The sequence below is a fragment of the Tamandua tetradactyla genome, chromosome 4 (genome assembly GCF_023851605.1).
Source record: "Tamandua tetradactyla isolate mTamTet1 chromosome 4, mTamTet1.pri, whole genome shotgun sequence".
NCBI classification, from domain to species: domain Eukaryota; kingdom Metazoa; phylum Chordata; class Mammalia; order Pilosa; family Myrmecophagidae; genus Tamandua; species Tamandua tetradactyla.
In genome coordinates this window covers 157,928,965-158,001,053 of record NC_135330.1, presented here as the reverse complement: position 1 = coordinate 158,001,053, position 72,089 = coordinate 157,928,965, and the positions used below count along the sequence as shown (strand labels likewise).

General features: G+C 35.8%; 1 pseudogene; it reads left to right on the top strand.

The window, feature by feature from the left end:
* The first annotated feature begins 25,513 nt into the window (after window positions 1–25,513).
* Window positions 25,514–26,857, top strand: LOC143680537 (adenosylhomocysteinase pseudogene; annotated as a pseudogene).
* Window positions 26,858–72,089: the final 45,232 nt, after the last annotated feature.

Genomic DNA, 72,089 nt, shown 5'->3' with positions numbered 1-72,089 from the left:
CAACCAGGTGGTAACTCCAATTGCAGCTGCTGTTTCAGATGTAGTATCATTGCTTGAGCAAATGAATACATCCCCTGGTATCTGGTATGCAGCTATTGATCTGGCAAATGCTTTTTTCTCAATAGCTATTAGTAAGGACCACCAGAAACAGTTTGCTTTCAGCTGGCAAGGTCAGCAATATACTTTCACTGTCCTACCTCAGGGGTATATCAACTCTCCAGCCCTATGTCATAATCTTGTTCGCAGAGACCTTGATCGTTTCGGCCTCCCACAAGACATCACACTGGTCCATTATATTGATGATATCATGTTGATTGGACCTAGTGAGCAAGAAGTAGCAACTACTCTAGATTTACTGGTAAGACATTTGCGTGTCAGAGGATGGGAGACAAATCCAACAAAAATACAGGGGCCTTCCACCTCAGTAAAATTTCTAGGTGTCCAGTGGTGTGGGGCATGCCGAGATATCCCTTCTAAGGTGAAGGATAAATTGCTGCATCTGGTCCCTCCCACAACCAAAAAAGAGGCACAACGCCTAGTTGGTCTTTTTGGATTTTGGCGACAACATATTTCTCATTTGGGTGTGCTACTCTGGCCCATTTATCGAGTGACCAGAAAAGCTGCTAATTTTGAGTGGGGACCTGAACAAGAGGAGGCTCTGCGACAGGTCCAGGCTGCTGTGCAAGCTGCTCTGCCACTTGGGCCATATGATCCAGCAGATCCAATGGTGCTGGAAGTGTCAGTGGCAAATAGAGATGCTGTCTGGAGCCTTTGGCAGGCCCCTATAGGATTTTGGAGCAAAGACTTAGCATCTGCTGCAGATAACTACTCTCCTTTTGAGAAACAGCTTTTGGCCTGCTACTGGGCCTTAGTAGAGACTGAACGCTTAACCATGGGCCACCAAGTTACCATGAGACCTGAGTTGCCTATCATGAGTTGGGTGTTGTCTGACCCACCAAGCCATAAAGTTGGGCGTGCACAGCAGCACTCTATTGTAAAGTGGAAATGGTATATACGAGATAGAGCCAGAGCAGGTCCTGAAGGCACAAGTAAGTTACATGAAGAAGTGGCACAAATGCCCATGGTTTCCAGTCCTGCTGCCACATTACCTTCTCTTTCCCAGACCAGAGCTATGACCTCTTGGGGAGTTCCTTACAGTGAATTGACTGAGGAAGAGAAAACTCGGGCCTGGTTTACAGATGGTTCAGCACGATATGCAGGTACCACCCAAAAGTGGACAGCTGCAGCATTACAACCCCTTTCTGGGGTGTCCTTGAAGGACAGTGGTGAGGGGAAATCCTCCCAGTGGGCAGAACTTCGAGCAGTGCACCTGGTTGTTCATTTTGCTTGGAAGGAAAACTGGACAGAGGTGCGTTTGTATACTGACTCATGGGCTGTTGCTAATGGTTTGGCTGGATGGTCAGGGACTTGGAAAGACCATAATTGGAAAATTGGTGACAAAGAGGTCTGGAGAAGAAGTATGTGGATAGACCTTTCTGAGTGGGCTAAAAACATGAAGATATTTGTGTCCCATGTGAATGCACACCAGAGGGTGACTTCAGCAGAGGAAGATTTTAATAATCAAGTGGATAAGATGACCCGTTCTATGGATACCAGTCAGCCTCTTTCCCCAGCAACTCCTGTCATTGCCCAATGGGCTCATGAACAAAGTGGTCATGGTGGTAGGGATGGAGGTTATGCATGGGCTCAGCAACATGGACTTCCACTCACCAAGGCTGACCTGGCTACAGCCACTGCTGAGTGCCCAATCTGCCAGCAGCAGAGACCCACACTCAGCCCCTGATATGGCACCATTCCCTGAGGTGACCAGCCAGCTACATGGTGGCAGGTTGATTACATTGGACAACTCCCTTCATGGAAGGGGCAGTGATTTGTTCTAACTGGAATAGACACATACTCTGGATATGGGTTTGCTTTCCCTGCACGCAATGCTTCTGCCAAAACTACTATCCGTGGGCTTACAGAATGCCTTATCCATCGTCATGGTATTCCACATAGCATTGCTTCAGATCAAGGAACACACTTCACAGCAAATGAAGTGCAGGAATGGGCACATGCTCATTGAATTCTCTGGTCTTACCATGTTCCCCATCATCCAGAAGCAGCTGGATTGATAGAACGGTGGAATGGCCTTTTGAAAACTCAATTACGGTGCCAACTAGGTGGCAAACACTTGAAAGGCTGGGGTAATGTTCTCCAGGAAGCTGTGTATGCTCTGAATCAGCATCCGCTGTATGGTGCTGTTTCTCCCATAGCCAGGATCCATGGGTCCAGGAACCAAGGGGTGGAAATGGGTGTGGTGCCACTCACTATTACTCCTAGTGATCCACTAGGAAAATTTTTGCTTCCTGTCCCTGCTACCCTGAGTTCTGCTGGTCTACAGGTTTTAGTTCCAAAACGGGGTGTGCTTTCTCCAGGAGAAACAACAGTGATACCCCTGAACTGGAAGTTAAGATTGCCACCTGGCCACTTTGGGCTACTTATGCCTCTCGATCAACACACCAAGAAGGGGATTACATTATTGTCTGGGGTAATTGACCCTGACTATCAGAAGGAAGTAGGACTGCAACTACATAATGGAGGTAAAGAAGAGTTTTCTTGGAATATACTAGATCCCCTGGGGCGTCTATTAGTACTACCATGCCCTGTGATTAAAATCAACGGAAAACTGCAACAACACAATCCAGGCAGGACCACTAATGGCTCTGAGACTTCAGGAATGAAGGTTTGGGTCACCCCACCAGGCAAAGAACCACGGCCAGCTGAAGTGCTTGCTGAAGGGAAAGGGAACATGGAATGGGTAGTGGAAGAAGGTAGTGATAAATATGAACTTCGACCACATGATCAGTTACAGAAACGAGGACTGTAATGCTGTTTCGTTTGTGTTATACTATTTAAGTTGTAAGATATCAAGTTTAAGAATGAATGTTGCCCAAGGATTTGCACCCTATTCTGGAGAGATTTAATGCGTTTCCAGTTATATGTAGGACAGTTGAGTATTGTCAGGTAAAAGAAAAAATGTGTGCTTATTTGTTTTCATTTGGAAATTAAGTATGGTCTAAGGTGATATATATATATATATATATATATCTATATATATATATATATATATATATGTGCCAAGTTGACAATGGGTGGACTGTCATGGTTAGGGACAGGTGTCAACTTGGCCAAGTTGTGGTACCTGTTCATCTGATTGGGTGAGCGCTGGCCTGTCTGTTGCAATGAGGACATTTCATAGGATTAGGTCATGATCACGTCAGCTACATCCACATCTGATTCCATTTGTAATCAGTCAAAGGGGAGTGTCTTCTGCAATTAGTGATGCTAAATCCAATCATGGGAAGCCTTTTAAGGAGGACTCAGAGGAGACAGGTTCCATTCCTGCTTTGGCTGGTGAGCCTCTCCTATGGAGTTCATCCAGGCCATCCATTGGAGTCATCGGCTTCGCAGCCTGCCCTGTGGATTTTGGACTCTGCATTCCTACGGTCACATGAGACACTTTCATAAATTTTATATTTGCAAGTGTTCCCTGTTGATTCTGTTTCTCTAGAGAACCCTAACTAATACAGGTGTGAAATGAACACCAGGAAAGAAGGGATCGTAACAGTCACCTTAAATCCACCTTCCATATCTGGATGTCACATAAGAGGATTTGGGAGGGATCCATGGTCCCTTATATTTTTTCTTCTTTGAGAAAATCAGATCTCTGCAGGATTCTAAGTGTATAATGCTGAATTGTAAACATTAAATAATGTGCATGCAAGATTGGGAAGGCAGAGAGACACAGACACTATTCTACCCCAAGGTGTGGTGGAAACTGAAGTTGGTATGGTCAACAGAGAGATTCTATGGTTCAGTGCCTAAGAACTAGCTTTGCAGAAGTGGGTCCGCATTAGCAATGGTTTCCTGCAGGACAGTGAGTGGTTGCAACAGCAGCTTGCTGACTGCTGGACTGTAGCAGCAGTTGTAGAGGCATGAACATGAATCCCAGTGGGAGGAATCTGACTTCATTTCTAGCTCTTCCAACAATTATAATTTGAAATATCTATGGTAGTTTCAGTTTCCTGTATTGAAACATGTGTCAGCATCTTCAAAATGCAGAGTTCACTGACAATGGGGACTAGCCCTCAAGTCTTCTATAAATGTCTGTGCCACTTTGCCTGGGTTAGGAATGATAACGACTCTCAAGTCTCTGGTTTTTTCCTTGTTCAGTGGAACAAACGCTGAAATTTTCTGATGCTTACACCTGCACATTTAAGCTTTACCTATTTTTGATTGAACTTCTGTGTGAATGTAAATAATTTACCACTTTCATTTTATTTCATTCATAGGCTCATTGTTGTGTGGATGATTTCCAAAAAGAGCTGTCAAGAATTTCATAAACATGAGACTTAATAAAAGTGAATAAATGGTGTGTGTGTTGTTTGTTGATTTAATATTTTTAATAAAAAGCACATTTTAAAAGAGACATAAAATGCTATAATAATTTTAGTTCCAGACAAAGCCAAAAATGCTTGCAAGACCTCAGATTCATTCTTCAAAGAAGTGCTTAGAAAATACAAACCTACAACATCAAGAGCTCTATTTAATTAGTTTTAAGAAAAGTAGGCACAAAGAGAAATGATGCTACAGCACTTTAAGCTAAACATAGATATATTGCCGTACATTTAAATGACTGAAGAAAAATTATTTGCACAAAGGAGATCTTCAGTCAAATGACAAGAGGAAGAAAGCTGCAAGCATAGAGCATCACTTATGTTATTAATCTGAATGACAAGGAAGAAGAAAAAATGATAACAATAGGTGCTGACAGTGCATAGTGTGAGCCATGAATTAATTTGCTCTGACAATGACACCTTTGAGAGGACACTCGGCCACAAGCCATAATGTTATGCACAGAATATAAATTGCACATATAACAGAATCATTTCTTATTCTTTATAAAAACATACAGGATCATGTTAGTGAATATTTCTCTACCAGGATTAGTGGTATATGTCATGCTATTAATAAAGAATCCCTTATTTATTTACTGTCTTGAACCAAAAGCAGTTGGTTATAGTGACCTCTATAAAAGTGAATTTATTCTAAGAAAGCTACAGCTTCAGAACTACAGCTGACAGAGTTTGTTTTTTAAAGCATTATGTCTTTAATAAATCACCCCAGGGTGAAGGAAGCTTCTCTATTTCCCAACAGAATTTAGGGGCAAATGTGTTCCAACCAAAATTAATATAGTGTCATAAATTGGGAAATCAGAAATCGGTTATACCTCTTCAAATAGAGAATTGCCCTAGGAAGTTTAGGTTGGCTCAGTTCACTTTCTGTTCTTTCATCTAGGGCAACAAATTGGAAGCAAATATTAATCCCACTCTGCCTCTGCACTCTGTAGCACAAAGTTGGTTCAGGGGATGGGGGCTGGATTTACTAGGCTGATTATTTGCAGTTTGCACAGCTTTCAGAGTCATTCTCCAGATGCTAATGGGGAAAGGCCTCCTTCAACTGTCTACCCCTCTGCCTGAGAGTAAAATTTTCTTAATAAAATACTGTCAATTTATAAAAACCTTGCTAGCATCCCCAGCAGGGTGTTGTGAAATAGATATCAAAGAAAGCAAGGGACTACATCAACATCAGAACACCAGTGCCTAATGAATTTCAGTATTGACTGAAAGTGAAATTTGCTAATCAAAATGGGCCTTAATTTATTGTTTTCCTTTCTTTTGTCCCAGGAAGAAGAAAAAGAGAGAGTAGGAAAAGTAGCTTTACACATACTTGCAAAAAGTTGGAAAATAGTTTCTCATTAACATTTGTCATTAAAACTTCTCTTAAGAATCTGTCATTGCCTGTGAAATATCTTGAAAAAGGCATGAGCATGTAAAATTATCCTTTTTCAAGCTTAGGAATGACCAGAACAGTCCTTTGGCGGGGGGGGGGGGGGATGCAAACTCGGGTGTGGTGGTGCTGGTGACGATGGGGATATGCTTCTGAACTTGGAGACAGTGAAGGAAGAATGGTGGAACTTGCAAAATGATAGAAGGCCATAGACTCAATGATTTTAATTCTTGCCACAAAAGGCAAGATCTTCACTAAAGCTAAAATAAATTAAGAACTGTTTGTTTGAGTGGATTCTCTGCAGGAATTGATGAAAGAGCAGACTTTGCCTAGGGATTGCTACCTTGTTGCTGAGCATTAAAGAAGAGATTGCCTGAGGAAGGAAAACATGGAACTTAAAAACTATGAGAAGATCTCTGAGCACTGGTGATTATGTCAAGTTTAATTACACATTTACATGCACACATTTAGACATGCATATGTATTATTTACATTAATATACCATTTCTTTCCATGAAAAATGCAGTTCTCATGGAAAAAACCTCATTGTTATTTCATCAGCGTGCATTTTTCCCTAAGCTCCAAAATACAGAGGAAAAAAAAGAATTTATATTTGCCACATAATATACCCATTTGTAAATAGAAGATAAAGCATTTAGCAAAAATTTGGGACTGATACCCCCAAATAAACTTGCACATCGAAAAAAAAAGGTTAGCTTTGGGAAAAAAAATAAATCTTCCCAGAAGCACAAGTAATATTTTCTGCCTCTACCAAATGCATGGGTGCAAAACTATTTCCCTGTTAACTCATGATTGTTAGACTGATCATTGTAGGGGTATAAGTTTCAAATATATAGTACATATATGCTACAGAAATCCTCCAAACAAGAAATCTTCTTCTCCCACTGTCAAATTCAAATTGGTTCCAAGCAATAAGATCCTTGGGGTACACTGATTGGTCTTTGTGATGCTGTTACAATTATCCATGAGCTTATAATTTTAAGAGCCAACAAATTTCTTTTTTATTTCCACGTCATTATGAATTAAGTTTTTCACTTATTTAATATAAGAGTATTTACGGATATGAGAAAAAAATTTTTTTTTATTCTGGTAGCATGGCCAGAGAGAAAATATTAGAAGATTTTAAATCAGGGAATGAGAAAAATGATAATTTCATTCCTGTTTGTAGCATGGAAATGATTGGAAAATGGAATGTAAGAAGAAGGGAGAAATTGGATGTAGGAAAGAAGGAGAAACATTATAGTGAATTTAAGTTAGATACAATGGAAATAGTTTTGATTAGAAGTTATAGGTGGGATAGAGCAAAGCAGTGGAAATCTAGAAAATTTTAAGGAAAATAATTGGAAAGATTTGGTGATAGAATGAATATAAGGAGTAAGGGAGATGATAGACAAAACCATCTTGCAAATGAAGACCAAAGTTGGAAGACTTATGTAAAATTCCTAACTTTAAAAATTATTACAGAGATACAAAAATCACAAAACACATGTTACTTTATAGACCAATTGAATCAAGACGTACAGCCAATTGGATCAAATTGAGAGTTCAGAATAAACTCTAATATTTCTGGTCAATTGATTTTGGGCAAGGATTTCAAGTCCACTCAATAAGGAAAGAATACTTTTTCTACAAATGGTGCTGGGAAACTAAATAGGCACAGGCAAAAGAATGAAGATGGACCTTATCTCACATGATATACAAAATTAACTCAAAATGGATCAAAAACTTAAACATAAGAACCAAAACTATAAAATACATAGAAGAAAATAAAAGGGGACATCTTTAGGACGTTTTGTTAGGCAATGGTTTCTAAAATTTTCCACTAAAACAACAAAAGAAAAAATAGATAAATGGGACCTCATCAAAATTTAAAACGTTTTTGCATCAAAAGAGTTTATCAAGAAAGTAAAAAGAAAATGCACAGCATGGCAGAATATATTTTAAAACCATATATATTACATTGGTTTTATAGCTGGATTAGATAAAGAACTCTTACAACTCAATAACAAAGACAAACAACCCAATAAAGATATGGATAAAAGACTTAAATAGACATTTCTCCAAAGATATATACAAATGACCAATAAGCACATAAAAAGGTTGCTCAACATAATTGGTCACTAGGGAGATGCAAGGTATCATTTCATACCCACTCAAATGGCTACCATTAAAAAAAAATCAAGGGTCAGAAAGGATGTGGACAAATAGGACACCTTTTATGTTGTCAGTAGGATTGTAAAATTGTCAAGCTGTGTTGGAAAACAGTTTGCTAGTTACTCAGAAATGACATACAGAATTATTATAGGACCCAGTAATCACATTTCGAGGTATATACACAAAATAATTGAAAGCAAGAACTTGAAAAGATATCTGTACACCAATATTCATATCTGTATTATTTGCAATTGTCAAAGGTGGAAATGACTCAAGTGTCCATCAACGGATGAATGGATAAACATAATGTGATACATACATACAAAGAAATATAATTTGGTGGTAAAAAGGAATAAAGTTCTGGCACTTCCAGGAATATGGTGGGATAGGATAAACTGAGTTCACCCATGTTCCATGGAACAACTAGAAAAGTGACAGACAAGTGGCTGGGACAACAGTTCCAGGGCGCAAGTAACCAGGAAGGGTCTACGGTAATATATAGGGAGGTCCTGGATGAAAAAACAGAGAAATTGGGACAGAGTGAATGGGGTGTATGTGCTCAGTCATGATTCCACTGGGGACAAGAGGTGGCATGCAGGAAAATGACTGTGACTGCAGATAGCTTGAGAGATTAGTACCCTCAGCTTGACAGCTGGGATCCCCTGTAGTGAATCTGGAAAGCAGCACACTAGCTTTCCCTGCACATAGAGATCACTGCTCCCCATTCCATGTGGAGGCCAGGAACCCTCAGGAGTACATGAACAGAAAAGCAGGTAAAAGAAGCAAGCCCCACCACCTGTCTCATGCCGTGGCACCCACAACCCACACCCCAGTGCTCTTTTCACACCTCTGCACTGTGCCCCACCCTGTGCCCATCCATGTGTCATGCTCCATGCTGTGCCTCTACTCACATATCATGCCCCATGCCCCTCTGCCCCACCTCAAAGCCCTGCTCTATGCCCCATGCAACATCCCATGCCCCACAGCCCCATGCCCTGTGCCACACACCCCTGCACCACAGCCCACAGCTCCATGTGGACAGTTGAACTACCCAGTCCCACAGACCAAGGCCATTCTAGGCAGAGGACTGGGGCCACCAGACCCATCAGACCCACAAGCAGAATTGCTGTTGTGGTGCACAGTGCCTAATCCTAGAACTGGGGTGGGCAGCCTTCAGTATGTACCAGGACCAATGGACCTGGTTGGGATTGTAGTGAGTCTCCATCCATCTCAGTTGTGTGCCACAGTCAGGGAGAGGTGGGCCTGAAGGAAAGAAGAGAAAATCTGCTGGGACAAAATTGAAAATGCAGTCTGGAAAACTGCCTTTCTGTCTAACTTTTAACAGCTCCTCAAATAGAACTGCATGTTTTGCATGATGTCCAGGCCTTGGTTTGGAGGGGAATTACTGACTAGCCAAGTGCCAAAAGAGGCCTTCACTGCAAATCTATGCAAATACAAAACCTTAGACGAGTGAGAGAAAATGACTTTCAAAATAACCCTATCAAAATAATCAAATATCTCAAAGCCAACAGAAAACCACAAAGCATATGAAGATGCAGCCATATTCGGCTCAGCCAAATGACCAAATTAAAACACCGGGGAGATACAGAAGGTGATTTAAAGAGACAATGGGGGGTAATTCTCAACACTTATAAAAGACATAGGTATGCAAATCAAAGAAGCCCAACAAACTCCAAATAGAGTAAATCCAAGTAGGCCTGCTCCAAGACACATACTAATCAGTCTGTCAAATGTTGAAGGGAAACAGAAAGTCCTGAAAGCAGCAAGAGAAAAGTGACTCACCACATGCAAGGGAAACCACCTAAAACTGAGTTCAGACTACTTAAGCCACTATGGAGGTGAGAAAGCAGTGGTAAATCGTATTTAAGATCCTAGAAGGGAAAGTTTTACAACCAACAATTTTTTATTCAAAAGAGGAGAGATTATAATTTTCACAAACAAAGGCTGAGATAATCTGTCAACAAGAGACCTGCTCTAAAAGAAATAGTAAAGGAAGTTCTGTAGGCTGAAAAAATAAAGACAGGAAAGGGAGGTCTCAAGGAGGGGACACAATTGAAGAGTATAGTAAGGTATTTTAAAGGATAAAAAGAGAGAGAGGAAAAAGAATATAAAGATCTGATAAATAAAAACCAAAGGATAAAATGGTAGATTCAAGAAATGCCTTTAAAATAATAAACTTTGACTGTTAATGAACTAAACTCACCAATTAAAAGACGTAGATTGGCAGAATGGATTAAGAATATAATCTATCTAAATGCAGTTTATAAGAGACTCATCTTAGACCCCAAGGGTACTGTGCCAGTTTGAAAGGATTTATCTACCCAAGAAAAACCACGTTTTAATCCTAATCCCATTTTTGAAAGCAGCTTTTCTTTTAATCTCTATTCAGCACTGTAGGTTCCAAACTTGATTAGATTATCTCCACGGAGGTGTGACTCACCCAATAGTGGGTATTAACCTTTTGATCAGATGGAGATATGGCTCCACCCATTCTGGGTGAGTCTTGATTAGTTTACTAGAATCCATTAAAAGAGGAAGCATTTTGGAGAAAACTTCAGAATAAGAATCATGAGAACCATGAGAGTCCATACAGCCAGAGACCTTTGGAACTTCATGAAGCAAGAAGCCTGGAGAGAAGCTCTCACCATGTTCACCATAGGCCTTTCCAGTTGAGAGAGAAGCCCCGAACTTCATCGGCCTTTCTTAAGTGAAGGTAGCCTCATTTGTTGGTGTCTTGATTTGGAAATTTTTATAGACTTACTTTGATTGGGATATTTTCACAGCCTTGGAACTGTAAACTAGCAATTTACTAAATTCCCCTTTTTAAAAAGCCATTCTATTTCTGGTATACTGTATTCCAACAGCTAGCAAACTAGAACAGATACTAATAGATTGAAAGTGAAAGGATGGAAAAAGACGTTCCATGAAAGCTGTAACCAAAAGAAAGCTATACTAATATCAGGCAAAATAGACTTTAAATGCAAAGACATCATAAGAGACAAAGAAATCATACAACTCAATATTTAACAGGAAAACATATCATTGTTATTTTTTTCTATCTTCAGTTTTGTATTCCCTCTATACTACATAGATTTTTGTATCATTTTACACTTTAAAATTTCAAAGTGTAACCAAAGACCAGCTGGCAATCTAAGTCTGAGAGAAAGCCATATGTTAATAGGAAAGTCTCGGTGTCTGCAGAGAATTATCCCCTGCTGAAAAAAAAATCATAATTTCTTTAAGGAAAAGATTATCCAGGAAAAAAATGTTGTCTTTATCTACTTTACCAAACTGCTTGGGCCATTTGAAATAATATTTTGAGACAATGCTCAACACAAAAGTCAAGTCTTCATGGTCAAGATTTTGTTCAAGGCAGAATGGTACATTTGAATAAAATTCTGAATTATTTGGGTCATCAAATTCACTAAACAACAAATCCGATGTCAACTTATTCTCTTCCTAATTAGTTACGTGTATTTGTCAGTATATTTGTAATTGTGTTCTATAAATAAGTATTGTTAAAAAAAGTAGAGAACTATGTTGAATCATAACCAATTTATTGCAAATAAACATAGATACCACTCAAAAGTTCTAACACCTGATTTGACTCAGAATTTTTACTCCTGTATCTCTTCCTTTTATCAGATTTAGAGGAAATTTACCAATTGACATATCACTTACTTTATTTACATGAATTCACAGTGACACTAACCCACATAATTTTGACCAGGGCATATATTTTCCCCTTAAGACACAGGTTTTCAGAAGGAAATTATTTTGTATATATCTGACATTTAATTCTATTCAAGACTTGTTATTACGTCAATGAATAAAAAATAATATAGAAAATAAAGAGGATATGCAAAGAGGGATTTCTGGAGAGTCAGCTCTTAATATATCACTTTATCCTGGTAGAAACTTCTATCAATGGTTAATTTAAGATTTTAAAACATTTGTGCTGAATTTTCTAGATTAAAAAATAAACAACACACATGTATATATGAATAGATGCAGACATATAAACCTAGTGTTTCTAACTAAGAGATGAAACAAAAAAATGTTGATAATATTACATGATTACATGGGATTTTGGATACATTTAGTGTTAACATATGATTATATCATATATAATAGTAACAAAGATTAGTACAAAATATTTTTTGCTATAATCTTAAATTAAAATTCTTCAGCTATTGTTCATTCATTTTTTGAAGAATTTTATTCAGAAATAATGTTTGATACTAGCTTGATTTCCATGATAATTAGAAATAAGTTTAAATGTAGATGCATATATATACACATACAAATAGTCATGTAGATGCAAAATTAGATATAAGTGTAAACATGGGCTTTTATTTAGATATAGGCATAGATATAGGCATAGAAACAAATAGAGATACATTGATTCTGACTTAATGAAGATTATATTCTCTCAATTGTAAATTGTTCAGGGCAAATTTTATACTTTCCCATTATAAGGACCAAGTACAACATTTAGAATTTGTTCATATATTTGCTTATTTTCCATAAATTTTATTAGGGATTTCATTATTCATCCACTCAACAATATTGAAAGATTACCAAGAAGAATACGGCCCAATAAATATGAAATTCTTCACTATGAATGTGATAATTGAGGAAAAATCATACACAAGGGGAAATGTTAGAATGCTACTAATGAAACAATCTAAACCTTAGATTCATTATCTATAAAAAGGGGATTATTATAATCTCCCCTGCCATGCAGTGTGTCTTTGAAGATTTAACAGGATATCATATCCAACATATTATCTGGCACAGTCTATGTGCTTAATATATTATATTATAATTAATAATCTTCAGAACAAACATTGGGATCCCCTGGCAAAGAAATGCTTTAAATACTTCTTGATTTGACTGCTTGCTTAATTCCAAATTCATCTACTCTGGGATTTATGCTTAATGTGCCAGAAAGTGCATCTAGCAGTTATTTCTGGGCTAAACAGATATATTAGAGGTAGAGAAAATTTAGAAGTAGGAACTTATGCTGTATCATGGATATCATTTTTTCTCTCCATGAGATGTGAGATGTTGATCCAAGCCATTCAGTGCCTGACCATATATGGCTTAATGGAAAGGCTTTAGAAAGGAATCTCCATGAACTTGTCTGGAAGCCTTAGAACTTCCCTGGCTCCTGATCTTCTAAGGTTTGGCTCTTCAGCCCTGACTTAGAATCGTCCAGTTAGCTATTCCATAATCTTTCTATTTTATGGCTGGTGTCTTTGGGTATTGTTGTTTTGGGTTTATTTGTTAATTTATGTCATTTCTTCAAATGAAAAAAAAAACTGTGCTCTCTTATTTAGAACTGTTTTCTCTTTCTTTAGACCAAAGGAACTTAAATAATAGAATTTATATTCAACAATAATTTATCACATTTCAAGATAAATATGTCATGATTTTTATGCTTAAGGAGCTTGGTGTCAAAATTGGAGAAGGAAGTTTCAAAAACAAGTACTTTTTTTAACACCATATAAAAATTGCTATTTTATTATTCAACTCAGATTGTAATGGCAGTAGTGTATAATATAATAAAATATCAATGAGGAGAATGGGAAAGAAAACATAGAAAAATATAAAAATGAGCCACAATTAAAAGACAAATGAAATTTAAATATTTTATTGATAAAATATAATAGTTTTCTCCTGTATCATTCACTTGCTCAGAGAAAAGTAGATATTCTTTGATCATATTAAAAGAACACTAGGGAGAAAAAGAGTATGACTTTGCAGGTAGGAAATGGTAAGTAATACATGCTGTAAAGTCAGAATGACGTGAATTAGGAAATGAGAAAATCAAATGTAAGTTCATTGTTTACAGAAATCTTCATTCAAATATATAATGTGCAGAACAGATCTGCTTAGAGCACAAAGAAAATAGGTTATATAATTTTATGTGGATAAAGGATAATATATAAATTTATATGAAACTAATTTGGTATAAAAATTTTTAAAGGGTAATATATTTTTAAACATTTTTTAGACACTTTTTCTATATTAACATGGAGCAAAGGCAAATAATTGTTTAGGTATATGTGATTCAAGGATAATTGAAACATGTCATACTCAAGAGGCTTATTTTAACTTGAAGCTAATTGGTCTCAAATATGATTCATTTTTAATAGGTTTGAGAGAACTGACTTGTAAGTTTATATTTATGTGTCCCGATGTGTATGTATATGTAGTCTATCCATCGATCTCTCTGTCTTTATATAATTCATCTATCTGGCCCTTTGTTCTAGAAAGATCTGAGGCAGTATCAATAAAACAGAAAAGGAGTCTGTTAGCAAAGCAAAGTATTTTAACCTTCACAGGGTGCATAATATTACAGTAGGCTTTTGGAATTCCCTGGGAGTTAGGACATCTGTTAGGGCTGAATGCCAGCAGTTTGTGAAGCTCTCAGGGACAACAGGGAATACAAATCAAAACTGTTCAAAGGATGTTTTTCTTTACTGCCATTTACCAGGAGTTTTAAAGAATATTTAGTGGCTATTTAATCTGATATGAAATGGGAAATTAGCGGTTGCTTTCTAACCACATCTGGTGATAAGTGAGGCCACAACACAGTCCAGATGTCATTCAATGCCGCATATATCCTAGTTCCCATTTTGTCTGGCATTTCTAACTACTTCAATATGGCATAGCATACGACAGAGAAAGAGAAAGAGAGAGAGAGGACTATAATTTTGATGAATAAAGTGAATAAAAGTCTATTTTCAGTGAAATAAACATTTAATATGATTTTAAAAAGTGAAATTGCTTCCACCCTTTCGTCCAACCAGCTTTTCTCATTTGCCTAAATTTTCTCAATTGTCATTTACTGAAGGAATTAGTGATTCAGTATTCATTTTAGCTAATACATGAAGAACCCTTTTAAATTACGTTATTCTAAAGTTAGGATGACCAATGCTAAATATAGTATTTAAGTGAATATTTGATAATTTCTAAAACAGCAATTCAACTGTCTTTTTCTTTGTTTGTTTTATTCTTAAGTCTTTTAGCAATAGAGTTCCAATTCTTATTTGCCTTTTGAATGCAGACATTCATTTTGCTAAAGGCTTTTTCGATTTCCTCTTAGATAATGATTAAAAATCACAATTCTTTAGAGTATATTGCCCTTTAAGATTCAAGTCATATCTCTTGGTTCTTGTTGTTAACAAACATTTCCTTTCAGTATTTATAAGCTGTTTTATTTTTTGTTTGTTAAAAGTACTTATAGACTAATGTTGTGTTCATTCTGAATATCAGAATATCAGAAGATATCCTGAACATATCCTCAATTACTGTACTTCCCTGTCTATAATAATTGCTATATTATATCTGAGCAACTAATATTTTGGAAGAATTCCATTTGTCATTGCATCTGTCCACATTTATCTTTTATCTAAAATAAATGTGTCAGTTGAAAGTATTTCAAGAGTGCTCCAATGCTAGCTCTCAGTATAGTCCTCCAGTTTTATATTTAGCATATTGAATTGTATTGAGATGTTCAAAATTCCACTGGTAGAAAAATGTAATGCATATGTCTCATTTATACATACTTTACTTACAGCTTACCATCGTAGTGCCTAGAATGCAATGCATTGGTAAGCCAACCATCCATAGGAAAATATTATTGACCTTAATGAAACAGGTAGATTCAAAATCAACTTTTACCACTTGCAAATAATAACTAGGGTATTTTCTTCATAAGGAAAATTTTAAAGTGCTGGTAATATTGCAGGAAATGTATTCATTCTACATGAAAAAAAAAAGCTGTAGAAGAGACTAGGGTTCTTTCTTAAAACCTTTATTTTCACTTCCCCTACCTCCACCCTCTGCCAAGTCTCATTTTGCTTTTTCTCTGCCTCAGGGTTGACTCAGTGTGGACAATACTGGCAGGTTGCAGGGGAATCCTTTGTCACTGGAGCCTTTCCCAGGACTTGCAGGATGCACACCATCTTGGTCCTTGCATGAAGAGCCTTAGTACTCCCAGGGCATTATGACAATCAAAAGTGCCCCTTCAGAACTTCCAGTTCAACTGAGGGTATAGAAAGCTGCAAATGGCACAGCTCCCACTCTATAAAACCTTACAGCTAATAACCTACTTGAAGGTGAATGAGTGTATGCTTTTTCTCTAAATTTAAAGAACAAAACAAGGACAAGATAAAGAGATATTTCATGTGCATAGATTAGAAGACAAAATTTTAAGGTGTCAAATTTTCCCTAACATAGGAGGAATATCAATCAAAATTTCAGCACATTTCTTTTAAATGAACAGATTATTAAATGCTCATAGAAAAGAAAGAAAGGACCTAGAATTTTCAATTTAATTTTGAAAATGAAGAAAATGTTGGAGGATTTATACTCTCTTACTTCCAAACTTAAAGTTTCAAAATTTAAATTTACACCAGTACAGACATTATATACTGGTGGGAAAAAATGACATAGAGGACATTGGAAGAGAGCAGAGGATCAGGAAACAGACCACATATTTAGGGACAACTGATTTTTAAAAATGGAACTAAGGTGATTCAATGGATGAAGAGGAGTTGTCTTTTCAACAGGTGGTGCTGGATGAATTGGATATTCATGTGAAAAAAATGAACCTCCAACTATAACTTAAACAAATGCACACACAAATACTTGAGATTTATCATGGAGCCAAATAAAATAGCTACATTATAACACCATTACAAAAATAAGGAGAAAACTTTGTGCTTTGTGGTTACATAAAAATTACTTAGGCAGGACACATAAAATACAAACTGTAACAGAAAAAAAATGATAAATTTAATTTTATTGAAATTAAGATTCTCTGCTCTTCAAAGAGCAGTTAAAATATAAAGATAAGCTTCAGACTGATAGAAAATATTTTCAACACACATTCAGAATTTATAAAGATTTTTTGGTTCAATAATGAACAAACAACTCAGCATAACATAGGTAAATGATTTGAATAGGCACTTTTACCTAAAAAATATATTAACACATGAAAAAATAATCCACATTGTTCATCATTAGGGAAGTGGAAACCAAAACTATAATGAGATGCTACCATACAGCAATATCTATTAAAATTGCTAAATTTCAAAAAATAAAATAACTGATTACACCAAGTTCAGATAAGTTTGCAGAGCAACTACAATTCTGGTGTATTATGGTAGGAATTGTAAATAGCACAGCAAAATTTATTTAAAAGCATTTTAAATTTGCTTATAAAGTAAAATTTACTCTTGTTATGTGACCCAAAAATCCTAATCAAAGGTATTTAACCAAGAGAAACATAACATTTACGCCAACACTAAGACCTTTATTTATAAGCACTAAATGCTAGAAACAATGAAAATGAATACTAAAAGGTGAATAAGTAAGCAAATTTTGATAAATCAATGTAATAAAATATTACTTTAGCAGGAAAAATAAACGTTTGATACATGCAACCATTAGATGAATATCAAATGTAGTAGGCTACGTGAAAGCTACCAGACACAAAAAGCTATATACTGCATGAAACCACCTATGTGAAATTCTGGAAAAACTTAATAATAGAAGAAAAAAATATCATCAGTAGTTATCATGTTACGGGGAAAGGAAGATTTATTAAAAAGAGCTGAAGGGAATTTTTGGAGGGTGATACAATCATTCAATATCTTGATTATGGTGTCATTTGCTCATACAATTGTGCATTTAAACATGATAAATTTTACTTGTGCAATTACACCGCAGTAAAGACAAGTTTTATAAAAAATGTTTCACACATTAATATGTACTCTCCAGGAGGAGAGATATTTCACCTATAGAGAAACACTGCTGTAACCCGAACATGACAATTACATTACCTTTTCTCAACTTGCATTGCAGTTAGCATTATCAAACATTGGGTTTCCTTCTGATAGAAAGCAGACCCAAAGAGTTTGCTTTTGAAGATTCTTTCTCCATCTTCCTTCCTTAGAAATAGTTGTACGAAGAAATAATTTTTGAAGCTGACAGCATTCTTGCATCCATGACAACAATATGAAGAATTAATAAGTAAACATGCTTCAGAAGGTGGTGCAGAAGTTTCTCCAGAGCCTGGGTGCTTGACGAAGTCATTGAGCTATTGATATAGACCATGAATTCACCTTCTCCAGACTTCTTATTATGTGGCATGCTATGTATGAGGCTAGCTGTTAACTTCAGCCAATCTATTCATATAGAGAAAGTGATCATTGGATGAAGGACAAAATTGGGGTAGAAGAGGATGTTCCTAAAGGCTTGACTCCAAATATTGCTACCCCATCTAAAAAATATAGAAATGAGTAACTTACAAATGGATCTTAGTGTGACATAGATATAATACAAGTGATGGATTTCCAGACATTGGATTTTAAAAAGGCGGTTTACATATACATTAGCAGAAGCAACAATGCAACCCTGGCTATTCTCATGGCTATTGACTTCTACACTTCTACTTCCATTAAAGTTTAATTCATTCAAAATTGATATTGAACTTTTTCTGAGCTTTCCCCCTTTCTTTTGTGGCAAATGTTCAATGTCATCCCCCTTCTCTTAAGTCCTTTAACATTTAAAATAAACAAGATGACTACTGATGGAGTGTGTTCAAAGGAGCAAAACAGGCCTTCTCTTATTCCTCTCTCAATAGATAGTAAAAATATTTTGTGTTTTCTGCCAGTATCAACAATAACTAAAAATTAACTTATTAATTGTCAGTAGAGCAAAATAAAATCTCAGACACATCAAAATCATCGACTGTTTTGAAACAGAAGGCAAGATTCCTGGTTCGGAAGCATAAGACTCATGGCATAGCAAGCAGAAGGAGTGTAGATGCATGGGCGGGTTCCTCTCACCCCAGGTCCCATGGAGGCCATTCTGTGTGGACCCTGATGAATACTGCCCACGCTCTGAGTTTACGTTAACAACTGAAGATCACTGAACCTGGGAATCCTGCTATTTTATATTTCATATGACTGCAAGCAGTAAGCAAGCCTATTCTTTGTCACAGAGAAAGATGTACCTCATTCCTTAAGATAGTTCACTGCAGCATAGACTGAAAAACGTTAAAGGACTATAACGGCTTGATATTTTTGCATACCTAGCAAGGATGGGCCAGGACACTCAGAGCCTATGATGAATTGTCCAAGCCAATATAATATAGGTCTCCTCTGTATTTCACTGGTCAGTATTGGACCACATACTCACCAGTAGCATATAGACTTAGATCAACTGTCAACCATAAATCAAACCACAGAGGCCCTCATTACAGTTTATAAAATATTGTAATCCCATTACCAAAGATGAAGTGGAAAACTGCTATTAGGTAGGCAACTACAAATGTCATAATTTATCTAATCTAAATGATGAGAAATATTTCTTTTGCCAATGTGCTGGTTTGAAAGGATGTATGTACCCTAGAAAAGCCAAGTCTTAATCTTAATTCCATTTTATAAAGGCAGTCATTTCTTCTAATCCTATTAAGTATGTTTGTTTGAAACTTTAATTAGATCATCTCCCTGGAGATGTGACTCAATAAAGAGTGGTTTCTAAGCTGGATTAGGTGGAGATGTGATTCTACCATTCTAGGTGAGTCTTGATTACTTTACTGGAATCTTATAGAAGAGAGATTCAGAGAGAGCAGAGAAGAATGACAGATTCACGAGAAAGCCACAACAGAAAACGCTGCAGAACCACGAAGCAGAGAGTCCACCAGCCAGCAACCTTTGGAAATGAAGAAGGAAACTGTCTCTCAGGGAGCTGGACAGGAAGCTAGCAGATGACTCTGTGTTCTCCACATGCCCTTCCAGCCAAAAGAGAAAGCCTGAACGTGTTCGCCATATGCCTTTCCACTTGATAGAGAAACCCTGCACTTCACATCAGCCTTGAAACAAGGTATCTTTCCCTGGATGCCTTAGATTGACTTGCTTTAATTGGGACATTTTCTCGGCCTTAGAACTGTAATCTAGAAACTTATTAAATTCCCTTTTTTAAAAGCCATTCCATTTCAGGTATATTGCATTCTGGCCGCTAGCAAACTAGAGCCATCAATTACCCTGGAAGGTTACTATTGGAAGTTTTTTATCATCTAAGAAGTAAATAATCTTCAGTGAGTTGGAGTTTGAGGTTAATTTGATTAATCAGAAGGCTTTCCTCCAAAGTTTAGGCTTAACTATTTACAATGAGAAAGATGTTTTAATTGAGAAATAGAAAATTTAGAAGGGACACTTGACCAGGCTGAGGGAAAGAACAAAGATAAATGTACAATAAAAAATTATGGATGAAGGACATGAAAAGAAGGAGAAATATGAGAACATAGAACACAGGCAAGAGCAATTATTCCTTATAATGTTGTAATCCATTATTTAATCCTCATATCAAAGTTCCTTTTAATTTATATAATCAATGATATGGTTTTTAAATGGGGAATAGTAAAAATATCTCCAAAAAATTGAACAGATAAAATTGAAAATGAATGTATTGATACATTCATGGTTTAGTAAATCCTAAAAAAGGGACATATGGGTGAAGATCTTCCTAGTAGTATGTTCACATAAATTGAACTGATATGCAGAGGCCTACTTCCAGAAGGAAAAACACTGAGCCAGTTGTTTGTATAATGTTGATCTAAGGCCCAGATAATCACTTTTTTATATACATTGTGATGCATGATGATTTATTTTTGCTATTACAGACTTTAGCTTTGTAAAGAAGATACTATATGTTATTTCCTTTATTCTGGAATGTTTTGCTGTGCACTTTCTTTGTGACAAAGACTCAGAATCATAATGCCAGTTGTTCTGCATGAGCTTGAAAAAGTTAATTAAGCTCATCAGTTGGTCGTCCTTTTCATCTATGCAATGGGAATGAAAACACATCTAAAAATGGGTGTAAACTTAAAACTGTTTTTGTCTTTCCCCATCTCCTTTCCTCCACCCTTCACAGCAAATCTGTAATTTTGGCATTGATAAACAAAATTGAGTTAATTTTATTTTGTATTTATCCTCTCCAAATACGTTATCAGCCACTAAACTTTCACTATACATTTAGTAAACTAAATGTTCATGAAAGTGTTGGACAGATTTTACTGCATATAAGGAAATTTAGTTGGCCTTTGGAAGAAACTCTGTAGTTTAACTACATGGCTGAAAAAGTTATGCAGTCTTACCATACGGATTAATTTGCATAATATTATGTGGCTTAATAAAAGGCCAGCCTGAATTTTTATAATCCTGTATAAATATGTTTAACATTAATTAGCATGCAAACACTAATTTAACAACACGAAAGGACATTTTACAAAAGAGACATAAATTCATAGGCTCATTTCTCATGTATCACAATTATTTTATAACTCTTGATTTCAATATTCTTCTATTTATTCATTTTGCACATAACTGTATCATGTTTATATATCTTACTATGTTTCATTATTGCTCTTATTATTTGCCATCCTGACAATATTGATATATTTAATGTATTTATATATATTTATATAACATATGTAATATATTTATTTAACTAAACAAATAAAATAAAGTATGGATGTGCAATACTAGCAGGAAATTGTGGTGCTGAAAACTACAATAAATGTTAACACTAAAGACCACTAATTTTTATATCTTTGTGAACAATTTCTGTTATTTAAGAAAGATTGTTTTTGACTATAAATTCAATTTCATGCAAGTCTCTGTGATTTTGATTCCATGTTCAATCCTATTTGCAATTATGAATTAATCCTCAAAGCTTATTTATGATATACTTAGGTATTAGTTACAAAGGTTTATAGATACAAGTGCCTCCAAAATGATGGTTTGATACATAATCTCTGACATAACTGTACATGTTAGTATCATTCTTAAATTGATTTTGTAACTTCTCTTGTTACATGTCTCTAATTATGTTTTACTAAATGAGAAATGTAGAGAAATTAGTATTAACCTTTAGACTACTAGGCAAAGCAAGCATAATTCATCGTTCTTATTTGATGCAAGAACCCACAATTCTTGCTCTTGTAGGTCTACTGTGATATATTTATGCCATATTCTACTTTAAATTTGCTTTTAATATTCCCTAAAATGCATATTCTTCTATTATTCTGAATAGTGAGATGACAAGGTATACAGTATCAAATTTTTAATTCATTTACAATAACATATTTTTTATTAAAAAATTATTTTCCATTCAGTGGTACTAAATGATTATAGAACAAATGAGAATATCATCCTAACTTGAGCAGTGGTGAACAGTTCAGACAATATAGCCTGATTAGACAGTGAGTTTGAATTCAAAGGAGATGGCTAGAACTATATTACTGCCAACTAGACCACACAAAGGACTATTGTAACGAAAAGTCGTGAATTAAAACTAAATGTTGCTATTGACATCTTCACAAGAGTTAAAAGTTAATATATCCCAATATTTTAAAGTTCTAAATCATGCCCAAGCTTTTAAAGAACCTTTCCTGTTGTCATATCATGACAAATATGACTTATAAGGAGAAAAGTTTGAAGAGATAAAGAATATATTTTTTGATTAGCTAAATTTAGGATTATGACTGCCAATTTAAAACATTGGCTCTCTCTGTGAGACCCTATGGAAAGTGGGGCTTAGGAACCACCACATAAATGTTGCGACTCTACCAACAACTCTAGCGATTACTCAAATGCTCTTGTTCTCTGACACAGGAATCTTTCAACATCACCGATGAGAATTTGCGCATCTAACATGTTAGCTTACAAGAAAGGTAAAAGCTCTTAGCCTTCACAGTTCATGGAAATGTTATGGTATTAAATAATAACATATATAATATATTCTAAATTATTAAATAATAAAATAAATTTTTAAATTAATTAAGCTTCATTTTTGAATAACTGTTTATTATGTAGCTATGATCAAGATTTTTATATAATATGGGATTACTGACAATAAGAATCTGTGGTATTAAATAATGAAATTCAAAATATATTAAAATAAATATATGATCAAACATGCAAATTAATGTAAATGTAAAAAATCAAAAATTAAATTTCCTAATTATTTCTATAATTGTTGGCAAATATTATCTTGCTCAAATATCCTAAAATGTCTGTAAAATTGAAAGTTTAAATACAAATAAGAATTAATAAAATTAAATGGTAATTTTAACTAAATCTAAATAGCATATTTTTTGAAAAAGTAATTAAATCCTAAATATTTAGATAGAAAGAAAATTAATCTTTGCAATTATATGGCAATATTGAATATGAAAACAGTATGTTAGACTTCATGCAACTACGTTTAGAATACATATAAACAATTTAAGGTTCATATGTGGATTAATAAACAAAATACTCCTCTTTAATTAGGGGAAATGGAAACTGGGACAAGAATAAATAGTATAGAGCTCCTCTGGAACAATCTCATTGCTCAAGGATATGACGTTTAAAAATGGAAGAGAAGTGTTGATCTACTTCCCTTTTCCCTGATTCAAATCCTGTGACAGCGTATTAATCAGGGTTCTCTAGAAAACAGAACCAATATGAGATATCTGTAAATATGAGATTTTATAATAGCATCTCATGCAACTGGGGGGATGCATGTGCCCAAATTCCATCGGGCAGGTCATTAGCTGGCAACTCCAATGAAGGTCACCAATGAACTCTGCAGGAGAGACTAGCTGGCTGAAGAAGTAAAAGTTCTCTATTGTTCCTTAAAAGTCTTAGACTGATTGAATTAAATCCAGCTGATTGGATTATCTCATTGTGGCGCACGCTCTCTTAGTTTGTCATACATGTAATCAGCTACAGATGCAATCAGGTGACTGATGATTTCATAAATTAGCCTTCTGGCTTACTAACTAGCCACAAAATGTCTTTGCAGTAATGGTTAGGCCAGTGCTTGCTTGACTAGACAACTGGGCACTATGACCTGGCCAAGTTGACATATGAACCTAACTATCACAGACAATGTCTGTGCTTTTTCTAACCTAACATATGAAACCTGAGATTGAGCCCAAGTTTTTGGTGCCTTCCCAAAAAGGAATAAGAACAGAAAAAAGGATGCCAATGTACTTAAGCACTAATAGAACCAAGGCTGCATGTTTGGCTTATCACAGTTAGTGGAGAAGTGGAGAGAACTAACCAAGTTGTATAATATTCTTAGCTGTATTTAGGAAAATGTTACAATAGCTTCTGAAACTATTTAGCTACACTTTTCTCCAAAGCACCATACTCAAAGAAATGTTTGGTTTAATTATCATCAAAGGTATGAAGACCTGGCCTCCTTGCCTCAATTCAAGATAACTCTAAAATGCCCTCCCACCTCAAAGTTCCCCAAATTGGTTAAAATCTTTGTTCTGACTTCACTGCAGTTCAGTGTCTTCCTCTGTTCAGTTTTACTTCTTTCCTTCCTTCACAATAGTTGACCCCTGGAGCACATCCCAATAAGTTATTTATTTGCAGGCAAATATTTGTCTCAGAATTGATTTCCTAAGAAACCCCACCTGGAGTTGGAGCCTGACACATTCCAAGAAAGCAAACATTAAAATGAGATTTTGGAATTGGGCCATCCACTGGGCACCTGGCAATAAGTATCCCATCAATATGATAGCTGTTATATTGATATAACTTAGTATACTATAGCTATATACTGTAACAATTGTGGTGCAAATTGTTAAACTTTTTTTCTTTCAAATGGTGAGCATGGATGGAATACCAGTGAAAGGGAAGGCACTATCACAGACTTTAGAGAGGTTCAAGTGAAGTAGTAATTGCAAGGACAGTAAACATCCATGCATTAAAAAGGAAAATAAAATACTGAGGATGATTTTTCACCACTTGAAAGCCAATTATGAAAGTCAGAGGGATAAAAAGACTCCTATTTCTTGCAGCAGGAGGGCAGACAAAACTAAGTATACATCCTAGGAATTATTAATTTTAAGAGTAGTAGAGCTCTAGATTAGGTGGAATTCTCAACCTCAGTTACTCTCCTACACAAACATAAAGCCCTGACTGGGAGGAAGCGGGATTCTGTGATGGATGGGATAAGGATATTTGAATCTATGCATTTGAAAGCTTTGAAAACTACCAACCCAAGAACGCTCTAGATCTATTGGAGTACACCAACCTATTATGTCAGAGTCTTGAAGATGATGCAAAAGATAATGCTTCACAAGCTAACATCCCATCCCATACCTTGTCCCCAGCATCTGTCCTTCACACACTATCCTGGCCGCCAGACCTATAATTAGAATCAAATTACAACATATCTTAGTGAAGTAGGAAATGGACTTTACCCAGAAGGAGCTTTATGACCCCTGCACGTTTGACATAGGATCCATTTCCTGTTATACAGGATTTGACATCTGCAATTAAAATAGGAATCAGCCTGCCCAGTGCCACCCACCTGGTAACTATCCCAGTCAGTTGCTCGGCCTTTTCCATCTGTACCCATCACTCCATGCGGAAGGGTCTGCATGTCAGAGAAACTACCTTACAAAGTCGCCGCCATCAGCTTGGCATGTTGGGGATGTAAGGCCTTGGACATCACAGAGAAAAAAACGCCAGGCCTGATGCACATGCAGGAGATGTACTTGGCCTCCAAGCCACAGAAGGGCACCTGCATCACTGGCTGCCTTCACATGACTGTGGAGGTGACTGCACTCACTGAGACCCTCCTTGTCCAGGGTGCTGAGGTACCATGGTCCAGCTGTAACATCTTCCACACCCAAGACCATGCAGCAGTAGCCATTGCCATTGCTGGCATTCCAGTGTACTTCTAGAGAGTTGAAATGATGAGGAGTACTGGTGATGCAAAGCAGACACTGTACTTCAAGGATGGATCCCTCAACATGACTCTGGACGATGGCAGCGACCTAAGTAACCATATCCAGTACCTGCAGCTCTGTCTGGCATCAGAGGTGTCTCTGAGGAGACCTCGGCTGGGGTCCTCAGCAGCTACAAGATGATGGCCAATGGGATCATGAAGGTACCTGCCATCATTGTCAAGGACTTCATTACTAAGAGCAAATTTGAGAATCTCTATGGTTTCTGGGAATCCCTCAGAGATGGCATCAAGTAGGCCACACACATGATGATTGTGGGGAATGTGGTGGTGGTGGCAGGCTATGGAGATGTGGGCAAGGGCTGTGTCTAGGGGTTTTGGGGCTTGTTCCATCGTCAATGAGATTGACCCCATCAGTGCCCTGCAAGTTGCCATAGAGGGCCATGAGTTGACCATGGATGAGGCCTATAATGAAGGCAATACCTTCATCAGCACCACAGGATATATACTCATCATCCTCAGCTGGCATTTTGAACACTTGAAGGATGATCCCATTGTGTGTAACACTGGACACTTTGTTATGGAGATTGATGTCAAATGGTTAAACAAGAACACTGTGGAGAAAATGAATATTCAAACCCTAAGTGGACCACTACTGGGTGAAGAACGGTCACCACATCATCCTGATGGCTGAGAGCAGGCTGGCCAACCTGGGCTGCACCATAGGCCACCCTAGCTTCTTTATGAGCAAATCCTTCACCAAGTAAGTGCTGGAACAGACTGAGCTGTGGGCCGACGTGGACAAATAACCAATTGGGGTCTGCTTCCTGTCCAAGAAGCCCATCTGGGAAAGCTCAGTGTGAAGCTGACTGAGCTGATGGAGAGGTAGGTCCAGTACCTGGTCATGTTCCATGACAGCTCACTCAAGCCTGATTACTACCACTACTGTGAGCCAACCCCTTGCCCTTTGTCTTTCAGCTGGCATCCCTGCCCTGGTTCTATCTCTCCTCCAAAGAACAAATGTTACCAACTTTGAAATTGAATTGTCAGTCCCAGACTCTCTGGGACTGATCACTCAGACTTTGGCTTCTGCCACTTTCCTCATACTGTTTAAAAGTTGTCAAGGGACATTGAGAAACCCTCAAGCCCTGATCACAATAAAAGTACAAGTGAGACACCACAGAGAACTGTGAGTTCAGGGATCTTGGAACTACTCACTTAGTGCTTAGTCTTGAAGTTAGCATCAGTGTTCTAAAGCCAATGCACTTTACTGTTTAGGTCTTCACCTGACCTTATGGACTTTATACCCATGTGCTTGGTTTATAAGTTCACTGGTTCGTCCACCAATGACAGTTGAAGAAAAGCAGTCTTGAAGGTCAGGGAGGAACTGTTGGAGTTCGAATGCTCCTAAAAACCAGGTTTAGTGCTAGTCATTCTCCTAAACCTCAGAATAATGAAATTAGTACTTTGAGTCCTCATTTTACAGGAATAAGAATAGATTGTTAAGGGGACAAAAGAAGTGACCATCAGAGGTTGAGAGGGACCAGAAAAATGTAAAAGCAGGCATAGGACTGCTACCATTTTGTAACATGATGGTTCTTATCACAAACCTGGTCCAAAAAGAAATTATTTTGGTTTACAATGTGTTATAAGAGAGCAAGAAGGTGGGTAAATAAAAATTTTGATACTTAAAAAAAAGTGGAATCAGCATTAACACGCTGTTACTATAACCCTTAGAAATGTGGAAAAGACATGACCCACACTAAATGTGGTAGAATTACCAGAATTTTTATGGCAGATGGTGAAAGATAAGACCCAAAGAATCAGATAAGTGGGCATGCTCAATTAATATGCCACATAACTCTGGAAAATCCACCCATTGAATATACTACATAGGACAGCCCAGAGGAAACTCTGATTTCAGAAACAATGGAAATATATCAATGAGGGACAATTGAATTATTGAGAGACTAAGTAGCTGCTGTCCCCTGTTAATGAAGGCTGACCGTAGTTGCTGCTCATTGAGAATTTTACATTCTCATAGCAATGGGGTTAATAAGATCCTAAAATAATAGATGTTTGTTGTTTGGCTAAAATGTCAGTAGCAAGTCAGTTAAAATTATAATAAGCCACAAGACCAAATGGTAGCCAGTATGGAATGACCATTGTGAGGATGGTTCCTAGTGCACTAAATCTCTAGGGAAAATTTTTAAAAAGTGACTGAATGTTTCTGTCAGTGCAGTTAAAAGATAGCAAGAATCTATTGCTGTTGCATTGACACTTCTTCACTTCCTACCTTTGGCTATGAAGGTCTTTTATGAATTTTTTATGGAGAAGAAAAATGATCAATCTTGTTTTAAGATCATATATGGATGCACTCTATAAAATGAGTCTGCATTACAGACTCCTTTCAGGGACTACAAAAGTCAGAAAAGAGGAAAATCCCTCCCAATAGCCAAAGCATTTATGGAAAGAGAAGAGGCTGAGAAAAAAAAAATGCATATGTGAACAGTGGCAAATAGCCTGTCTATTTGGTCAGAAACATAGAAAGAGAAGGATTGGGAGATTGAGAACAAACAAATCTGGGGACAAAACACGTGGTGGATGGGAGTGAGTACAAAATATGAAGACATTTGTATCCCATGTTAGCAAACACCAGAAAATATACACCATGAAAGAGGCAATACATAACCAGGTAGGCAGAATGACTTGGCCAAATTGAGTTTGGCAAATCCCAATTCAGACACAGTGGGCACAGTTATAATGTAGCCATAATGCAAGGATAGAGAATGCAGACTGTGAATTGGTCGGACATCATGTTCTCCCACTCACAGAGCCTGATCTAGCTACCACTGCAGATGAGGGTCCAACCTGCCAGTATGAGGCTGATGTCAAGACCCCAGTAAAGTATTATTACGTGAGGAGACCTACTAGCAACAACTTGGTGAGCCCTTAATTATTACAATGGGGTTTTTCCATTTCTCATGGTGCAGTGATTCATCTTGGCTGGTAATGAGTCATATTCTGGACATATATGACAAAGACCTTTCTTACACAGTTTCTGAGCAGCAACATTATCCAAAGTTTTATTGAATATTTGTTCTGCCAACACAGTATATATGGTATATTCCCATGTAGCACTGCAATGGACCATGGAAATGGTGGTTTTATAGCATAGGAGATGCAGTTATAAGTATATGACTATAGGATAGGCAGATCTTATCACATACCATACCAAGAAGAAGCTGCCAACATGAGGGTAATTGAACAGACTTTTGAAGCATAGCTGTGGTATTAGCTTAAATGTGTTGTAATTCAAGGATGGGATGCTATCTTACAAGATGTGACATATATCATAGATCAAATATGATTATATAACAGTGTACTCAACAGATAGAACAAATCAGTCAAGGAATAAAAAAAGCTAGAAATAGGGTAGCTGAATGTCCTGTCTCCCTGCTGGCTTTGAAGGAATTTGTGCTTTCCATCACTTTGGGCTATGCCAATTTTGATACCCTGATTTGTAGAGAAGAAATTCATCCACAAGAGGACATAGTAAATTTTAAAGTATTCCTGCCATTTGGACACTTTGGGCTCTTCATGCTAAGTGATCAGCAGGCAAGAAAAAGTCATAATCCTTATGTGAGTAATTGACCATGCTGATCCAGAAAAAGTAGGGTGTTAAAAAATGGGGGAAAGAAGAATATGCTTAGCATTTATGTGACTATAGAGGTTTCTTTTAGTATCCCTTTGTTTCATTTTGATAACAAATGAACAAGTGTGGAATCCATACGCTGAGAAAGTTATAGTGATTGGGAATCCTGATCCTCAAGGATGAGGCAGGTAAGCCATCTAGATGGTGAGGAAAATTTGGACTGTGTAGTAGGGGAGAAGCCAATAAGCATCAATTGCAGTCTGTTTGTTTCTAGTAATTGTCGTCCTGTAAGTTTGCCCCCAAAAAAAGAACAACAATTCTGAAGTAGCTATTCCTATAATTAGTTAAATAAGGGAAGCAGAGCACAACATTTCAAAGAGTGCACTATAATGTATTTGTAGTATGTTATCCAGATTCTCTTTTCAAGAGTGAGTCACTACTTCCACCAGCTGCTGGAAATGGAATGGTGGCTGCTCTGGGCTATCAAGTGAGAAGATCTCTACGAATCGCCTTTGGCTAAATACAGCCTTCTTACCTGATTTGCAATATCTCTCTGGAGCAGTCCACATCAATGCCTAGTTGATGTTGCCTGCTTTGCCTTCAGGCAAGACAATTCTGAGGGCCACCCCAGCCCCAGAGCTCCCCATGGTATTAGGTATTAACTGAGGATGCCTCACTGTGACTGCATTGCAGTTCAAGTCTGACCGCTGAGCAATCCTACCTCCTTCACATTCCAACAGACTGTTTGGCTGTCAACTTTTCTCTTAGTGTGTGTTTCTGGGGAAACTGCCCCAAGATAACTAACTATCTATAAGATTAAATTTGTTGAAAGTTCTGGTTGGTTTTAATTCAGAAATCTCATTACTTATATAGATTGTATGTGGTTAGCTGTTACTGTACGATTTTCTTCCTCAAAAACTTTTATGTGGAAAATGAATCAGAAAATGTATCCTTTCTGTTTCAGATTGATGCTGATTTTATGGCATTTGTTCTGTATTTCTACTTACATAATTAATGAATAACTTGCCTTTGGGATTTAGCACATATTATCTCAATATCTGTTCAAAGGCATAATTTAAATTCTAATTGTAATTCCAACTGATAAATGAAGTTGGTTGCCTGACAGTGAAGATTATTCAGTATCTTATTTTTCCCTGACTATAACAAACTGGATGATATATCCTTGGCCTGAAGTTAACAAATAATCACTATTCCAGATACATTTTATGGTATGATAGAGTTATAGGGCAAGGGATTCTTGAGGTTATCTATTAGTTTAAGATCCTAGTTATTACCAAAATATACCAGAATGCAATATACCAGAAATGGGTCTGCTTTTACAATGAGGATTTAGTAGCTTACAAATTTGCAGTTCTAAGACCATGCAAATGTCCAAATGAAGGCTATAGAATGATATCTCCTCTGAAGAAAGGCAGCTGGCATCTAGGTGACAGTGGGAAGGCATCCTTCTCTCTCAGATTTCATTACTTTCAGCTTCTGGTTCCAGTGACTTCCTCTCTGAGCTTCTGCAGGTCCCCTCCTACCTTCTCCAGGGATTTTATCTAAGTTCTTTGAGCTTTTTCTGTTTTTTACCCTCATAAATGACACCGTAAATTATTAAGACCACCTTAAATGGGCTGGGTCACATCTCAATTGAAATAACCTAATGCAAGTGTCCCACCAACAGGAGCTTTGTACCCACAGGAATGGATTAAAAGAAAATGGCCTTTTCTGGGGTGCTTAAGAGCTTCAAACCACCACACCAGTTAAAAACAAAAGAAAACATCTGCTCATGTAAGCAGAAAGGGAATTTATTAAAAGATATTGAATTTCTCAGCAGCTTTTCATTTGTATGTATATGTGTGTGTGTGTGCGCATAGGTACATGTATATATATGCATATATTTTTTATTCTGTGCTACTTACAAATACCTTTCTTTAGAGGTTTCAAAGTATGTTCTCGTGTCTGGTGGATGGACCCCTCATTGCTGTTGTTTTCTTTCTCCCTTGACTGTTCTTACTTATTATGCAAAATGAATTCTATATTATAGCTGTGTATCTCAAGGAAATGAAAAACTGATGAAGCATTTATTGGGATCACCTCACTATATAAAGACAGAGAATTGACATCCATTTGTTTGGATTCATCTGTGTCTTTCAAAAACAACATGAATCCTCTAGTGACTTCATCTTCTCTCTTCCATCTCTCCATTATATTTATTGCAATATAGTACTATAAAATATCAATTTATAGTAATATTCTCTTAGTCTCAATTAATATCTCAAGAGTAGGGGTATGTAAACTTTTTCTATAAAGGTCCGCATAGCAAAGATTTTAGGCTTTTCACGCCATCTGTCCCACCTGATTAAGGCTCCCTTTTTAGTGTGAAAGCAAGCACAGTATGTAAATGAATACAGCTGAGTTTCAATAAAACTTTATTTACAAATATAGGCAGCACCTGGATTTGTCCCAATGCCGAGTTTACATGGTCTAGTCAGTGAATATATTAAACTTTCCATGTACCCTATTCTCTACTAGTCCCACGTATTTTTGGATAATTTTGTTAGATCTACATTGTCAGAAATTGAACAGATTACGTACTGGACAGTCACTCCCACGTATTTTTGGATAATTTTGTTAGATCTACATTGTCAGAAATTGAACAGATTATGTACTGGACAGTCACTCCTGGGTCTACCTTTGGTCTCAGTGCTAAGATTAAATAATACGTATATATAATTATTGTTCATTTATACTACATTATTTAGATCATGTTATGTTATTTCTATACTGTTCTATATTATACTATACTACACTATATTATATTATATTATGTTATATTATATTATAATGTGCGTGTATCACTCCAGACTCTTTCAATGAGACTTCTCCAATTATAGTTTGTTTCCTGAGTTTCTGCATGCTCATAAAGGCTGTTCTATGACCTTTATATTTAAAGGTCAATTTGATTGCCTGTAATATTCTTGGTTGAAATTATTTTTTATATTCATCCCTTTCTCTTTTTATTCCAGTACAACATATTGTCATCAAAATACCTGTCACTAAACTAATTTTCTTTCCCTTAAAAGTTACCTGTACTTTTTGCCTGGGTGACCACAGATTCTTTTTCTTTTTTTTCTTTATAATTCAATAGTTTTACCAAAATTTTACTCAGTGTTGTGCACTCTGTATTATTTTCCTCTCTTATGCCATGTCCCCTTTTAAAAAGTGTCTGCATTTTCTGTTACTTATTATTTTATTGTGGTTTTTAGAAGTTTTCCTTTCTTACTTTAATTTTCTTTTTTAGGAATTGCTACACTCTATAGAATAGATCTTTTTGTCTGTCTTCTACATACAAAAATTTCCCTCAAAATGCTCTATATATCTTCTTTATTACTGCTGTAATTTAAAAATATTTTTCTTAATATTCCCCACTTTTCTTCAAATATTTCCTATATGTTTATTTTTATTACTTCTAGTTTAGTCTTGAATAAAAACCTTCTTCTTTTATTACTGATGTTTATTGAACAAGCAGACTCTTTTTTCATTTTCTCCTTTGTTAAAATTTTTGGAATAGAGCAAGCCATGGTGGCTCAGCAGGCAGAGTTCTCGCCTGTCATGCCAGAAACCCGGGTTCAATTCCCAGGTGCCTGCCTATGCAAAAAAAACAAACAAAAAAAAGATTTTTTTTTAATAACATTATTATAATTGTGCTACTAACTGCAGTCCATAGTGTATATTAGGGCCACTGTTTGCGTTATTCATCCTATATTTCTTTTTAAAGTTTTTATTCTAGTAACATATGTTATATGTTACTATAGCCTAAAATTCCCCTTTTAACTACATTTGAACGTAATTCAGTATTGCTATTTACAGTCCAATGTTGCATTATCATACATTACCAAAAATTTTGCCCTAAACAGAAATTCTGGACTAATTAAGCACTAACACCCCATTCCCTTCTCCATACCCATCCCTGGTAACCAGTATTCTAGATTCTGAGTCCATGTATTTGGCTCATTCTAAATATTTCATATCAGTGAGGTCATATAATATCTTTTTGTTTCACTCAACATGATGTCATCAAAATTCATCCTTTTTTTTTTTTTTTTGGTGGTGGGGGGCATGGACAGCCTCTGGGAATTGAACCCAGGTTTCCAGCATGGCAGGCGAGAATTCTGCCACTGAGCTACTGTTGCACCGCCCAGAACTTCATTCTTTCTTATGACAATATTATTCATTGTGTGTATGTATCACATTATGTTTGTCCATTGATCTACTGAAGGACACTTGAGTTGCTTCTACCTATCGACAATTGAGAATAATAACACTTTGAACATTGGTATGGAGATATCTGCTTGAATTTTTGTTCAATCTTTTGGGATATAAACCAAAGAGTGGGATTGTTGGGCACTAAGGTAATTCTATACTTGATTTTCTGAGGAACTGTGAAATTAGTTTTCGATAGCAGCTGCACCATTTTACATTCCCACTAGCAGTAAATGTTCCCATTACTCCATGCCCTCTACAACATGTATTTTCCTTTCTTAAAAAGATAGTAGCCGATATAGTGGGTATGAAATGGTATGTCATTGTGGTTTTGATTTGCATTTCCCTAATGGTTAATGATGTTGAGCACCATTTTTTGGGCTTTTTGGTCATTTGTATATCTTCTTTGGGAAAAAGGTCTATTCAAGTCTTTTGCCCATATTTAATTGGACTGTTTTCTTTTTGTTGTTGAGCTGCAGGATTTCTTTATATAATCTGGATATTAAGCCTTTATCAGATAATGTGGTTTCCAAATATTTTCTGCAATTCTATATTATCTTTTGATCTTCATGAAAAGTTCCTTTGATGCACAAGAGTTTTAATTTTGATGAAATACTATTTATCTATTTTTTGTTGTTGTTGTTAGTCACACTTCTGGTGTGAAGTACAGGACGCTGTTGACTAACACAAAGTCCTGAAGATGTTTCCTTAACTTTTCTTCTAGGAATTTTATAGTCCTTGTTCTTATATTTAGGTTTTTGATCCATTTTGAGTTTATGTTTGCCTGTGGTATGAGTTAAGAATTCACTTTCAGTTTTTTTACATATAGATATCGAGTTTTCCCATTAACAATTGTTGAAAAAAACTATTCTTTCCCAATTGGGCAGACTTGAAAACCTTGTCCAAAATTAAGTGGCCACAGATGTGAGGGTTAACTTCTGAATTCTCAGTTCTATTTCACTGATCAATGTGTCTGTCCTTGCACTAGAATCATGCTATTTCAATTACTGCAGTTTTATAATGACTTTGTAAACTTGGGAAAAGTGAAACCTTCAGATTCATTCTTCCTCATCAAGATAGTTTTGACTATTCTGGGGCCCTAAATTTCCTTCATTTTTGCAAATGAAGCTGTTGGAAATTTGGTTGGGATTATATTTAATCTGTAAATCACTTTGGGTAGAATTCACATTTGATGATGTTTCACTCTATTGCACTTAGTAGTAATGTACTTTTTACAAATTGAAAGTCGGGGGCAAATCTGCAAAGAACAAATTTATCAGCTTTATTTTTTCCAATAGCATGCACTTATTATTTGTCTCTATATCACATTTTTATAAAAATATATTTTATATATATATATTTTAGGCATAAAATTATTGCACACCTAATAGACTATAGAATAGTATAAACATAACTTTTATATGAACTGGGAAACCCAAAATTCATGTGACTTGCTTTACTGCAATATTCACTTTACTGCAGTAGTCTGAACCGAGCGCACAATATCTGCAAGATATGCAAATTCTTGAATAAGGCATGTCCTTCAATTTATTTATATCTTCTTTGCTTTCTTTTAGCAATATTCTGTAATTTACCATGCAAAAGTTCTTCATATCCTAGATTAAATTTAAATTATTGCTAGTTTTTTTTTATTTTTTAGTACCTTTGTACATATAATTTTTTTCTTGATTTTCTTTTCAGATTGTGCATTATTGGGGTATTGGAGCACAATCGATTTTTTCTTGTTGCTCTTGCACCATGCCACTTTGCTGAATTTGTTTATTAACTCTACTAGCTTTATAATGGATTTTTCAGGATTTCTTATATATATGATCATGTCATCTACATTTTCAATTTGGTTACCTTTTATATCTTTTCTTGCCTAATTTCTCTGGCTAGAACTTCCAGTACATTGTTGAATAACATTGGTGACAGTGGACATCCTTGTCTTGTTCCTGATCTTAAAGGGAAAGATTTCAGTCTTTCACTATAAACATGAGTTTCTGAAATGCCATTTCTATACCAATTGAAATGATCATGTGGTTCTTTTTCTTCATAGTATCAATATGGTGTATTATATTAATTACTTTTCTAATGTTAAACCACCTTTGCATTCTCGGGATAAACCCCATTTGATCATTGTATGTAATTCTTTTTGTGTGTCATTGGATTCAGTCTGCTTTTACTTTCTTGAGGGCTTTTGCATACATATTCATAAGGAATATTGGTCTGTGATTTTATTTTCTTTTATCTGGCTTTAGCATTAGGGTGATATTGGTCTCTTAGAAAGAGTTGGAGAGTGGTCCCTCCTCTTCAAAGTTTTAGAAACATTTAAGCAGATTGTGTTATTCTTCTTGAAATGCTGGGTATTAACCAGTAAAGCTATCCAGACCTAGGCTTTCATATATTTTTTTAATTATTTGCTTATGAATTCACTCTCTTTAATTGTAGCTCTCTTGAGGTCTTTTATTTCTTCTTGAGTCAGTGTAGGTTGTTTCTTGAAATTTATCCATTTGTGGCATCTTGGAGGTATGTACCCCAGAAAAACATCATCCATTCCTATGGCTGGGAATCCCTTCTATATAGGACCTTTTGATGAGGTTATTCCAGTTAAAGCATGGCCCAATCTTAAGCCTATGACTGGAGTTCTTTATAAGCAGAATGAAATTCAGACACACATAAAGAGAAAGCCACAGAAAGAAGTTAAAAGTCAAAGGAACCCAAAAAAAGTGAAAAAGAGATTACCATGTGCATTGCCATATGGCGGAGAAGAAAGGACAAAGATCTCGGGAGTCCAGCCCCAGAATACCACAGTCTTCTGGAAGAAAGCACTGCTTTGATGGTGGTTTCATTGTGGACTTCCCCTAGCATCAAAACTCTGAGCAAATAAATTCCATTGTTTAAGCCAACCCATAGCCAGAAAACACCTTTCATCCAGTTTGCTTAATTTATTGGCATACCTTTGCTCATAGTATCCTTACTATCCCTTCCTATCATTTCTGCGGGTTAATAGTAATGCCTCCCCTTTCATTTTTGATTTTAGCTATTTGCAGTGCCTCTCTTTTTGTCTTTTGAGTCTATTTGCTAACTTTATTGAGCTTTTTAAAAAGCCAAATTTGGTTTTACTGATTCTCTTCATTATTATTTTTTATTTTATGTTTCATTTTCCTCTGTTCTAATATTTTTATACCCTTCCTTCTGCTCACTCTAGGTATGGTTTGCTCTTCATTTGCTAGACCCTCCAGTAGTGAGGTTAGGTCTATATTTCAGATCTCTCTTCTTTTTTAATGTCAGTTTTTAAAGCTAAAATTTCTTCCTCAGCACAATTTGGTCATCCCACAAGTTTGGTTTGTTGTGCTTTCATTTCATTTGCCTCAAGATATTTCATTAGTTCTCTTATGAGTTCCTCTTTGACCCATTGCTTTTTAAGAATACTCTAATTTCTACATATTTTCAAACTTTCCACTTCTCTTTCTATTATTCCTTCCTAGCTTCATTCAGCTGTGGTCAGAGAAGTTACATTGTATAATTTCTATATTTTGAATGTATGGAAACTTGTTTTATGATCTAACAAATAGTCTATCCTGGAGAATTATCCACGTGCACTAGAGAAGAATGCGCATTCTGCTTCTATTACATGAAGGATTCTACATATGTCTCTTAGGGCTAGTTGATTTATAGTAGTGTTTCACTCCTCTATTCCTACATTGATCTTCTGTCTAGATATTTTATCCATTATTGAAGGTGTTGTTGAAGTCACCTACTATTAATGTAGAACCATTTAATTCTCCCTTCAAATCTATCAATATTTGCTACATATACTTTGGGATTCTGCCATTAGGTTCACATATGTTTATAATTTTTACATCTTCATGTTGAATAAACCATTTTATTGGTGTATAGTGACCTTCTTTTCCCCTCATAACAATTTTTAATTTAAAGTCTACTTTAATATTAGTAGCTACTCCAAACCTATTTTGATTGCTATTTTCATGACTTATTTTTTTCTGAGCTTTCACTTTCAAACCACTCACACCTTTGAATTTAAGGTGGGTCTCATATACATGGCATGCTACATTTCTCTTGCAGTTTTCAGAACTCTTTCCTTGTCCTTGACTTTTGACAATTTGAGTACTATGTGTCAGGACATGTATTTTTTAATTTTTCCTGTTGGGGCGTATTGGTTTCTCAAATGTACACATTTGTGTCCATTGTAAAAATTTACGTAAGTTTTCTGCCAATATTTTTTTAAATATTCCTTCTTCTCCTTTCTTTTTTCTCCTTCTAGGACTCTAATAATTTGTATATTGGTATGTCTGCTCATGTGCCACAAGTCTCTTAAGATCTATTCACTGTTTTTTAATTATTTATTCTTTCTGCTCCTCATCATGAATCGTTTCCATTGTCTTGTTTTTTAAGTTACTGATTATTTCTTCTGTCAGCTTTAATCTTCTGTTAAGACTTTATAAAGAATTCTTTATTTCAGATATTCTGATCTCAACTCTAGTATTTCTGCTTGGGTCCCTTTAAAAACTATTTATCATGATTCTCTTATTGTTTATTCATGGTTTTCCTGATATCATTTCGTTCTTTCTTTTAGTATGTATTCCTTTATCCTCGAGCATATTGAGGATCATTTTTTTTTCCTCTCTCTCCTTTTCTTTTTTTTTATTAATTAAAGAAAAAAAGAAATTAACACAACATTTAGAAATCATTCCATTCTACATATGCAATCAGTAATTCTTAACATCATCACATAGATGCATGATCGTCATTTCTTAGTACATTTGCATCAATTTAGGGAAAAAATAGCAAAACAACAGAAAAAGATATAGAATGTTAATACAGAGAAAAAAATAAAAATAATAATAATAGTGTTCTAGTTTGCTAGCTGCCAGAATGCAATATACCAGAAATGGAATGGCTTTTCAAAAGGGGAATTTAATAAGTTGCTCATTTACAGTTCTAAGGCTGAGAAAATGTCCCAATTAAAACAAGTCTATAGAAATGTCTAATCAAAGGCATCCAGGGAAAGATACCTTGGTTCAAGAAGGCCGATGAAGTTCAGGGTTTCTCTCTCAAGTGAGGAGGCACATGGCGAACACAGTCAGGACTTCTCTCTCGGCTGGACAGGCACATGGCGAATATGGTGTCATCTGCTAGCTTGGTCTCCTGGCCTCCTGTTTCATGAAGCTCCCCGGGAGGCATTTTCCTTCTTCATCTCCAAAGGTCGCTGGCTGGTGGACTCTCTGCTTCATGGTGCTGCAGCATTCTCTGCTTTCTCTGAGTCTCTCTGAATCTCCAAAATGTTTCCTCTTTTATAGGACTTCAGAAACTAATAAAGACCCACTCAAATGGGTGGAGACATGTCATCCCCTAATCCAGTTTAACAACCATTCTTAACTAAATCACATCAACCAGGGAGATGATCTCATTACAGTTTCAAATATACAGTATTGAATAGGGATTATTCTACCTTTAAGAAATAAGATTTATATTAAAACATGGCTTTATTCAGGGGGCATACTTCCTTTCAAACCAGCACAAATAGTAAAAAAAAAAAAAAAAAAAAAGAAAGAAAAGGAAAAAGAAAAAAAAAGACACAAACAAACAAACAGACAAACAAAACAAAACCTATAGCTCAGATGCAGCTTCATTTAGTGTTTTAACATGATTACTTTACAATTAGGTATTATTGTGCTGTCCATTTTTGAGTTTTTGTATCTAGTCCTGTTGCACAGTCTGTATCCCTTCAACTCCAATTACCCATTATATTACCCTGTTTCTAACTCCTGCTGGTCTCTGTTACCAATGATGTATTCCAAGTTTATTCTCGAATGTCGGTTCACATCAGTGGGACCATACACTATTTGTCCTTTAGTTTTTGGCTAGACTTACTCAGCATAATGTTCTCTAGGTCCATCCATGTTATTACATGTTTCATAAGTTTATTCTGTCTTAAAGCTGCATAATATTCCATCGTATGTATATACCACAGTTTGCTTAGCCACTCGTCTGTTGATGGACATTTTGGCTGTTTCCATCTCTTTGCAATTGTAAATAACGCTGCTATAAACATTGGTGTGCCAATGTCTGTTTGTGTCTTTGCCCTTAAGTCCTTTGAGTAGATACGTAGCAATGGTATTGCTGGATCGTATGGCAATTCTGTATTCACCTTTTTGAGGAACCACCAAACTGCCTTCCATAGTGGTTGCACCATTTGACATTCCCACCAACAGTGGGTAAGTGTGCCTCTTTCTCCGCATCCTCTCCAGCACTTGTCATTTTCTGTTTTGTTGATAATGGTCATTCTGGTGGGTGTGAGATGATATCTCATTGTGGTTTTGATTTGCATTTCTCTAATGGCCAGGGACATTGAGCATCTCTTCATGTGCCTTTTGGCCATTTGTATTTCCTCTTCTGAGAGGTTTCTGTTCAAGTCTTTTTCCCATTTTGTAATTGGGTTGGCTGTCTTTTTGATGTTGAGTTGGACAATCTCTTTATAAATTCTGGATACTAGACCTTTATCTGATATGTTGTTTCCAAATATTGTCTCCCATTGTGTAGGCTGTCTTTCTACTTTCTTGATGAAGTTCTTTGATGCACAAAAGTGTTTAATTTTGAGGAACTCCCATTAATTTATTTCTTTCTTCAGTGCTCTTGCTTTAGGATTACAGTCCATAAAACCACCTCCAATTGTAAGTTTCATAAGATATCTCCCTACATTTTCCTCTAAATGTTTTATGGTCTTAGACCTAATGTTTACATCTTTGATCCATTTTGAGTTAACTTTTGTATAGGGTGTGAGATACAGGTCTTCTTTCATTCTTTTGCATATGGATATCCAGTTCTCTAGGCACCATTTATTGAAGAGACTGCTCTGTCCCAGGTGAGTTGGCTTGACTGCCTTATCGAAGATCAAATGTCCATAGATGAGAGGGTCTATATCTGAGCACTCTATTCGATTCCATTGGTCGATATATCTATCTTTATGCCAATACCATGCTGTTTTGACCACTGTGGCTTCATAATATGCCTTAAAGTCTGGCACCGTGAGATCTCCAGCTTCGTTTTTTTTCCTGAGGATACTTTTAGCAATTCGGGGCAACCTGCCCTTCCAGATAAATTTGCTTATTGGTTTTTCTATTTCTGAAAAATAAGTTGTTGGGATTTTGATTGGTATTGCATTAAATCTGTAGATCAATTTAGGTAGGATTGACATCTTAACTATATTTAGTCTTCCAATCCATGAACACGGTATGCCCTTCAATCTATTTAGGTCTTCTGTGATTTCTTTTAACAGTTTTTTGTAGTTTTCTTTGTGTAGGTTTTTTGTCTCTTTAGTTAAATTTATTTTTAGGTGTTTTATTCTTTTAGTTGCAATTGTAAATGGGATTCATTTCTTGATTTCCCCCTCAGCTTGTTCATTACTAGTGTATAGAAATGCTACAGATTTTTGAATGTTGATCTTGTAACCTGCTACTTTGCTGTACTCATTTATTAGCTCTAGTAGTTTTGTTGTGGATTTTTCCAGGTTTTTGACGTACAGTATCATATCGTCTGCAAACAGTGATAGTTTTACTTCTTCTTTTCCAATTTTGATGCCTTGTATTTCTTTTTCTTGTCTAATTGCTCTGGCTAGAACCTCCAAACGATATTGAATAATAGTGGTGATAATGGACATCCTTGTCTTGTTCCTGATCTTAGGGGGAAAGTTTTCAATTTTTCCCCATTGAGGATGATATTAGCTGTGGATTTTTCATATATTCCCTCTATCATTTTAAGGAAGTTCCCTTGTATTCCTATCTTTTGAAGTGTTTTCAACAGGAAAGGATGTTGAATCTTGTCAAATGTCTTCTCTGCATCAATTGAGATGATCATGCGATTTTTCTGCTTTGATTTGTTGATATGATGTATTACATTAATTGATTTTCTTATGTTGAACCATCCTTGCATACGTGGGATGAATCTTACTTGGTCATGATGTATAATTCTTTTAATGTGTGGTTGGATTTGATTTGCTAGAATTTTGTTGAGGATTTTTGCATCTATATTCATTAGAGAGATTGGTCTGTAGTTTTCTTTTTTTGTAATATCTTTGCCTGGTTTTGGTATGAGGGTGATGTTGGCTTCATAGAATGAATTAGGTAGCTTTCCCTCCACTTCGAATTTTTTGAGGAGTTTGAGGAGAGTTGGTACTAATTCTTTCTGGAATGTTTGATAGAATTCACATGTGAAGCCGTCTGGTCCTGGACTTTTCTTTTTAGGAAGCTTTTGAATGACTGATTCAATTTCTTTACTTGTGATTGGTTTGTTGAGGTCATCTATTTCTTCTTGAGTCAAAGTTGGTTGTTCATGTCTTTCCAGGAGCCCATCCATTTCCTCTAAATTGTTGTATTTATTAGCATAAAGTTGTTCATAGTATCCTGTTATTACCTCCTTTATTTCTGTGAGGTCAGTGGTTATGTCTCCTCTTCCATTTCTGATCTTATTTATTTGCATCCTCTCTCTTCTTCTTTTCGTCAATCTTGCTAAGGGCCCATCAATCTTATTGAATTTCTCATAGAACCAACTTCTGGTCTTATTGATTTTCTCTATTGTTTTCATGTTTTTAATTTCATTTATTTCTGCTCTAATCTTTGTTATTTCTTTCCTTTTGCTTGATTTGGGGTTAGTTTGCTGTTCTTTCTCCAATTCTTCCAAGTGGACAGTTAATTCCTGAATTTTGCCTTTTCTTCTTTCCTGTTATAGGCATTTAGGGCAATAAATTTCCCTCTTAGCACTGCCTTTGCTGCGTCCTGTAAATTTTGATATGTTGTGCTTTCATTTTCATTCGCCTCGAGGTATTTGCTAATTTCTCTTGCAATTTCTTCTTTGACCCACTCGTTGTTTAAGAGTGTGTTGTTGAGCCTCCACATATTTGTGAATTTTCTGGCACTCCGCCTATTATTGATTTCCAACTTCATTTCTTTATGATCCGGGAAAGTGTTGTGTATGGTTTCAATCTTTTTAAATTTGTTAAGACTTGCTTTGTGACCCAGCATATGGTCTATCTTTGAGAATGATCCATGGGCACTTGAGAAAAAGGTGTATCCTGATGTTGTGGGATGTAATATCCTATAAATGTCTGTTAAGTCTAGTTCATTTATAGTAATATTCAGATTCTCTATTTCTTTATTGATCTGCTGTGTAGATGTTCTGTCCATTGATGAGAGTGGTGAATTGAAGTCTCCAACTATTATGGTATATGTGTCTATTTCCCTTTTCAGTGTTTGCAGTGTATTCCTCACGTATTTTGGGGCATTCTGGTTTGGTGCATAAATATTTATGATTGTTATGTCTTCTTGTTTAATTGTTCCTTTTATTAGTAGATAGTGTCCTTCTTTGTTTCTTTTAACTGTTTTACATTTGAAGTCTAATTTGTTGGATGTTAGTATAGCTACTCCTGCTCTTTTCTGGTTGTTATTTGCATGAAATATCTTTTCCCAACCTTTCACTTTCAACTTATGTTTATCTTTGGGTCTAAGATGTGTTTCCTGTAGACAGCATATAGAAGGATCCTTTTTTTAATCCATTCTGCCAGTCTATGTCTTTTGATTGGGGAATTCAGTCCATTAACATTTAGAGTTATTACTGTTTGTATAATATTTTCCTCTACCATTTTGCCTTTTGTATTATATATATCATATCTGATTTTCCTTCTTTCTACACTCTTCTCCATACCTCTCTCTTCTGTCTTTTTGTATCTGACTCTAGTGCTCCCTTTAGTATTTCTTGCAGAGCTGGTCTCTTGGTCACAAATTCTCTCGGTGACTCTTTGTTTGAGAATGTTTTAATTTCTCCCTCATTTTTGAAGGACAATTTTGCTGGATATAGGAGTCTTGGTTGGCAGTTTTTCTCTTTTAGTAATTTAAATATATCATCCCACTGTCTTCTAGCTTCCATGGTTTCTGCTGAGAAATCTACACATAGTCTTAGTGGGTTTCCCTTGTATGTGATGGATTGTTTTTCTCTTGCTGCTTTCAAGATCCTCTCTTTCTCTTTGACCTCTGACATTCTAACTAGTAAGTGTCTTGGAGAACGCCTATTTGGGTCTAATCTCTTTGGGGTGCTCTACACTTCTTGGATCTGTAATTTTAGGTCTTTCATAAGAGTTGGGAAATTTTCAGTGACAATTTCTTCCATTAGTTTTTCTCCTCCTTTTCCCTTCTCTTCTCCTTCTGGGACACCCACAACACATATATTTGTGCACTTCATATTGTCATTCAATTCCCTGATCCCCTGTTCGAATTTTTCCATTCTTTTCCCTATAGTTTCTGTTTCTTTTTGGAATTCAGATATTTCATCCTCCAATTCACTAATTCTAGCTTCTGTCTCTTTAAATCTACCATTGTAGGTATCCATTGTTTTTTCCATCTTTTCTACTTTGTCCTTTACTCCCATAAGTTCTGTGATTTGTTTTTTCAGTTTTTCTATTTCTTCTTTTTGTTCAGCCCATGTCCTCTTCATGTCCTCCCTCAATTTATCAATTTGGTTTTTGAAGAGGTTTTCCATTTCTCTTCGTGTATTCAGAATTAGTTGTCTCAGCTCCTGTATCTCATTTGAACTATTGGTTTGTTCCTTTGGCTGGGCCATATCTTCGATTTTCTGAGCATGATCTGTTATCTTCTGCTGGTGTCTGGGCATTTAATCAGATTTCCCTGGGTGTGAGACCCAGCAGGTTGAAAGATTTTTCTGTGAAATCTCTGGGCTCTGCTTTTCTTCTCCTGCCCAGTATGTAGTGCTCCTGGCACTCATCTCTCTGCTGGTCCCACCAGTAAAAGATGCTGTGGCTCCTTTAACTTTGGAAAACTCTCGCTGTAGGGGGGGGTCACCAGCCGAAGCGGCTTGGGGGAGTGCCAATCCGAATCTCCCATCCGGCCTGGGGATCCGCGCGTGGGGAGGGGCGCCAGCCACTGCAGCTTGAGGGGACCCCCTGTCCAATTCTCCCAGCTGGCCCGGGAAGGAGGGAGGGAGGGACTCCGGCTGCCTGCCGCCCCAGCCCAGGGAAGCCCGCGCCCCTCGGCCATCTCACCAGAGCGGGTTCTCCCAGTCAGTCAGCCATTCCAAAATGGGGTACGCTGTCTTCTTGGTCTCTGTCGTGGCTCCAGGAGCTGTTCTGTATCGTTTCTACTTTCCTAGTAGCTGTCCTGGAGGAGGAACTAAAACCCGCGCGTCTTACCAAGCCACCGTCTTCTCCGGAAGTCTGAGGATCATTTTTTGAAGTCTTTGTCTGGTATGTGCAAAGTCTGGTTCTATTCATTTATATTCATCTGTTGCTTTAGATAGGCCATCATTTCCTGTTTCTTTTTATGTCTTGTAATCTTTTGTTGTGTACTGTATACTTGACTATTTTAAAGTGTGATCTATGGTATTTATTTCCTAAACTGTTTGTACCTTAATTTTATATCCAACTAGTGATGTAATGAAGATTTCTTTTAGTGCTGAGAACTAACAACAACTAAAGGAAACCTTTGCAGAAAACCTCTTTCACAGTTTTGCAAATTGGCTGTATGTTGGCTAGTGCTCTCCTTCAAGTATTTATCCCTCCTCTGAAGAAGATCAATCTGAGGCAAATGTAAAGTAAAGAATCCTCTCAGTCTTTTCCAAACCTGTGTCCTGCTTGGGTTTGTGCTTGTTGCTTGCCTCAGAAATTATTTCTCTATAAGAAATCAAATCCCACCTCTATTCACTATGAAACAGATTTTCTCCCCCTCCAGAATGCTCCATTGTACACTTAAAGCAAGTAATCCTTTGCCTTGGGTCATGGTGATTTAATTGTTTCATAGGATGCTTTAGCTGTCTGCGTATAGCTCCAGCTTGCAGGGCAGGTTCTGGGAGACACTAAAATGCGTTCCCTGGTATAGTCTTTCATGCTGCCACCTAATATATTGGCACTGACATACTAGCAGTGTCAGTCTGTACACAAGTGTGTACATAGGAGTTGCTCTATTCTCTCTGCAACAGGACCAAGTAACCTTAGTGGGAATACAGACTGGCACCACTCGTGCCTGTCAAGGGGTGGGAGAGGGACATACAAGTGTGGTATGAGTTTTCCTTTGGCTTTTGAAGTTCTGTTTTCTTGATTCAGGTCTTGCCCAGTGATTGGTAACTTCTAAGTGTTTTCTTGAGTTTTGAGTAAAATGGTTCTGCCAGATTTTCCTGGTTATTCAAAGTCTGTGAGGGAATAGCAACCTGCAGTAAATTATGCTTACATCTTTGTTAATCATAAGCTCTGTCTCTTAGTTCTGGCAAAGGTTTTTCTTTTTCTATCAAGATGGCTCTTTTACTTCTGTAGGAATTAAGTACCAGTGTGCTGCCACCTTGACATTACTTCATTCCTTTTAATATTTGGAAGATTTTATTATACAAGCAAGCCAAAATTTATTTCAGGAAATTAATTTTTATAATATGGAATTGCAAAAGTTGATTTAAGAGGTATGTACTTTAAAATTGCAATGGATATTAAAAATTACTGCTCTAAATATAAAGTCAAAGAAAAAATCTGCACTAAACGGTGTTCAACAGGCAAGCATGAATTTATTCAAAGCTGTATGTGATAGAGAAGAAACAGACCAGAATACTACTATGATAGACAGAGAGATACATTGGAAAGCTTTCACAAAAGAGTTGAACGAGAGAGCTCAACCTCACTGAAGTATAGGACAAGAGAGTTTATAAAAACTGGGATGAGATATTAGAAAAATGCTGGCAGGAGAGACCAAGCAATGGGATGTGTTCATTACATGTTGTTATATCCTGAGCTTACTGTCGAGACCAGGTAGGACATCTTCTATCTGGATTCTTTAAAGGCCAAGGGGATGGAGGTGAAGACCTAGCTTTAGGAGGAAGTCCGTCTAAAGTTTAGTCAAGCTAAGGAGAAGTGAAGGCCATCTTGGTCACTAACACAATGGATGAGAGATTTCTTAACCTATATTGTTTTCCAGAATGACAGGGTCCAGGTAAAACTCAACAAGTCAATGATGACAACAAAAATTCCTATTAAGAATGACTTAGTATGCTCATCTCTAACATATGTAATTAATCTTTTATATATTTTCTCATAATATGTGTAAAATGTGATCTGATATCATATAATTTGTATTCAAATATTCCCAATGATTGATAAGATTAAATGACGTATTTCTCTTCAAATTTTTTCAGTTTTATCGAATTTATAAGATCCACTTATAAACAGAATATTCTGCCTGTGATTTATATTGCAAAATTATTCAGCAGTTTGTTATTTGACTGTTGACTTTGTACTCTGTGTCCTTTGTGGTAAATTTATTAAACAAATCTCTTCTTCCTTTTTGCTTTCTTTATAACTTCTTGTTTAAGACAACCTTAATAACGTTTATCTGATGTAGCCTAAAAAGGGCTAATAACCTTTTTTATGACGAATAGGACTTTTGGTTTTCTTTTGTTCTCACTTTTTCTGAAAATATATTTCATGTGTGAATTAACAGCAAAGAAAACCCAAACCCTATAGTCATGGAGACATGTAAATTCAGAAAGCATTTAAATAGATTTGTTATCCCTATTAATAAATCAAGCAGGGGAAAATTCAGTATCATTTAATTTAGAGTTCTTCATTATTTTTCTTAATGTAGCCATTTTGTTGGCATAGTTCAGGGTAGAACGTAGCATATCAATTGCTCAGTACCTGCCGTTACTTGTGATTAAGAGACAGACGCTGTTTAGAGGAAATTGTCTTGTAATTACTCTAAAAAAGCAGGCAATCAATGCAAGTGTTGTCTTTATATTTTAAAGAGTGTATGTGACAGCCCAAATTATACCAGAATATGACTTGAACATCACAACTCATTTAACTTAAAACTATTTTCACAAAATAGGTGCCACCCAGAGTGATGTCTCCCAGCATCAGCTGTTCCTCCACTCACAAAAAAGTAATCTGACCTTTTATATCCTTATATTCTATTGAAAAATTGCCAAAAAAAAGAGAATATAGTGTTTTTTAAGGTCTTATGAATGAATGGTTTAATATTTTTCATAATTAGCGTATTAGTATATTCAATCATCTTCAGTACCACGGTTTTGATGTTAGTTTTGTTTTCCTAAATACCTACCCATTTGAAAGAGTGGTAGAAATCAGTTTTAGAACAAAAACGCAAATATTTCCTGAATAGGAGAAAAAGCATTTTGAGAATTATTCGTATGTATCTTTTTACACTGAGAGAAAATAATTTGAAAGAAAGGAATTGGAGAATTTTTTTTTTGTTTATTTGTTTCTTTTTCTGGTTATTTTAAAAAATGTTTATACTAGGGAGTTCCAAGTAATAAAATAATGTGCATAACCTTCCTTTTAGCAAAATGAAAACAGTGGAAACACACAATTACAACAGGAAACTCTAAGTTATATTCAGATAGATGGACAAATTAGTAGGTTCATTGTAAGCATTCAATAATTGTTAACCATTATTTTTGTTATTTTAAGCGCTGGAGCTATAAATACAAAGAGACAGAGTTCTTTTTCTCAAGGACAAAGCAATGAGGAGAAGTACAGACAAGTCAATAACTGCAAAGCAATGTGGTAAGTGCTATAATGAAAGTATACAAGGGAAGGCAGTAATTGCATAGATAAGTAATTACTGATTCTGCCTAGAAGAATCAAGACAGCACCACTGTGGAAATTTCCACCTAAGTATAACAGCATTTAAATGAATTTGCATGGTCTCACTAGACCCATTGTTTTGATCTTTAACTTTTCACTGTATTTAGGGCTAAAAAAATAAAATATGATAATCTGTACTGATAAATCAACAAATACATTTGCTATCTGTGAAATTGACAACTTTTAAAAAAAATTTAGGTGACTGATTTATAATGAGTTGACGCCACATTTTTCTTTAATTTAGCCTCTATTCATAGCTATTACACAATTTCCAGAATGTTTTAGTGTCAAAATTCACATTCTTACTTTTCATAAACACCACATAGTCACAAATCCAATATTCATGTGGATTTTGCTGAGTAGTACGGATTTTTTATTGTTAATGGCTGTTAAAAGTTGCTGACAAAGCAGAGGCTTGTGAGAATGTCTATTGTTTGTCTAAAGTCAAACTACATGGGTTATAAGTTATATGTTATGTCACAAGCTATAAATTATATGTTATGTGTTTCTCTTGCCAGCAGCATTTTATGGACTCTATTCTAAAGATGATCACTTATTCATTTTCAATTGCAAATGAAGAAGTAAATATTTTTGCATAATAGGGTAATTTTTAGGCATTATATTAGGGTAATTTTTAGGCATTACAGTGGCATTGAGGTTTTATAAAAAAAGTTGAGCAACGTAAATGCTATGGTTAGGCAAAGTAAAATATTACATATTTGGTAGTCCCAGAGATTGAGAATTTCTAGATAAAAACAATTTTGGATAGTGTTTACCTTTCTGATATCACATGTGTATACATACACTCAAGCAATATCTTAAAAAAATAATTTTGATTAAAACAGAATGGTTTCACAAATTTTCTTGGATTCTTAATAAGGTAGTTGTTATCCCTATTTTTATGACTTGAGGTGCAAAAAATTATATGGTGTTCTCTTCAAAGTCCATTATAGTGCACAAACTTTAAACAGTCCTTCATTGATAGTCTCTGCACATAATAGTCACTGAGTACTCATAGTGGATTCCAGAAAGGCAATCGTATATTTTAGAATATAAACTGTAATTAGCACCTGATTAAGTTATGTTTCAGAAAATTGAAAATAACTGAATGGTTTGGCAAAATATTCCTGTTTATCTACTGCATCATCACAATTTATCTGAGTTCAGAGTGTAATTATTTATTGAGTATATATTTTACTCTAGATACTGTGTGAAGGTATTTATGTATATTATCACATGGAATCTACATTACTCTAAAGGCCTTTAAAATATAGTTGAAAAGTTAAGTCAATGTCATGAAACTAGGAAGTGGAAAATTGGGTTCTGAATTTTTGCTCTTTAATCTGAAAGTCATAGCCTTATACCTTAACTAAACTTTCTCGTTTATAGACTCATTCATGTTTCAACAAGAGACATTAAGTACCCATAATCACCCCAGGTGATCTTTTTCTTTGCTCAGAGTAGTATATGCAGTAAGTGGTAACAAATTGGAATGAGAAATAAGTTAGATTTTAGCAAATTTTAATTTATTGCTTATTTTTATCATTATTACTAGATCTAGACAAGAATAACCAAATTATGCATGCAACCATTTAATTATGACCAATTCCTACAAAAAAAATAATTTTTGCTAAGTCAATGCATTTAGCACTGATTAAAATTTAAAGCATTTTAAATGAATCTAAGATGAAATAAACTAACCCTTTTTAATGTCACAGGAAAATGAACTGACACAATAAAAAAGATAAAAACTATAATTGAACAAAAATTTATTGTCTCTTTAAATGATTTATTTAATGACAGTAAGATCCTAAAGCCTGTAAACTTTTTTATTATGCAGAAAGAGTATTGGTTAACATGACAATGTACTTTAGAGCAAAATGCTAATTTTGGTACAGAAACATTAGAGAGTTTCCAGAAAGGTTAGCTGAAAACTTTGAAGAGGCAAGCAAGGATTTGTGATAAATATTTAACTTAGATAAAAAGAGATTAAAAGCTCCCTGAAGAGGAAGAATCTGCCTTTCCCACAGTATCTACCATTTAAAGACATTCAGAACATTCTTTAATGACAAATTTATATTGGGCTAGATAATACTAATTTTCAGCATTTTTCAAATGTCTTTGGAAAAATGAAGAAACTCTACTCATTTAAGTGACAATAATAGGAAAAGACAGTAAAAAACTCATAATTTCAATCTCATTGGTCTTATACTCAAGTTATCTCAGCAGAAAAATCACACAAACTGAACATGCAGGGTGCATTATTCATATTGTGTTTAGACTTGCTAAATGTTTGATTAAAACACATCTATTTGGGTTTTGTTTTCTTTTGCTTGATTGTCTGCATATAAATGTAAAGAAAACCATGTAGAGGTCTGAAAGCCTGCTTTATTAATTTTTTTAATTGGTTAATCAATATTCATTATTTAAAATTAATTGTTATATCAGGATTAATCCCTATTATGATGAGAAGTAATCTTTCAAAAACAAGGATTTTTTTACATGCAAACTTATTTTCAAAATTTATTTTTTCTAAATCATAAAAGCCAGGAATCAGAAGCATTTAGTAAACATTGTTAGTCAAGCAATTATATGGCTTCATAACATAACCAAAAAGTTTTCAAAATATAGAAAGTTTTCATATCGTCACTTATATAAAGTTATGTTTTATTGCATTTCTTCCATTCATGTGTAAATGATTCTCTTAATATGCTTAAAATAATTGAAAATAGATGAACATTTTAAGCATAAGAAAGTTCTCTATTCAAGTTTTTCTCCTCCTTAGAAAACCCTTTCTTTGATCGTGGTGGGTTATGACTACAAAGGTATTCTTCTTCCTGTATGAATATGATGCATTCCAAATGAGCAGATCTGAATTAATGACATCATGAGATCTTAATGAAATTTAGAAGTTTCTCTGTGAATTTAAAACTCTTAAAAAATATTTGCTAGGCCAGTTTTTATTCTTGGCATACTTTCTCTGATATGGTACTTAAAGTGAAGCCTACAGGATTGTTTTTAATCTTGAAAAAAATTGCAGTATAAAAACAATTGTAGACAAAGAAAGCTCTTATATTTTGGGCTAGACAAAGTGAACATGGAAGTCAGCATGGATTTGATACTGCCTGAAACCCATGAAAAGTTCCTAAAAAGAAAAGACCTAAAGATTATTATAATAATGGAGTAATTCCATCCAGACATACTCTCTATCGTGATACCTACTTCCTGAAGATCTGTAGTGCCAAATTAACTGCTTGAGTCAAATGCCCATCAATGAAATCCATGGCCCTAGAAAATGGAATCTTTTCATGGATATTCAAAAGTCAACATCGTCAGTTATTGCTAGGATATTTATTTTATTGACCTCTCTGACACCCAATGCCAGAAATGAGGGACTGCCTATACAAAAGTTAAAAGGTTTCTGAAATAGTTTAGTGACTTGGAAGCAGCATTTATGTAGGTTAGAGCTTTGTGGTGACGCCTTGTTCGAAGCTTTGCTATGACGACTGCAAAACACCATCTCACAACCTTAAAAAAAGCTTTCTTTCAAGATCCAGTTTAAATCCAGAAAAGGAATGCATGCAAAATATTATGAAAACTATGGAGAGCACAGTGGTATATCTGGACCATCGGAGTTCTTGCCCACCAGTGGGCCCTCCTGCTTTTGAATTTATCACTTTATAATAAGCTCTTAAACAGAAATATGAAGTTCACCTATTATTTGATGGACCAAACTGCATTAACCCTCCTCCATGAAATATGAAGTAGATTATATGAAATTGGAATGGTAAATAGCTTTACAAATCATCTTGATTTGCTTGAACTTCCATTTTATCCAGGAAACTACAAAAAAGAAACAGGGGAAATAAACCACGCTGACATGCCAAAGATCCCTAGTGATGCTGACAGAGAATCCTGCCCTTACTAGGAAAGAAAAGCTGTAATAAATAAGTCAAGCTAGTGCAAGCCAGTCTGGTAACCTTCACCATAGAGCCACAGCCTTGTGCAAGGTTTTGCTTGTTTGCTGACTAATGGACTGTGTGACCCAAAGACATCTTGCTCCAGGCAACTCATGTCCCCCTCACAGCTCAACTAGCTCACACTTCCACAACTTGCAACTCACTTCTCCTTTACCCTTCTCATTCCCCCACGTCCTCCTTTTGTCTCAAATAGGCATATAAGATGCCTAAACCCAGTCTTTTAAGCAGAAACCCCCTTTGGTTCTGCTCTGCATTAATGCTATTGTAGGTCAGTAAACTTCCATGCTTTGATTTTCAAAGTCTGTTCTTTCTGTTTTCAGTTTAACAGTAACAGCAAACATACAGTGAGATTTCTCCCCTAGTTTTTATTGGACAATCTCCACTCACATGCATTAGTTATTCTGAATTACACCCAGTGTTAGAAATGGTGAAGGTAGAAATATCAGAGGTGTTTTTCATGGATCAGTATAAGAATATCAGGTCTTCTTCTCTAACAGAAACGAAACTCCATAGAAAAATGATCTCACTCCACAGAGAGTTGTATCTAGTTCTGGGTGTTGTGTATGCCCATATTTCCCAACGCCAAACTGATTGAACAGCTCAAATGTTCCAACACTGTATGCACCTTCTGAAATCACACATATTTTTTATTGGGTCAACTACTATTAAATTTTACAATGTTGTTAATATATTTCCTTTTTTACAATGGCCTAAAATATTTTCATGTCTCTAAAATGCTTTTTTTTCTTCATTAAGTGGGAGTATTTCTCTAGCTGGGAATTGGAATTGTTGCTGATTTAAGGGATCTAAGATATCAGGCCTTGAATAACATGAATAGATTATTATGCTAAACCAGGTAATCTTCTACAGCACAAGGCCAAACGGTTCCAGATAAAATTTCCTAAAATACTTTACTATGTAAACAGGCCAAATATGTGGCACAAAGCCTGCCACCCACTTATGATCCCAGAACCTAAGGTAGTTTTCTTAATTGATTGAAGTTCTTTTCTTAGAGATGATGCTGAATTTCTTCAGCAGTGTTTCAGGAAGCTGTAACCAAAAGTGTCAGGGCAGTGTGGCAAAAATAAAATGTGCTGTCCTTGCTCTCCCACTTATATGCTCTATGCCTCCTTCCTTAATTATCTTCTTTCATTTTTTAAACGTATAAGATAACAGGAAAATTTAACTCCCATATAATGTTCATTCATTTACCATAAATTATTCAGGCTTTGCTATGTCACTAGTACTGCTTTCAATACTAGCGTTTGAAAATAAACAAATATATATACAAAATCAATTACTTTAATGGAGCTTATATACAAATTGGTAAAATAGAAAATGAGCAAGCTGAATAAAATAAACATCTAGCATATTGTGGTCATTTGAAACCATATGTGTACCAGAAAATAATTTCTTGAAACTAACCCATTCCTATGGGTATAAACCTGTTGTAAGTAGAACGGTTTAAGTTACTTCAGTTAAAGTAGGGCCCAGGATGGATATCAGTCCTTTTCCTGGAGTCCTTTATAAATGGGATGAATACAGAGAGAGAGGGTGAGAGAGAGAGAAAGCCATGGAAGAAAGAAGTTGAAAGCAAGAAAATCCTGAAAAAAAGTGCTTGCTTCCATATTTGCCCTATATGAGCTTTCCCTTTTCATACCGTTAGTGGAGCGACCTTCTACTTTCTCGATGGAAAGCCGCCTGATTAATAAATAGCTCAGTAAAGTGGTGAGATCCTAAATTATATAACATGTTTTTCTTCTAACATCTGTAATGACAAGCATGGTTTCCAAAGGTGACTACCAAGGACTCTGGAGACAATGAGAAAGCAGGTGAATGCTAAACATTTGAGTTCTTTGCATTCCCTGCTCTTTCCGAGGATTGTTGATCAGTCCTTCTTGGATCCAAGCTCCAGATCCTTAGTGTTGGAATGCTCCAATCTCTCTAGTCTTTAGTCCAAGGGTTAGCAGGTCAGTCTTGTGAACAAAAGTGCACATTTTGAGCTTCAGTCCTTAACCTTTTTGGTGCAATCTGAAGTTTCATTTAGACAGCTACATTTCATTTACATAAGCTAAGCCTATCTAACAAAACAGCAAAATCTCACCGAAGACAACCTACAGTAGCAGTGGCTGTTATGGGCAATAATCCATTTGGACAAAATCTCAGAGGTACACTCAAGTAAAAAGGATCTCAAGATTTCTGCGGCTGTATTAACTGCTCGCAGGTCCTGGACAGGGCAGAATTCCCCTGTTTGAGCTTTTTTCATGGGCAGCAGTGGAGTGTTCCATGGAGAGTTGCACGGTCAGATGATTCGGTGTGCTTCTAACCACACCTAGTGGCTTTGCATCCCTTCCAGAGCCTTTTGAGGGATCGGATACTGTCGCACTGCCACAGGAGACAAATGACTTCATCAAAAATATTGAGTACAGGACTTCCTGGAAGATGGCGGCTTAGTAAGACGCGCGGATCTTAGTTTCTTCTCCAGGACACCTACTAGGGGAGTAGAAACGATACAGAAAGCGCCCAAAGCCACAACAGAGATAAAAAAGACAGCGTACCCCATCCTGGAACGGCTGGCTGGCTGAGAGAAGCAGCTCAGGTGAGATCGCCGAGGCGCGCGGGCCTTACCGGGCGGGGTGGCAAGCGGCCGGAGTTACTCCCTTCCCCCTTCCCGGGCCGGCTGGGAGAATTGGAGAGGTGGTCCCCTGAAACCAAGGCGACTGGCGCCCACACCACGCGCAGCCCCCGGACCAACTGAGAGAATTGGATCGGAAACCCCCAGGCTGCGGAGAACGGTGACCCCGTGACTCCCGGGGAACGTGCACTCTCTCGGGCGGGCCGCTGCCGCTGGCGCCCTCCCGCCACGCTTGTTGCCCAGGGCCGACTAGGAAATTCGGACGGGCTCTTTCCCTGGCTGCGGCGACCAGCAACCCTCCCTGCGTTCGGACACCCTCCCTGCGTTCGGACCCCGGGCCGGCTCAAGCCGCTTCGGCTAGCGAACCCCCAGGACGGCGAGAGTTTTCCAAAGTTTAAGGTCCCACAGCACCTTTTACTGGTGGGACCCGCAGACAAACGTGTGCCACGAGCGCCACCTACTGGGCAGGATAAGAAAAACAGAACCCAGAGATTTCACAGAAAAATATTACAACCTTGCTGGGTCCAACACCAAGAGAAATCTGAATAAATGCCCAGACGCCAGCAGCAGAAGATAACTGTCCACGCTCAAAAGATTGAGAATATGGCTCAGTCAAAGGAACAAACCAATAGCTCAAATGAGACACAAGAGCTGAGACAACTAATGCTGAATATACGAACAGAAATGGAAAACCTCTTCAAAAATGAAATCGATAAATTGAGGGAGGACATGAAGAGGACATGGGCTGAACATAAAGAAGAAATAGAAAAACTGAAAAAACAAATCGCAGAACTTATGGAAGTGAAAGATAAAGTAGCAAACATAGAAAAAATAATGGATAGCTACAATGATAGATTTAAAGAGACAGAAGATAGAATTAGTGATTTGGAGGATGGAACATCTGAATTCCAAAAAGAAACAGAAACTATAGGGAAAAGAATGGAAAAATTTGAACAGGGTATCAAGGAACTCAAGGACAATATGAACCGCACAAATATACGTGTTGTGGGTGTCCCAGAAGGAGAAGAGAAGGGAAAAGGAGGAGAAAAACTAATGGAAGAAATTATCACTGAAAATTTCCCAACTCTTATGAAAGACCTAAAATTACAGATCCAAGAAGTGCAGCGCACCCCAAAGAGATTAGACCCAAATAGGCGTTCTCCAAGACACTTACTAGTTAGAATGTCAGAGGTCAAAGAGAAAGAGAAGATCTTGAAAGCAGCAAGAGAAAAACAATCCATTACATACAAGGGAAACCCAATAAGACTTTGTGTAGATTTCTCAGCAGAAACCATGGAAGCTAGAAGAGAGTGGGATGATATATTTAAAATACTAAAAGAGAAAAACTGCCAACCAAGACTCCTATATCCAGCAAAATTATCCTTCAAAAATGAGGGAGAAATTAAAACATTCTCAGACAAAAAGTCACTGAAAGAATTTGTGACCAAGAGACCAGCTCTGCAAGAAATACTAAAGGGAGCACTAGAGTCAGATACAAAAAGACAGAAGAGAGAGATATGGAAAAGAGTGTAGAAAGAAGGAAAATCAGATATGATATATATAATACAAAAGGCAAAATGTTAGAGGAAAATATTATCCAAACAGTAATAACACTAAATGTCAATGGACTGAATTCCCCAATCAAAAGACATAGATTGGCAGAATGGATTAAAAAACAGGATCCTTCTATATGCTGTCTACAGGAAACACATCTTAGACCCAAAGAGAAACATAGGTTGAAAGTGAAAGGTTGGGAAAAGATATTTCATGCAAATAACAACCAGAAAAGAGCAGGAGTGGCTATACTAATATCCAACAAATTAGACTTCAAATGTAAAACAGTTAAAAGAGACAAAGAAGGACACTATATACTAATAAAAGGAACAATTAAACAAGAAGACATAACAATCATAAATATTTACGCACCGAATCAGAATGCCCCAAAATACGTGAGGAATATACTGCAAACACTGAAAAGGGAAATAGACTCATATACCATAATAGTTGGAGACTTCAACTCACCACTCTCATCAAGGGACAGAACATCTAGACAGAGGATCAACAAAGAAATAGAGAATCTGAATATTACTATAAATGAACTAGTCGTAATAGACATTTATAGGACATTACATCCCACAACAGCAGGATACACCTTTTTCTCAAGTGCTCATGGATCATTCTCAAAGATAGACCATATGCTGGGTCACAAAGCAAGTCTTAACAAATTTAAAAAGATTGAAATCTTACACAACACTTTCTCGGACCATAAAGGAATGATGTTGGAAATCAATAATAGGCAGAGTGCCAGAAAATTCACAAATACGTGGAGGCTCAACAACACACTCCTAAACAACGACTGGGTCAAAGAAGAAATTGCAAGAGAAATTAGCAAATACCTCGAGGCGAATGAAAATGAAAACACAACATATCAAAACTTATGGGATGCAGCAAAGGCAGTGCTAAGAGGGAAATTTATTGCTCTAAATGCCTATATCAGAAAAGAAGAAAAGGCAAAAATTCAGGAATTAACTATCCATTTGGAAGAACTGGAGAAAGAACAGCAAGCTAACCCCAAAGCAAGCAAAAGGAAAGAAATAACAAAGATTAGAGCACAAATAAATGAAATTGAAAACATGAAAACAATAGAGAAAATCAATAAGGCCAGAAGTTGGTTCTATGAGAAAATCAATAAGATTGATGGGCCCTTAGCAAGATTGACAAAAAGAAGAAGAGAGAGGATGCAAATAAATAAGATCAGAAATGGAAGAGGAGACATAACTACTGACCTCACAGAAATAAAGGAGGTAATAACAGGATACTATGAACAACTTTACGCTAATAAATACAACAATTTAGAGGAAATGGACGGGTTCCTGGAAAGACATGAACAACCAACTTTGACTCAAGAAGACATAGATGACCTCAACAAACCAATCACAAGTAAAGAAATTGAATTAGTCATTCAAAAGCTTCCTAAAAAGAAATGTCCAGGACCAGATGGCTTCACATGTGAATTCTACCAAACGTTCCAGAAAGAATTAGTACCAATTCTCTTCAAACTCTTCAAAAAAATCGAAGTGGAGGGAAAACTACCTAATTCATTCTATGAAGCCAACATCACCCTCATACCAAAACCAGGCAAAGATATTACAAAAAAAAGAAAACTACAGACCAATCTCTCTAATGAATACAGATGCAAAAATCCTCAATAAAATTCTAGCAAATCGTATCCAACAACACATTAAAAGAATTATACATCATGACCAAGTAGGATTCATCCCAGGTATGCAAGGATGGTTCAACATAAGAAAATCAATTAATGTAATACACCATATCAACAAATCAAAGCAGAAAAATCACATGATCATCTCAATTGATGCAGAGAAAGCATTCGACAAGATTCAACATCCTTTCCTGTTGAAAACACTTCAAAAGATAGGAATACAAGGGAACTTCCTTAAAATGATAGAGGGAATATATGAAAAATCCACAGCTAATATCATCCTCAATGGGGAAAAATTGAAAACTTTCCCCCTAAGATCAGGAACAAGACAAGGATGTCCACTATCACCACTATTATTCAACATTGTGTTGGAGGTTCTAGCCAGAGCAATTAGACAAGAAAAAGAAATACAAGGCATCAAAATTGGAAAGGAAGAAGTAAAACTATCACTGTTTGCAGACGATATGATACTATACGTCGAAAACCCGGAAAAATCCACAACAAAACTACTAGAGCTAATAAATGAGTACAGCAAAGTAGCAGGTTACAAGATCAACATTAAAAAATCTGTAGCATTTCTATACACTAGTAATGAACAAGCTGAGGGGGAAATCAAGAAATGAATCCCATTTACAATTGCAACTAAAAGAATAAAATACCTAGGAATAAATTTAACTAAAGAGACAAAAAACCTATATAAAGAAAACTACAAAAAACTGCTAAAAGAAATCACAGAAGACCTAAATAGATGGAAGGGCATACCGTGTTCATGGATTGGAAGACTAAATATAGTTAAGATGTCAATCCTACCTAAATTGATTTACAGATTCAATGCAATACCAATCAAAATCCCAACAACTTATTTTTCAGAAATAGAAAAACCAATAAGCAAATTTATCTGGAAGGGCAGGGTGCCCCGAATTGCTAAAAACATCTTGAGGACAAAAAACGAAGCTGGAGGTCTTGCGCTGCCTGACTTTAAGGCATATTATGAAGCCACAGTGGTCAAAACAGCATGGTATTGACATAAAGATAGATATATCGACCAATGGAATCGAATAGAGTGCTCAGATATAGACCCTCTCATCTATGGACATTTGATCTTTGATAAGGCAGTCAAGCCAACTCACCTGGGACAGAGCAGTCTCTTCAATAAATGGTGCCTAGAGAACTGGATATCCATATGCAAAAGAATGAAAGAAGACCCATCTCTCACACCCTATACAAAAGTTAACTCAAAATGGATCAAAGATCTAAACATTAGGTCTAAGACCATAAAACAGTTAGAGGAAAATGTTGGGAGATATCTTATGGATCTTACAACTGGAGGCGGTTTTATGGACCTTAAACCTAAAGCAAGAGCACTGAAGAAGGAAATAAATAAATGGGAACTCCTCAAAATTAAACACTTTTGTGCATCAAAGAACTTCATCAAGAAAGTAGAAAGACAGCCTTCACAATGGGAGACAATATTTGGAAATGATATATCAGATAAAGGTCTAGTATCCAGAATTTATAAAGAGATTGTTCATCTCAACAACAAAAAGACAGCCAACCCAATTACAAAATGGGAAAAAGACTTGAACAGACACCTATCAGAAGAGGAAATACAAATGGCCAAAAGGCACATGAAGAGATGCTCAATGTCCCTGGCCATTAGAGAAATGCAAATCAAAACCACAATGAGATATCATCTCACACCCACCAGAATGGCCATTATCAACAAAACAGAAAATGACAAGTGCTGGAGAGGATGCGGAGAAAGAGGCACACTTATCCACTGTTGGTGGGAATGTCAAAGGGTGCAACCACTGTGGAAGGCAGTTTGGCGGTTCCTCAAAAAGCTGAATATAGAATTGCCATACGACCCAGCAATACCATTGCTAGGTATCTACTCAAAGGACTTAAGGGCAAAGACACAAACGGACATTTGCACACCAATGTTTATACCAGCATTATTTACAATTGCAAAGAGATGGAAACAGCCAAAATCTCCATCAACAGAAGAGTGGCTAAACAAACTGTGGTATATACATACGATGGAATATTATGCAGCTTTAAGGCAAGATAAACTTATGAACCATGTAATAACATGGATGGACCTAGAGAATATTATGCTGAGTGAATCCAGCCAAAAACTAAAGGACAAATACTGTATGGTCCCACTGATGTGAACGGACATTCGAGAATAAACTTGAAATATGTCATTGGTAACAGAGTTCAGCAGGAGTTAGAAACAGGGTAAGACAATGGGTAATTGAAGCTGAAGGGATACAGACTGTGCAACAGGACTAGATACAAAAACTCAAAAATGGACAGCACAATAATACCTAATTGTAAAGTAATCATGTTAAAACACTGAATGAAGCTGCATCTGAGCTATAGGTTTTTGTTTTGTTTTGTGTTGTTTTGTTTTGATTTTACTATTATTACTTTTATTTTTTTCTCTATATTAACATTCTATATCTTTTTCGGTTATGTTGCTAGTTCTTCTAAACCAATACAAATGTACTAAGAAATGATGATCATGCATCTATGTGATGATGTTAAGAATTAATGATTGCATGTGTAGAATGGTATGATCTCTAAATGTTGGGTTAATTTCTTTTTTTCCGTTAATTAAAAAAAAAAAAAAAAAAAGAGAAGGGATAATTGGAGATGAAGGGATACAGACTGTACAACGGGACTGGATATAAAAACTCAGAAATGGACAGCACAATACTACCCAATTGTAATGCAATTATGTTAAAACACTGAATGAAGCTGCATGTGAGGTATAGGTTTTTTGTTTTTGTTTTTTTTGTTTTTTTTTCTTTCTATTATTGTTTTAATTCTTATTCTGTTGTCTTTTTATTTCTTTTTCTAAATCGATGCAAATGTACTAAGAAATGATGAATATGCAACTATGTGATGTTATTAAGAATTACTGATTGTACATGTAGATTGGAATGATTTCTAATTGTTTTGTTAATTCTTTTTTTAATTAATAAAAAAAAAATGATAAAAAAAAGGATCTCAAATTAAACAGACTGAATCGTATACCTATGTTACTTAGCACTCAGAGTCTACTGAGGCATTACAAGACTCTAAAATATCATTTCAAAGACTAGTGATTTTTTTAATTTATGTTTTCTGTGTTTCTGTCTTTTTATGTCTGAGTTTCTGTGTTTTTATAACTGACTCATGGCTGAAAATTTTTTAATTGAAGCTATAAACTCTCCATTTGTGACTATATGTTTGATGCGTGATATTTTCCTACTTCCAGATGGTATTACTAAATTAACATCTAAAACTTCTTTAAAATAACTCTTTCAAATAAGATTAGAGATAAATAAGCAGTTATATGCAAATTAATACTCCTACAGTTTCAGAAATAAAAGAAACAAAACTTCTAATATTTGCAATGAGAAAAGATTATATCTAGAACTAAACCCAAATGCTTTTCTTTTTTAAATTTAAGTTCACAAAATTCAGATAAACATTTGACATACAGGACTAGTTTAATATGATCAGTTAAACAAAAAGGCTTTGTCTTCTATGTTATCTATGTTAAGTACAATGCAAACATACAATTTTATTCTGCTTGACTGTGTTCTTCCTAAATTTATGTAGGTTTACTGATCAAATAGGCTAGCATTATATCTACTATACCTTTTAAGATGATGAAAAATGTAAGTTTGCATTTTAAAAAATTGGGCTATTACTCTGACAAATTTTGTTCAAGAATAATTGCTGTAAGATGTTGGCTTAAAGACAGTTTCCATAATCTTTTGATAATTTAAATATGTAAGGTATATGTGCTAGTTAGATTCAGTTGTCAACTTGGCCAGGTGAAGGCACCTACTTCTGTGGCTGTGGACATGAGCCAATGGTACGTGAACCTCATCTGTTGCTGATTACATCTGCAGTCGGCTAGGAGACGTGCCTGCTGTAATGAATGATGTTTGATTTAATTGGGTGGTGCTTAAATGAGAGAGCTCAATGTAGCACAGCCCAAGCAGCTCAGCATAACTCATCTCAGCACTCACAGCTCAGCCCAGACCTTTGGAGATGCAGAAAGGAATCACCCTGGGGAAAGTTGTTGGAACCCAGAGGCCTGGAGAGGAGGCCAGCAGAGATCACCCTGTGCCTTCCCATGTAAGAAAGAGCCTCAGTTGAAAGTTAGCTGCCTTTCCCTGAAGAACTAATGAAATAAATCCCCTTTTATTAAAAGCCAATCCATCTCTGCATTTTGGCAGCTAGCAAACTGGAATAGTATATAAGATACATCCTTATCAAAGAAAAAGAGAATAGCTTTCCGCAAAACAAAATGACTGGTTACTGCAGAATGAAACAGGAATATGTAGGACAAAAAATGAAAGAATATAGACTGTTGTACCAGGGTTTCAAAATGGTAATGTTATTTGCTGTTGTCAAGGTTGGCTAAGATTTGATAGGTTTATAAGATTTTTAAGTGTTTTCTTGTCAGGCAGTATCTTCATGCAAAACTTGAATTTTTCTCTCTGTTAAAATGACAAAATTTTCTTGGATTATTGGACCGCTCTCAGTAAAATTTGCAAACTTTTTTCTTAACTATCTGAATAATCTGCTTAAAAGGCAAAGATTCCATAGCTTACCAGAATAATCTTCAGTTTTTTATATTGGCTTCATCCTTTATTGTTTTAGAAAACATCGTCTTTTCAAAAATATTTTTATTGAGATATCTTCAAGCACAAATACAATTCATCTGAAGTGTATAATCAGTGGTTCAAAATATCATCACATTATTGTGTATTCACCATGATCATTTTTAGAATATTTGTGCATCACTCCAGTAAAATATATAAAAAGACAAAAACAAAAAAAACATCCATCCAATACACCTTACACTACCCTCTCATTGACCACTGATATTGCAATCGACTCATTTTTTTTAATCCCATCCCACCCTGTTATTTATTTATTTATTTATTTACCTTATTTCTTTATTCATCTGTCCGTATTCTTGATAAAAGGAGCATCAGACACAAGGTTTTCACAATTGCATTGTGAAAGGTATATATAAAATCACCTTTAAGAATCAAGGTTGCTGGAATAGAGTTCAACAGTTTCAGATACTTCCCTCTAGCCACTCCAATACACCATAATCTCAAAAGAGATAGCTATAGATAGCTATATATAATGCATAAGAATAATCTCCAGGATAACCTTTCAATTTTGTTTGAAATCTCTCAGCCACTGAAACTTTACTTTGTCTCATTTCTCTCTTCCCCCTTTTGGTCAAGAAGTCTTTGTCAAACTCGTGATGCCAGTTCCCAAATCATCCCAGGGGCCCTATCCCATGTTGCCAGGGAGATTTAAACCACTGGGAGTCATGTACCACGTAGAAGGGAGGGCAGTGAGTTCACCTGCTGAGTTGGTTTAGAGAGAGAGGCCACAGTTGAGCAAGAGAAGAGATTCACTGGAGGTGACTCAGGCATAATTATAAGTAGGCTTAGCTTCTTTTTTGCAGAAAAGAGTTTCATAGGGCCGAACCCAAGATCAATGGTTCAGCCTATTATTTGGTTGTACCTATGCTTGTAATTCCAAGTATTCCAAGGCAAATAGTTCTTTATTCTCTGCACAAATTATTCTCGGATTTATTGGGGCATAACACTAACCTACACAAAGCAACGATATCTCATTCTCCATGCAAGATTCCATGTAATCATGGTGTTTGGATAAATTGCCTATACTAGTTAAATTAGGTAATGTACTACCAAAAATATGAATTTTACATGAAATAATCTCCCTTTGATCTCACACAGTCTGGCTTACCTTAGTCCTATCCGAATAAGCTTCATTTTATATCTCTACTTGAAGCCTGCTTATGTCTTCAACTTAAAACAGTTGCTATGTGGGGAAATGCTCACTTTCATAGCTTCAAAACTCTAACTCTGAGTCTCAGGTGTCACAAAAATACTCGAAGTTCCAGAGAATGGCCAGGTTATACACAAATAGCTCAGCATCTCAGAATTTAGAATAGAAACATTTTATTTTTAAAGATCTGCTTTGACTTTTATGACCATGTTAACCCCTCTTTATTTTTAAAAGCATTTATTTTCACTTTGATTAAATAGGGTATAAAATATTATTTCACAGTGACCCATTGTCCTAATTAACAAAATGTTCAAAACTGACAATTTTGACATTTTACTTTCGCAAAATTGAAACCTAAATAACACCTTCTTGATTTCACATTTCCCTGGGATTTTCCAGAGGACTGTGGAATATCACAAGGGATTTGTCCTTTCACCTTGTAAGAAGATAAATGCTAGACATATTTAGGTTTATTTGATATGTTTTGACTTGCATGGGGATTGGTGTCAAATTAAAAAAAGGATTTTCTAACTTTCTGTTAGTTAAATTTGTATGAATAAAATGTTATCACTATAAGCATTTCAGAAGCTGTGTAAAGTCCCTGGTAATTTGTTAATGTCCTCACCGTCCCTGAGATGCCCTAGTATTGATCTGCTTCATATCAGGCATCAATAATATTATTGGTCATAATTAGGTTATTCTCTAAGTAATGTTTAATGAATTGTCATCAGATTGTTCACTATTGTGAAACAATCAATTAACCACATCATTTAAATTATTTTTTCATTTACAGATAGTTTCTATTCTGATGCTTCCCTGAAAACTTGAAATCAGCCCCAGGCCACAGTGTTTCATCTTCCACAAAATAGACTATCTCAGAGACCCCTGAAAAGGACTAAGCCAGGCACTTTGTGGCACAAGCTTGTAATGGCATTACTTAAATAACTTTTCATATCACTGAAATGAATCAAGAGCTCCAAAACTCTTGTAAAGAAGTTTAAGGGTTCATGAGATTAGCATAGTATCAAACAGAATAAAATTTAATTACCTGTGACTGAATGAACTGATAAAAAATTGATTATAGTTTTGTTTAGATTATTGCTGATGCTTTAATGTTTTATTTTCCTGATGCAAGAAATCACTTAGATACCTATAATTCATAAAACATTCAATTTTTCTCCTTGCCTGATACCGCCAGAATTTAGAAATTCTTATGATATATTCTTATTTTTTTGGTAATGCATTATTTGAATAGGTTCAGTCAGAATCTGTCCTCCTTGCTAAGAAGACATAATTGGAGACACTGTTTGTATAATCAAGACTTTGACTAGAATGTCACGTGTAAAAACGATGTCCACTGAATGAGACATGACCAGAGACTAAGGAATTAAAGTTGACTTTATGGAGGCAGTACTTAAAAAATGATCTTTAAAAAACTAGTCTGGGACCTGGCTTCAGGTTTCCCTGCCTCTCAGGTCAGTAAAGAAGGTTACTTTCAGGCAAGCATAAAAATCATCTGATATCCTGTTGACCTCAAAAAAGAGGAATTAACTCAAATATGTAAGTACTGCAGGTGGAGTCTTCTGTCAAGTTCATGGCTTGGCTTACTACCTTTGAGAGGCTTTTAAAAGCCCAATCAGACCTTCCGTATGAAAACTACCAACAGAGCAAACTTAAAAAGGCCTATATGGTAAATCGCCATTCTTGCTACCCTTATGTGAATGAGTGAGGCAAATCTCATGAAAACAGCCTTATTTAATGATCAAGAATAAGCTTTCTGGAGTTATCTGATCAAAAGGAGAATGACTAAAGAGAAAAATTTTGTGTTTCAGTTAAAAAAAAAAAAACTACTCCACACTTTTTTGGGTTACCAGATTCTGCCTGCTCTTATTCATTGATAGCTATCTGCATTCTTTTTGCAAATTGCAGATGACTGTCTGGTTTTGTTACTTACCAATAAATTCGACTAAATCCTGTGGTCTTGCATGTATTGCTACTCTAAATGCCAGCCAGACAGCTAACTTAGGATAAGCTATTTCCTTACCTACAGTCTTGGTCTAATAGATTTGGGGACAAACTAGCATCCTTTGGATTTATGCTTTTAATTGTAATTATTAGTCTATGTTTTTAGTTCTGTACAAACTGCTTTTCATGACCATGTTCTAATTCTTTGTTATCCTTAAGACAGATGGTTGTTTTTTTGTTTGTTTGTTTGTTTGTTTTTTCTGGCATGGGCAGGCTACAGGAATAGAACCCAGGTCTCCGGCAGGGCAGGCAATAATTCTACCACTGAGCCACCATTGCCTGCCCTAAATGGTTGATTTTAAGCTAACTAATCAAAAGCAAAAGGAGTTAGAAGTGGGCTTGAGACTAAAAATAAAAAATAATAGACACCCTGACTCAGAAAAATGACTGTAATCTATAATTCATTCAACTGAATAGATCATTCCACTCCAAGGGTTTTAAATGTAATTAAATAGCCATCAAACAAACCTCATTGCAATCAAGAGAAGAAACAAATATGATAAAAATAAAATAAAAAAGAAACAAAATGATTGACCAAGCTTACTTAACCGTCTTCCAAGGAAAGAAATAGTGATCATGAGAAGAGTGTTGGTCAAGTCTCCAATGAGATCATTGGAAAAATGACCAAAAGTGAGGGCTGTTAAGTAAATTAAAATGATTGCCTATAATGTATGCATTGCTGGGAGGGGCACTCTTTCCCAGAAAGGCTTTCCCAGAAGACAAAAACAATTGAACTGAAGGAATTTTTCTGAAGAAAATGCAACACTAAGTACAAGGTTGCTGATAAGCAACATCTTATACAAGATGTAAATCAGTTTTGGGCCAGCAGAGGTAACTGATCAGAATGGACAAGCATGCTGTACTAATCAACGTACATCTGATTTCCACTTTGTAAGACTCCCTTCCCCATGTACAATAAAAACAATGTCAGCCACTCAGAACATTTCCTCACTTGCCTCTCTATTTGTCCTTAAGAGGGTCCCCCTTCTCTTCCTTTGGTGAAGCAATCTTCTACTTTCTGGATGCATTGCTGCTTGGTTCATGCATTGCTCAATAAAGCTGTGATATACTAAATAACATGGAAAACTTTTCTTTTAGCAAATGCTATCAGTAAAAACAAAATATGAAAAGAAGACATGGAAGGTGTATTTGGAAGAGAAGAAGAGGGGAGGGAATTTTAGACCAAAAATGACTTTGGAGTATTGGCCTGGCAGAAGAGTATTTGAGTGAGAAGGAAAAGTAAGTGACAAATCTTGCTGGGGAGTTCAAGGAACAGTAGGAAGGCCATTGCGATTAGAGCAGAGTAAGGATTTGCATTTCCTGCATGCCTGTTTATACATTATCTCACTGAATTCTTCCAGCAGGCTTTCAGTGGAATAGGCATCAATACACAATTTTGCATGGGCGAATATGGAATCAAAAATTTACATAATTTACCTAAAGTCTAGTAACTAGTAAATTGTACCTTTCCCGGTGAGATACAGGTCTCTAGAAAACATATTCATCATAAATTCTATTACAGCACAGATGCCATTTTCTAACTAAAGAAATTGCTAACCTTTAAAATGGAAACTATCCTGCCACAGAGTGTCCCTGGCACCCAACACAAAACAGCATGCAGACCATGTGTTGACAGTAAAATCACCATTTCAACAGCTTAAATCAAGCTGGGTAGCCTTTTGTGGTTTTGTTCATCCATGCCAATATTCTACTTGATATGTACGTCAACTAACTAAAGGACTTTTTTTTTTCATTCTGTACACAGCATATTCCTAAAAATATATATTATAAAAATGGAATGAATGTCAAATTGCAGATGTTCTTTTTCTAAGGGGAATTTGAATCACAATGAGTCACAATTGCTAAATTAATGAGTAGCATTTAAAGTTGAGAAATTGTTTTAATTTATGTCTTGTAATACTTGATTACAAAGTAGATTAGCTGAAGTCCAATGTATGATTCATTTTAAAATGAAACTTTTGAATTTTTCAATCTTAATTAGTCACAAATTTTTTTTAACTCAGTTAAATGTCTTCTTAAATTTCTCTTCAACAGGATTAATAATTTTAATTTCCTACTAATTTAAATAAAGCAGCTCCAGACCCTCCTTTCAGATTGCCTATGATAAATAATTAACCACAGTTAAATACAAAATTCCCTGCTATTATGGGCCTTGGAAATGTCTATAGTAGAGTTGCTTATGTAAGAAGCAGCTATAAAATTAAATCAACATACGCAATCATGAGGAATTTTCCCCGTTTCTTTTGATTTGGGGCTCATTACAAAATTAATATTTCTTTTCTCTGTTGTCTACTGGCTGAAATATTTGACAAACCCCTGATCATCTGTCAAGAGACTCTCTTCATTAATAACTTTTTTAGAAGGTGATTAAGATGACTGTTTATTTGAGCTATCACATGGAATACCTAAAATTTATTTTTGTATGCTTAAAAGCATCTATTTAAATGATTTCATTCAAACATAATATCCAAATTTATTGAAAATCCATTTTGGCCTTTACCAGTGATGGGACAAAAGACAAACGGAAGGTCTATTTATTTTTTAAACTATATCAACACTTAATAAAATAATTAAATGCCTTCTTTATAAATATGGAAACTGCCTGGTCCTATTTAAAAAAGCAAACAAGAACTAGATGTGTGCACATCAATAGCTAAAAATTTTATTTAGTTATTTATGGAAAAGTCACAGGATGCCTCAGGATATCAGTACGTACTGTACCAAAATTCACACCATTTGACATAAAGTTCAAGTACTATAGCTATTTTTGTTTTGATTACTTTTTTAATATTTTGGATCCATAGTCTTTGTTAAAATATCATAAAAAACAGATTATTTTTATAACAGAGTCTGACTGTGAAGTTGACAAAACTGTCCCAATAATGCAATTTCTCTTAGTTTTTCCTGTATTTTTTTTAGAAATAATACTGTCTTTATTAGCAGATGACATGATTTTACATGTAGAAAGTCCTAAGAAATTCATGAAAATGTAAAGTAATATAACTACTAGACAAGTTTACTATTGTCTTTAGCCTAGTGAGACCAGTTTTGGACTTTCACATCCAGAAATGTTAGATCATATATTTGTGTTGTTTTAAAGTCACTAAGTTTATGGTAATTTGTTTACAGAAGCCATAGTGTATCAATTGCAGTGGTTCCAATTTTCCTCAAATCGATACATAGATTCAATGAAATACCAGTCAAGATCCCATCCCAATTTTTTTTTTTTGTAAAACTTGACAAGCTTTTCCACAAATTAATATGGAAATGCAAAGGACCTAGATCACCCAGAAAATGTTTGGAAAGGAACAATGTTGAAGGTCTTAAACTATCTTATTTCAAAACTTACTATAAAGCTACAGTAATCAAGACAGTTTGGTATGGCTTTAAGAATAGGCGTATAGAACAATGGAACACAATTGAGCATTTGGTTGGGACTCTTTATGGTCACATATAGGGTCAACTGATTTTCAACAGAAGTGCCAACACAGTTTAATAGGGGAAAGGATAGTGATTTCAGCAAATTATGCTAGGGCAATTGGATAGTCATTTAAAAAAAGAACTTGTACTTCACACCATATACATAAATTAATTCAAATAGATCATAAATCTAAATGTGAGAGTTAAAACTATAAAATTCTAGAAGAAAATATAGGAGAAAATCTTTGTGATCTTGGATAAAGTAAAGCATTCTTAGACATGATTTGACAATATTTAAATAGATATTACACCAAAGAGGATGTATAAATGGATAACGAACACAGGAAAGAAAAAATGCTCAACAACCATGATCATTAGGGAAATGCACAGTAAGACTACTCTGACCCTTTCCGTTCATTAAAATGACCATAATCAAAAAGGTAGGTAATATCAACTAGTGTTGACATGTATGTGGAGAAGCTGGAACACTCATCCAATTCTGGTGAGAACATAAAATAAGGCAGACAATTTGGAAAATAGCGTGACAGTATCTGAAAAAGTTAAAACACAGGTATCATACTGCCCAAAATTCAATTGCTTTGAGATATGGTCACATACCACATAATCGTACAAAGTGTGTGCAATCAATGATTCATAGTATCATCATATAGCTGTGCATTCATCACCATGATCAATTTTTCAACATTTTCATTATTCCAAGATAACTAAAAAATAAGAAAAAAAAAAAGCCATAAACACCCAGAACAGCCCATACCTTTTCCTTTTATCTTTCCCTTTTACTTATTTATTTTTTGTCCTTATATTTTTACTCATCTATCCATACACCAGATAAAGGGCGTGCCAGCCATAGGTTTTCACAATCACACGGTCACACTGTAAAAGCTACATAATTATACAATCAACTTCAACAATCAAGGCTACTGGATTACAGTTCAACAGTTTCAGGTGCTTCCTACTAGCTAATCTAATACACTAAAAACTAAAGAGGGATATCTACATAATGCATAAAAATAACCTCCCTGATGATCTCTTGACTCTATCTAAAATCTCTCAACCACTGAAACTTTATTTTTATTCACTTCTCTTCCCCCTTTAGGTCAAGAAGATGTTCTCAATCCCACAATGCCAGGTCTAGCCTCATTCCCAGGAGTCATGTCCCACTTTGCCAGAGAAATTTACATCTCTGGGAATCATGTCTCATATAGGGCAGAAAGCAATGAGTTTACCTGCAAAATTGGTTTAGGGAGACAGAGGTCACATCTGAGCAAGAAAAGAAGTTCTCTAGGGGTGACTTTTGCCATAATTATAACCAGGAATACATTTCATAATAGCAGCCCCCAAGTTTGAAGGCTTGTCTTATAAAATTGGTAGTTCCCATGCCTGTGAGAATATCAGGAATTCTCCAGTTGAAGAAATTTAATATTCCCACCTTTTACACAGTCCCTTGAGGAGCTTTGCAAATACTTTTTATTCTCTGTCCAAATTACTCTGGGATGTATCAGGACATCACACTAACCAATGCAAACCAACAAGATCTCACTCCCTATTCAAGAGTCCATGTAATTATGGTGTTTGAATGAACTGACCATACAAGTTGAACTGGATAATGTGCTACAGAGAATGTAAATTTTGCACCAAGTAAACATCTCTTCCTTTGTTCTCACATAGAAGTTGAAGTTTTAAAACACAATCAATATCATCCTTTACCCTTTAGTCTGATTTACTTTGTCCTAACCAGATCAGCTTCAGTCATATCTCCATATGAAGTCTGATCTCCTTTTCAGGATTTTTAACAGTTGCTGTTCATGGTAGTGCTGACTTTCATAGCTGCAGAATTCTAACTCTGAGACTCAGGTGTCACACAGATACCCAAGTTCCAGGGAATGACCAGGAACTTTGTTATACACAAAGAGCTCAGAATCTCAGAATTTAGAAATAACCGTTACAACTCAGAAACAGAAGTGGCTGCTGTAAGAGCTTAGAATCTAGGAACCTTAAATAATCCTTCCCATGATAATCTAGTTCTTGGATTCCATTCTCAGAGTTTGCACATTATAGTTAGTCCATATTAGTGAGGCATTATAATATTTATCATTTCGTTTCTGGCTCATTTCATCTAACATACTCTCCTCAAGTTCCATTCACCTAGTTGCATTCCTTACTTCATTTCTTTTGCAGCAGCTCAATACTCCACTCTATGTATACACCACAATTCACACTTCATTCATTAGCTGTTGTACACTTAAGCCACCTCCATCTATTGCAAATTGTGAACACTGCCTCCATAAACACCAATTGTACCATTTTCTAAAGCTAGAAGACAATGAGGAAATAGTACTGATCAAGTTTCCAGTTTGATTAGTGTTCTGGTTTTAATCTGTGGTGGGCCCCAGAAAAGCCATGTCTTTTAATTCTCGTTCAATATTCCTGTGTGGGACCATTTTGATTGTTCCCATAGAGATGTGACCCAGGCAATTGTGGGTGGTAACTTTTGATTAGATGATTTC